A 72,089-nucleotide genomic window follows, 5' to 3' on the forward strand; every position below is an offset into this window, starting at 1 on the left:
CACAAAAACATTTTTTGAGTGTAGGCTTTTCCTTGCTCAAGCCTGCCTGCTAGAATCGCCAGTGCTTGAAAGGAAAAGTGAAGGAAAAACATAGGAATTGAAAAGTTTCCTATGGTACTACTATTCATGCATTTGCTTCAAAGGAATGGAGCAAAGGAAAATTGTAGGATTTGTTCCTTTTGGTGTCTCCTTGAAAGAAAAACCGTAGGAATTTTAATATCCACTTGTCCTCCTTTTCAAATTCCTATTCATGTAGCACAAGACTAAGAGATAGTAGCATAATAGCATTATAACCATACATTTTCTTGTGGTTTGACTTAATCTCACCATGCTTCTTTCCATCCTGTCGTCTTCCAATTCTTGTGAACCAAACACCCAGATTGGCAGAAATCCTGTGTTTTTAAGTTCTCTGTTTTGCACGTGCATTCCTATCCTATTACTGTGTATTTCCTATCCCTGCTATGTTAGAATCCTCCAATTCAAACGAGCCCTTACAGAATTACTTCTCTTACAAATAGTTGTCAAAGAAAACCTTGTGTGGTTTGTCCCGCTCCTGCTGCGCCGTCGTCCACCCCAGCTTAGCTGCTCCAACGATAGAAGGATCCAGCACAGCAGGGATCCGGCCTCCAGACTGTCTCTCGACGCCTCAGATCTTCTTCCCTGCCGCTGGCAGCCATGACAATTGCATTACCATCATCAACCGAGCAGATGACCTCGAGGACTACACAGGTCCGCAAGAGAGGTTGCACTCTTTCGTGTCTGCTTACGTTATTCATCGCTTAATATTACATGCTACTTTATCGTCATGTTCACCGATTAGACTCTAAGTCAGCTCCAAACTAATGGTCAAACTTGAGTTTTTAAATGGTTGTGGGGTACATATCGGGGCCGCAATCAATAGTATCTATCTACTATCTGGTTAATCTCTGGTGTCTACTATGAGCTTCATGTTGGGTGGGAAACAAACAATAAAGAAGCCATTATCTGTATTTTTTAACTGAAGCCATTATCTGCCTGCTATCATTGGTTTTGGGTCTATCCATAGGTTGCTACCATCACTCTGGATTTCTGCATGCACTCCTTACATAATCTCACTATGTTTTATTCCTATGCATGTCAGTTATTGTACACAATGGAACTGAACATGTAGAGCAAAAGAGACGAGCCTTGCGTGGGAATAAAATTGCATGCAGATGTTGCTCCATGGTAGGCGCAAAGGCAGCCCCCCTCCACCCATTTCGGATTGTAATCGAGAGGAAGATATCTGTTCCGAGGGGGATTCGGACGGAGAAGACCACTCCTATTTACCCCCTGAGGTCTTCGCTCTAACTTGGCATGCTGATGTTGGTTATATCATGCATATGGTGCCTTGCATTGCTTACTTTATACATCAAATATGTCCTCTGCTTAGCTTAGACATGCTTTGTGTGAATGCCATCTGTTTAGTTTATTCATCGTTTATGTGAATTATGCAACGCCATCTTGTTTAGCCAGGCATCATATATGTAAATTTTGCAATGCCATCCTGCTTATCCAGTCATCTTATATGTGAATTATATTAGGCCATCCTTTTTTTCCGTTACGTATTACATTTGTCAACAATGTTAGTATATTCAACTACTCTTCGTGTGCATCTACCATTTGACACGGTGATGGAAAATTCTAGAGTGAAAATAAGGTCTTCAGAGCAGACTATGCTATTTGACGAGGCGCATATCTCGCTGGTTACGGATAGCTCCTCAGAGGAGGATTCAAAGACAGATGACCAGTCCTATTTCCCCCCAAGGTGTATGCTCTAACTTGGTAGGGTTATGTTGCTCATATCGTGCGTATGGTGTCTTGCATTTCTATGTCATTTGATTAGTTTAGACATGCTTTGTATGAATGCCACCTGTTTAGTGTCTAATCACCATATATGTGAATTATGCATTGCCATCTTGTAGCAAGACATTATATATGTGAATTATGCAATGCTATCTTGTTGAAAAGGCATTATATATGTGAATAATCCAATGCATGTTGTTTAGCCAATCATCATGTATGTGAATTATATCATGCTATCATTTTTTTTGTATTACGTGTTCCATTTGTCGACAACATTTGTATATTCAACTACTCTTCCTGTGCATCAGCCATTTGAAGCGGTGATGGAAGTATCTGGAGTGAAAACAAGGTATTCAGAGCAGACAATGCTAAATGCTAAAGCAGAACTCTTGCTGGTTACAGAGAGCTCCTCGGAGGAGGATTCAGAGACTGATGACTAGTCCTATTTCCCCCTGAGGTCTATGCTCAAACTTGGCAGGGTTATATTACCCATGTCATCCATGTTGTCTTGCATTGCTTAGTTTTTACATCATATATGGATTTCCATCTGCTTACTTGCTTACTATATAAATCATATATTTGAATTATATCATGCCATCATGGTTACATACACAGCATCTATCTGAATTATGGCATGGCAACCCATTTAATAAAGACATCATATAGTTATGTCATCTCATCATGTTTATTGTTTACAGTCATCATATTTTGAATTATGTCATTCTATCCGTGAATTATATCATGCTATCATGTTTCCATAGGCGGCATGTATGTGAATTATGGCATGCCAACCTATTTAATAAACACATTATATAGTTATATCATGCCATCCTGTTTACATAGTCATCATATTTTGAACTATGTCTTTCCATCTTTTTTAGTTAGCCATCATAATGTGAAATTGTGTCATGCTATCCTGTTTAGTTAGCCATCTTATATGTGAAATTGTGTCATGCTATCATGTTTGGTTAGACAACATAAATGTGAATTATTCATGCCCTCTTTTATTCCCCACTATCCATTGCACCTGTCTTATCATACAATGTGTGTACATTCAATTACTTTTCTTGTTTGTCAGCCATTTGAATTAGAGAGGGTGATGGCAGTATCGAAGGGAGTAACAACACGGTCTTCAGAAAAGATAGTGCTACCAGTTGATGCATATAGAACCACGTTTGTACTTGCCCAAGAACCAGCCCCACCACAGATAACCCAGACTCTCGCAGATTGTACCCCTACCCAATTGGACAGAGAACCAGCTACACCCCTTCTAACCCCAACCCCAGCAGATAGTTACCCAGTTCCAGTTGACACAACACCGTCTCCACCACAGAGCACCCAAACACGATCAGTTAGTAAGGGAACTGCAGTGCCCAAAGCACGAGGACCACCACTCCGAATCCCAACTCAATACTTAAAGGAGAAGAAGAATTGTTCTCAGGTCAGGTTCTGTAGCTATGGTTCACACTCCTTTGCTCTTGCATCACTGTATTTACTCATACCAACTATTTTCAAATTTGAAGGATGGAATTGAAACTCCAATGGCGCAACAGATATGTTTTAAACCTGTTTCTTTAACTGGTTTGCTGTTGTAACTTGCTCTGTGTTGATTTCAGTTTCAATTGAATAAACAGTTATGTTCTCATGTCATGCACATTACAAGTGTTGTTATTGCTCTATAGTTTCCCACACTTATATTCTATCTATTCTGCTTTGTCTTGAACAAATATTATTTGAACTGTGTCTCTATCTTAATTTGGCAACAAAAACTAGAATGATATAGACCATAAAGTGACCATGGTACATAGATATATGTTTGTTTCATGTTGTTATCCTGTCCACTTTACTACTGAACTGATTTACCAAAATGAGTTTCATATACAACATGGTGAACCTGTGATGTGTCTGCTTGTTTCTCTTTTAGAATGCAGACAAAATATTGGAGAACGATAACCCGTTATGCAATGGTAAAGGAAGTAATGCAGATAAGGTTCAAGATAGTGAGACATCCCTGTTGGTCTCCAAGAAAGCTGATAAAAACTATCTTGACGACACTGAGAGAACCCAAAAGTTCTGTCTTGATGTAGTGTTCGAGTTACTGGCCACTACTGCTGGCACAAGCTCTTCGAACTCGCTGCCTTAATTAGTTCATCTTCTTGAGTCTCAACTTCAAGTTGAAAGACATCAATCAGATGTGCTGCGACAGGAAGCTGAAGGACTGAGGAAGTCCCTGCAGAATTCAGATGCATACTTTCTGGTGCAACAACTAGCGCTGGAGGATTTAAGCGCCAAACAAGAGAAAGTTAATAAGCTTGCTAAGCATCTTGCCAGCATTATGGGTACCTAGGATATTGTTTCTTGAGATCTTCTGAAGTGGTTTCAGTTCTGGACTTGTTTTGCTCCGGTGTTTATTTGCACTGGTCACCAACTTTGACAACCAGTGTATATGATATGCTGCTTTGTTCCCTATATTTGCACTGGTGGCGAACTTTGATGCCCAGTGGGTGTAATATGTGTAATAGCCGTGATAGCCTAGCGTAACTTGCTTGCTTAATTATTTCCTTGTTGTCTTGTTTATTTGTTTGCTTGTAGTCAGTGCAGTTCTTTTTCCGCGATTTGGCCGCAATAACCTATTTTTTTGAACTAGGCCACAATAACCATGGGCTACATATTTACTGTAGTTACCATGGGCCTCCCACGGGCCGTAGAAACAATGGGCCTTGTAAGGGCCGTAGAAAACAATGGGCCTTGTAAGGGCCGTAGAAACAATGGCCTTCTACGGGTCGTAGCATCAATGGGCCTTCTACGGGCCGTATGATCGATCGGTCAAACATGGGCCAATAACAGACCACATTATGGGTCGTAAACGGGCTAGATTTGGAATCGTCCGTTCATGGACCAACAATAACGGGCCGTCGTTAATCGGCCACATTTGATGACGCTATGAAAATGGCCCAACGGATTAACGGGCCGCAAACGGGCCGATTGTAACCACGGGCTGAATTTGGCCCACAAGCAGAAAAGGCCAGTAATGGGCCGTAAGTAACCGAATGCTGGAAATAAGCCCAAGAATAAATGGGCCCTGAGAAGGCCGAAAGATAACACGGGTTGGAAACGGCCCAATGGAATAATGGGCCGTTAGTGGGTATGAAGCGATACACGGTTCCTTGCGGGCCAGATTCACTACGGGCCGTTAATGGGCCAAGAGTTACAAATGGCCTCGTATGGGCCAACAGACATCATGGGCCATACATGGGCTGGAAGTTACAATGGGCTGGAATCATATTGGACGGCCCAGATGAAGCTACTGGGCATAATTCCGATAGGCCGTAACGGGCTATGAGTTAGCGGGCCGTAAATGGGTTATATAGGAACATGCTTTCCGTGGGCCAACCCGTTACCTTTTGACCAAGTCAAACGGGCTGGCCTTTTCACCTGAATGGGCCTCTGTTGGGCCGTGCCACATGTCGACCTATCATAGGCGTCTCCTGTCCAATGAATGGATGACATTTGTCCCAACGGTGAGCCAACACGTGTTTCCTCCGGCCAATCACAATTTTACACGTGGACAATTGGCATTGGTTGTGGTTGTTAGCGGGTTATCGGATCCAAAACCGGACCCGATAGCTTAACGGCGTCCCATTACGGTGGATGCCATGTGTCGGTCACCCTTGACGAAAGAACTTCTATGACGCGCGATTTATCGTCATGGAAGTGGACACTTCCGTGATGATAATTTTGGTAATGTCATGGAACACTTCTACTACACCACAGGTATGACTATCTTGATTCTGTCATAAAATTGTCATGGATGTACATGCATGATGGAAAACATGACCTACTGTGACAAACACGTATCATCACAGAAGTGTCTTTTTTTGTAGTGGTGGTGTCATGTGAACGTCGACTATATGACACTTCACCATACTTGGGCCTAAGGGAATGCATTGTGGAGTAGTAAATAGATGGTGGGTGCGAGAGTGACAGAAGCTTAAACCCTAGTTTATGCACTATTCCGTAAGGGACCGATTGGACCCAAAAGTTTAATGCTATGTGTTGGGGATGTTACCATTGGGCGTAAACCGGCCAGGAGAGGCCGGATTAACTTCATAAGTAGTTCATCTGTATCTGAAGCCCGTGAAGACAGACGGTGACGCTTCATGAAGGCCCAGGGCCCAAAGCCGGTTTAAGGCATGTAGACACAAATCGGCATTGAGATGTAAACTTGTGTTGTAAGATATGTGTAGCAGAGACCGAGCCGGACACGATTATGAGCTGGCCTCGGAGTCTGTAAACCGACGGGCATCAACCCATGTATATAAGGGGATGACCCGTCGGCGGTTCAAGGAGAACAGACAACAACTCGAGACCCAGGCAAAGCGTATTCGCTCCCTGGTCATCGAAACCCCATCAATTCCATCACAACTAGACGTAGGCTTTTACCTTCATCGTAAGGGGCCGAACTAGTATAAAACTCTCTTGCGTCCCTTGTCTGCTTTAACCCCTTTAAGCTAACCCGTAGCGATGGCTCCACGACTAAGTCCTTTCTCTAGGACATCTGCCGTGACAAAACCACGACAGTTGGCGCCCACCGTGGGGCTATCGCACGATGGTTTCAAGTTCTTGGAGGACAACTTCGAAGGACTCAAGGGTTACGCTGTGGGCCAGATGACCAAGAGTCGTCGTGGCAAGGTCTACATCGACGATGCAGGCTGGGGCCCCGAGGCCAGCTCAATCGAGTACGGGTACCGGGTCCCCTTTGGGAGCATACACGTTTTCATTGGCAAGATCGGCGAACCGGGCCCTGAGCCGGACATCTGCACCGACCTCGTCGAAACAGCTCAGCATGCGAGATCTGCCCGGGTCAAGCCTGTCATGAAGCGTGCCTTCGTGGGAGTTATCCATGGACGGGAATCTGAGGATAGATCGGAATCTGGTGGTGAGACCGTCGTTTATTCCGGCGACGAGTCATTGACTGGAGAGACCGAGTCGTTATATCAGTTACAAGATGGACGGACTTGGGGCTGTTCCGATGGCGACAGTATTCCGGACCCCTCTGTTCTGCCAAGCCGGGTGGCGATCTTCATGGCCGGCACGCAACCAGCGCTCCACTCTTCGACTGCAGCGACGATGATTTCCGGATCAGCAGCGGCGGCAGCGGCTGGGGCAGGAGACCCTGTGCGACCGCCGGCTCAGGTTCTATCTGATTTGTTTGATATGTTGGCAACGCTGATGGCGGAGGTTAACCCGGCGGATCAGGATAGACACAATGCGGAAATCGCGAAAGTGAAAGATCAGATCACCCAGGCAAAAGCCGACTTAGCAGCTGAGGATACCAGGATAGCCGCGGAGCGGGCCGCTTTGGATGCACAAGCTTACCGGATTATGCTGGATCAGAGTGCGTCGAACGAAGTCCTGAAGAGGAGGCACCGATCTCGCCTACCGCCGGTTTATGACGCTAGAAATCTCTTTAACAACCCAGGAACAGGAACCAGTAATCCGCCGGTGGTAAACCGGGCAGAGGCACCCGGAGCAGGGGCACCGGTTCAACCACGTTTTGTGGATCCGCCTCGTCAGAACAACGTTGTGGTACCTCATGTCCCCACACCACCGGGTCATTATTCTAACCCAATGGACAACATTGTCGCTGCCGTCTCACGGCTGGCGGCCATCCCGATCGAAGGCGACTCTCCAGCAGCGGTCGAGACACGTCGGGTTAAGGAGCTTCTTCAAACAGCCCTGATTCAACAGGAGGCTTATTCATATAGTCGCGATCGGGTTCATTCCACTCCCCGTCCAAGCCGGAGTTACAGCAGGCGTATGGATGAACCGGCAGTATCAGGCAATGCGCGGAACCGTGATCCGCCCCGTGGCCATAACCCGGCGGGTGGTGCCGCTGATGCTCAGGACGTGGTGGACCGGGCTCGGGCATGCAGAGAGGCCAGAGTAGCGGCGCAGCACGAGGCCCGTCAGCTTACTCCGGTTCGTCCAACCACATCGGTGGAACCAGGAGTTACCTCTAGTTCCTTGGGAGTGCCATGTCTTGTCCCGGCGTTGCGTAATGTGCGCCTGCCCAAAGATTTCAAGGGCCCGCGCAAGGTGCCGAATTACACCGCCGATTTATCCCCAGAAACATGGGTCGAAAGCTATGAGATGGCCATGGAGATGCTGGACGTGGATGATGCGGCATGTGCGAAGTACTTCACCATGATGATAGAAGGAATGGCCCGCACTTGGCTAAAGAGCTTACCGGCTAATTCTATCAGGTCATGGGCCGAGTTGAGAGCCCGGTTTATTCAGAATTTCAAGGATACATGCAAGCAGCCCATGTCAATTGTGGACCTAGCTGCCTGTGTCCAGGAGGAAGGAGAGTCAACAACCCATTGGGTGCGCCGGGTTTCGAAGATTTTGCATTCATCAGACCGCATCAACGCTGACACCGCAGTTTTAACATTGGAAGGCAATTGCCGATTTGAACCATTGAAGTTGAAGTTGGGACGGCTTAAACGTCATTGTAATGACATGGGAACCCTCATGGCTGCACTAGTGAAGTATGCCGACTCTGATAGTACCAAGGATCCTGAGTCTGACGATGATAAGACAAGGAAGGGAAAGAAGAACGGCAACGCCAAGGGGCAGCACCACAACCCGGCGGGTCATGGAAATGGCGGCAAGCGTAAAGCGGACCACGGTTTAGACTTTGTGGCTAACACTAATACACATGACAAGGGCCAGCGGCGTAAGGGTAAACCGCCCCGGCGCAATGGAATGCCAAATCCTAACCCAGACCGTTTGTCGTATCTGTTAAACCAGTCCTGTCCAAAGCATGGGACGAAGGAGGAACCATCCACACCTCTAGAAAGATTGTTACATCATGCAAGAGTTCAAAAATTCTGACTCTTTCCGGTATGATCATGGACCAGGAGGCGGTTCAGGCGGAGGAAATTCTGGTTCAGGATTCCATGGCAATCAGGGTGGACATAACAATCAAAGTAATCAGGGTAATCAAAGTGGCTATAATCATTAGGGCAATCAGCAGAAGCAGCGGTCAGGTTACCAGAGCAACCCAAAGCAGTTGAACAGCGGACAGTATCATGTCTTCACCACTAGCTTGGACAAGCGCGATCAGAAGCTTCATAAAAGGGTAGTGAATGCCGTTGAACCGGCCGTGCCCCGTTATTTGCGCTGGTCCGAGCAGCCAATTGTGTGGAGTAGAGAAGATCATCCACCCCGGGTTGACAATCCGGGTCATCTGGCTCTGGTGGTGGCACCTCAGGTGGGAGGCTATAAGTTCACTAAGGTACTCATGGATGCAGGGAGTAGCATCAATATCCTTTATTATGAAACTTTCCGTCGCATGGGGTTAACAGATAAAAATCTTAAACCGTCCAATACGGTGTTCCATGGTGTGGTGCCTGTTAGGTCGGCATATCCTATTGGTAAGATAGCTTTGGAGGTGGCTTTTGGAGATGAGCATGACTCAAGATCAGAAACCTTGACCTTTGAAGTGGTGAAAATCAGCAGCCCATATCATGCCCTATTTGGACGGCCAGCTTATGCTAAGTTCATGGCACGACCTTGTTATGTCTATCTGCAGCTCAAGATGCCGGGTCACAAGGGAACTATAACCGTGCATGGGAGCCGCAAGATTGCTCTGGAGTGTGAAGTAGGTGATGCGGCTTATGCTGAGTCGGTTTGTGCAACCGAAGAGTTGAAGTTTTACAAGGACAATGTTGATCCGGCAGATATGACTTCGTTGGAGAAACCAACTACGGAGCATGATCCGGCCCTGAAGTTTAAATCGACTGATGAGACTAAAGTTGTTGACTTCGTACTTGGTGATTCGTCCAAGCAGTTTAGCATCAGCGCTAACTTGGATCCGAAATAGGAAAGCGCGCTCATCGAGTTCATCCGTGAGAATCGGGACATCTTTGCATGGAAGCCTTCTGACATGCCTGGTGTACCGAGAGAACTCGCTGAGCACACTCTCAATGTTGATCCTAAATATAAACCGGTCAAGCAGTTTCTCCGCTGGTTCAATGAGGAAAGACGCAAAGCTATTGGAGAAGAAGTAGCCAGGCTCTTGGCGGCTGGATTTATCGTTGAAGTATTCCATCCTAAGTGGTTGGCTAATCCGGTGCTGGTCCTCAAGAAGAATGGCACTTGGCGTATGTGTGTGGACTACACAGATCTCAACAAAGCTTGTCCAGCAGATCCTTTTGCCCTCCCCGTATTGATCAAATTATTGACGCTACGGTGGGTTGTGAGCGTTTAAGTTTTTTGGATGCATATTCTGGTTATCATCAGATCAAAATGGCAGTTAAGGACCAGGAGAAGACGGCCTTCATAACTCCCATTGGAGCCTTCTGCTATGTGTCCATGCCCTTTGGGCTCAAGAGTGCACAGGAGACTTATCAATGGTGTGTGCAGAATTGTCTTCATAAACAGATCGGCCGCAATGTTCATGCCTATGTGGATGATATTGTGGTAAAATCAAGGAAGAAGGAGACATTGATTGATGACTTGAAGGAAACCTTTGATAACCTGCGGGTTTATAAAATGATGCTTAATCCGGCCAAATGTGTCTTTGGTGTGCCTGCAGGGAAGCTCCTGGGTTTTTTGGTGTCTAACAGGGGCATTGAAGCTAATCCGAAAAAGATCAAGGCCATCACCTCTTTGGCTAAACCAAAGTGTATCAATGATGTTCAATGCCTGGCAGGCCGGATTGCCGCGTTGAGCCGGTTTGTCAGTCGTCTTGGTGAGAAGGCCATCCCTTTGTATCAGATGCTGAAGAAAACAGATAACTTCGTCTGGAGTGATGCCGCTAATGAAGCATTTGAGGACTTAAAGCGGCAGCTAGCTAATCCGCCGATTCTCGCTGCTTCAGTTGATAAAGAACCGTTGCTGCTATATGTGGCAGCTAACGCTCGGGCTGTTAGTGTGGCTATTGTGGTAGAGCGCAAAGAGGCAGGAAAGGAATATCCGGTTCAGCAGCCAGTTTACTATATTAGTGAGGTACTCATTGAATCCAAGCAGAGGTACCCGCATTGGCAAAAATTGGTGTATGGGGTTTTCTTCGCAAGCCGGAAGCTTAAGTAGTATTTCCAAGGTCATCCCATCATGGTGGTCAGCTCTACTCCTCTAGGGGATATAATCCAGAATAGGGAGGCAACTGGTCGGATTGCTAAGTGGGCTATCGAGCTCCGGTCTCATGGGTTGAAATACATACCCCGAACCGTGATCAAATCTCAGGCACTTGTGGATTTCATCAATGATTGGACAGAATTACAAGCGCCAGAAGAGAAGCCGGATCACACTTATTGGACTATTCATTTTGATGGGTCCAGGCAATTGGAGGGCTCGGGGGCTGGAGTCGTGTTAACTTCCCTACGAGGTGATAAGATTTGTTATGTTCTCCATTTAATGTTCCCTTGCACTAATAATGCAGCTGAATATGAGGCCTTACTCCATGGTCTTCGGATGGCTAAGGAGATGAATCTCAACCGAGTTAAATGCTTCGGTGACTCGGATCTGGTGGCTCAACAAGTGTCTGGCACTTGGGATTCCAAGGACCCACTAATGGCAGCATATCGTCGTGAGGTGGATATTGTTGTAGGTCACTTCAAAGGTTATCAGGTGGATCATGTGGACCGGCGGAAGAATGAAGCGGCAGGCGCTTTAAGCCGCCTGGGTTCCCAACGTAAACCGGTTCCACCTAATGTCTTCCTGGATGTTTTGCATAATCCGTCCGTCAAGCTCCTTGGTGAAGAGGATTTGGCTATTCCTGATCCGGAGGCTCAGTTGGTGGCAGCCCTACATGTTATCCCGGATTGGACGGTTCCATATTTGGCGTATATAAACCAGGGCGAGTTACTAGAAGATGAAACTTTGGCCAGGCAGATAACCCGGCGGTCCAAGTCCATGACAGTTATCAATGGAGAGTTACATCATTGCAGTGTGACAGGGGCATTTCAACGCTGTGTGTCTCCTGAGGAAGGCCATGAAATTTTGCGTGAGATCCACGAAGGAGATTGTGGACACCACGCCGGTTCAAAATCTTTGGTGGCCAAGGCGTTTCGTCACGGTTTCTATTGGTTGACAGCTCATGCTGATGCCGAGGACTTGTTTAAAAGATGTGATGGCTGTCAGAAATTCTCACGGCGTGCTCATGTACCTGCTCAAGAATTGAGGATGATTCCAATCACCTGGCCGTTTGCAACTTGGGGGCTGGATATGGTTGGGCCTTTTAAGAGGTCCAAGGACAAGAAGACCCACCTTTTGGTGGCGGTTGATAAGTTCACGAAGTGGGTGGAGGCAGAGCCAGTTAGTAAGTGTGACGCAGCCACGGCAGTTCAATTCATCAAAAAGGTGATCTTCTGGTTTGGCTTTCCACACAGCATTATAACAGACAATGGTACCAATCTGTCAAAGGGTGCCATGAAGGAGTTCTGTCAACGTGAGCACATCCGTCTTGACGTGTCATCAGTGGCTCACCCCCAGTCCAATGGTCAAGCGGAGAGGGCCAATCAAGAGATCTTGAGAGGCATCAAACCTCGGCTTATGGTTCCTTTGCAACGGACGTCGGGTTGTTGGGTTGAGGAGTTACCTTCAGTGTTATGGAGCATCAATACCACACCCAACAGATCGACAGACTACACGCCGTTCTTCATGGTTTATGGAGCGGAAGCGGTTCTTCCTAGTGACATCCGTCATGACTCACCTCGTGTAGCGGCATATGTTGAAGCGGATAACGAGAAGGCACGGCAGGAAGCTCTTGACCTCTTAGATGAAGAGCGTGACATGGCGGCAGCCTGTTCGGCGATTTATCAGCAAGATCTGCGTCGTTATCATAGCCACCGGGTTAGAACCAGAACCTTTCAAGAAGGAGATTTGGTGCTTCGACTCATCCAGGATCAGACAGATATGCACAAGCTCTCCCCCCCTTGGGAAGGACCTTTTGTGGTCAGCAAGGATCTGCACAATGGGTCGTACTACCTAATCGATGTTCGAGAGCACAAAGACTCACGTAAATCGGAGGAGGAGACCAACCGGCCGTGGAATATTGCTCATCTTCGGCCCTACTATACTTGAGCTACAGGCTCTGCTTATGTACATATTATGACATTGTATATATTATGATCAATATAATAAACCGGAACCTCAGCTACAGTGGGGTATCTGTGGTTTTCTTACATCACGTGTGGTTACATGGAGCTTACAAAGCGGCGTCCGGTTTACCCCTTGATTTAGCTTCTTAAAGCTTGATATCAGATCACTTGGGGGCTTGGTCGTATCCGAACCATAGCTACACCTCTTGATCGGCGCAATGCCACAGAATCACTTGGGGTCTTGGTCGTATCCGAACCATAGCCACGCCTCTTGATCGGCGTAATGCCACAGCATCACTTGGGAGCATGGTCGAACCCGAACCATGGCTACGCCTCTTGATCGGCGTAAAGCCACAGAATCACTTGGGAGCATGGTCAAACCTGAACCATGGCTACGCCTCTTGATCGGCCTAAAGCCACAGAATCACTTGGGGGCTTTGTCGTATCCGAACCATAGCCACGCCTCTTGATCGGCGTAATGCCACAGCATCACTTGGGAGCATGGTCGAACCCGAACCATGGCTACGCCTCTTGATCGGCGTAAAGCCACACAATCACTTGGGAGCATGGTCGAACCCGAACCATGGCTACGCCTCTTGATCGGCGTAAAGCCACAAAATCACTTGGGGGCTTGGTCGTATCCGAACCATAGCCACGCCTCTTGATCGGCGTAATGCCACAGCATCACTTGGGAGCATTGTCGAACCCGAACCATGGCTACGCCTCTTGATCGGCATAAAGCCACAACATCAGTTGGGGGCTTGGTCGAACCCGAACCATAGCAATGTCTTTTGATCGGCGTAATGCCACAACATCACTTGGGGGCTTGGTCGAACCCGAACCATAGCAACACCTCTTGATCAGATTTGGGGCCTGGCAGCCCGTGAAAAGCCTCGACTACAACGGTTTTATTTGCTTTTTGCTAAGTTTCTTTTTCTTTTGCTAAGATTTGTGATGTTTTCAAACCAGTGTTTATCAACCCGGTTGGGCTGTCAACTACAAGTTGCCAGTACGTGACCAAGTTATAATCCGGAGACTATCAGCCCGGTCTGGTTTTGACTCATAGTCACTAGTATGGAATAAGCCGGTGTTTATCACAACCCGGAACGGTTTTATTGTAAACCGGCATTATATAACAGGAGATACTTTTACTCCGGATTAAGGTTATTACCTTCATTACAAGGTTGGTCAGCCAACACTATGCCTAAAGGTCGTAGGTATCATATATTTCCATACTTGGTTATCTTTTACAACCTTGGTTATAAAGCTTGGTCATATATATAGTTGGGTATCATGACCCGCCCGGTGGTAAACCGCCAGGGCGCTTTAAGCTTTTTATCTCCAGGAACAACTGGAATAAATAGCTATGGATTATGAACATCATATCTCAAGCATGGCGGATTAACACGCATCAGTTGCAGATAAATATGCACGAAGGCATAACAGACCAAGTGCTTTAACTAGCCTATTACAAGGCGGTTCAGTGCCCAAAGGAATAATTGTTTCTCAATAAACATTGCAGTATGGAAGATTAAACCGGCCCCCGGGTTATGATCACTGAGCAGCTTGACCTGACGGCTGCGGGTCATCTTGCACCGGTTCTTCTTCTTCGTCCCTACCCAGCGGCTGGAAGTCAACAGTTGTCCAGTCAATCCCAGTTAAAGCTTGGAACACAGCTTCGTCGCTTATAAGGGTGGACGGTTCAATATCAGGGGCATAAGTGTGCTTACGGATTGGAGGGATCAGGTTTTGAGCCTCAGGAGCTGGTGCAGCAACCCGCTTGTTATTGATATCATAACTCGCCTGATAATGTGAAAGATCAGCCTCTTCAGCAAGTTGACAAGCCAGTGGACGTACTTCCCGGTTTATGGCGCGGAGATCTTCAGTGCAAAATTCTGATCCGTCTTCTTTCAAGCTTGGGTAGCCTTTAGCCACGTCCGTCGGGTCAAGAGTTCCTGCATCATTGCAAACATCAGTAAACCGGCAACGCATGGGAAGATATGTTGACAGTATTAAAGACAAGATGCTTACCAAACACAGCAGTGGTCATAGCATGCACTTGCCGCTTTACACCAATCATCTCGTCAACCACCGGTTTAAGAGCGGCTTCTGCGTTTTCAGCCCTTTTTATCAAAGCAGCTTTTTCAGTCTCCCAATCCGCCCGCTCTTTGTTGAAGCCCTCTTTCAGTTTCTCCATAGCGCCTAGAGCGCGGGTCAACTCTTCCTTCGCTTTGGAGGCTTCAGCTTGCTGGGTTTTGATGTTCTCTTGCAGATCAGCGGTTTGGCGTTCCTTCTTGCTCAGCTCCTCCTGTAAAGAGACAGATACATAATGAGTTGACAGTACATATTTGAAGTACCAAGCACATAACAAGTTATGCCCTTAGTACTTGGGGGCTAATGCATGTTTGCTTTTACTCAGAAATTTTTACAAGTCCCAAGCACAATACAAGTATTAAGCTTGGCACTTGGGGGCTAATGTGTGTTTGCTCAAAAAACTGTTCATATGGGAATTCTTCTACAGTCCCGGTTCATCTTTATAAAGTTAAACCGGCCCTTGGGGACTATACCGGCGAAAGAGCAGTATGGCAAATTTTAAGGAACCGGTTCATCTTAACAAGGTAATCCGGTCCCTGGAGGCTACATATGCAAAGTTAAGTTATGACAAAAGTCCCGGTTTAGATTGGTATCATAAACCATCACCTGGGGGCTACTAGGAGTCAATAAACTGCAATTGGACAAAGAAGACAAACAGTAGTTACCTCATATCGCTCCTGCATCAAGTTTACCAAACTAGCTTCATAGTCACGGCTGGTATACAGACGGTTCAAGAAGCCAGAGTGAATATCTTGAACATTGAGGTGGGCGAAGCTTGATAAATCGGCATTCCATTTGCCTTTGCTGATAGCAGAGAGATCATCCTTGGCAGTATGCTTTGACAAAGCTACAGGGTTGCCTGGAGTGGAGTGGCCAGTGCCAGTAATCATAAGGTCATCATCTTGTTCATCAGCAGCTCTTGCCGGAGTTGGCGGTTTATCAGTGTCCTTAGGTGGACTGACCGGTTTGTCACCAGTTCGGACAAGGCTGGCTGGCCGGTCTGCATGACTTGTAGTATCAACTTGTACTTGTTCAGAAAGGAAATCATGGCCTTGAAGCGGCGGATCGTGAAGCATGGCGTCAGTGTCGGTTTCTTCCGGATCTGGAGTTGTTTCCGGTTCAGCAGCTACATTATCATCAGCCGGTTTGTTCAACCGAGCTTTCTTGCTGGGTCTTGGCTTGGCGCTGTGAAAAGATAGACATAAGGATCAGTACAGTATGAAAAGATAACATATCAAGAATAAAGACATGTGCATAACTCACCCAGGAACTGTCTTGTGGGGTGGAAGCTGTGTGGCCGAAGACCCTCCAGTGGATGACATCTTTCTTGGCTAAAGCGCCCGTTTTAACAAGGTTGCTTAACTGTTCCTCGGTTACTCGAGAGGGAGCCCAATTCCACTCATAGACTTGCTTGGCCATGACAAGAAAAATCTGAAACATGAGTATTACCGGTTTAAGATTTACAGTGGACAACTATACAGCGGTATGAGGATACTAGCATATTGGTAAACCGGAGTCTGGCAATGGAACAGTGTAATGCATTGGCGGTTCAACAGGGGACTAATGGTATCTACCGGGTCATCATTTTTTCTGTGAGGTTAAACCGGCCAATCTGGTATTCAAAGGGTATAAGAGAAGGAACAAACAAGTTTCACATCTTGCTATGGTAATTTCAGATCTACCGCTCGTAGGAAAATCAAAATATATTCTGACCTAAATTCCAGTGTACTGAAGGTTCACCAAGATGAGATGAGTTGGATATCAAACAGGTGCTGAAACTGCTAAAGCGCGAGATCTATGTGGTTTAAACTACTACCGCACGAGACCTATGTGGTTTTTGGATCTAACCCATGGATATAAATAAGGGAAAAGAAGGGCGGCGACGAACACCGAGGAACGACAGAAACCCTAAGTGCAGATCTATGGTAAGAGAAAGGGGAGACTTACGAATGCTGTTGAGCAGCGGCGGCGCGCGGAGGAGCTCTGGTACGCTCAGGTCGATGCAGCGGCCACGGTTGGTGCTGCAGTCGAAGGTTGACGGCGGCGGCTGGGGTCGAAGGTTCGGGTGTCGCGAGGATGAAGAGGAAGCGAAGAGGCACGAGGGGGAAACTGGAAAGACCCCCTGGCCCTATTTATAAGGAGATAAACGACAGATGCGAAAATCGAGGAGCCGGATGTTTGGATATAAGGTGATGGTATCGCCGCGATTGTCGGAGGCTCGTTAATGACAGGTGACGTCACGGCGGTTTAGCAAGATCCTAGAAGATGATGTGATGGCGGTTTACAAGATTGTGTGAAGATGTTGAAGAAGAAATTTTCTCAAGTATTGAGGATTGACATGAACCAGTTCAAATCAATCTGGGGCCTAATGTTGGGGATATTACCACTGGGCGTAAACCGGCCAGGAGAGGCCGGATTAACTTCATAAGTAGTTCATCTGTATCTGAAGCCCATGAAGACAGACGGTGACGCTTCATGAAGGCCCAGGGCCCAAAGCCGGTTTAAGGCATGTAGACACAAACCGGCATTGAGATGTAAACTTGTGTTGTAAGATATGCATAGCAGAGACCGAGCCGGACACGATTATGAGCTGGCCTCGGAGTTTGTAAACCGACGGGCGTCAACCAATGTATATAAGGGGACGACCCGGCGGCGGTTCAAGGAGAACAGACAACAACTCGAGACCCAGGCAAAGCGTATTCGCTCCCTGGTCATCGAAACCCCATCAATTCCATCACAACTAGACGTAGGCTTTTACCTTCATTGTAAGGGGCCGAACTAGTATAAAACTCTCTTGCGTCCCTTGTCCGCTTTAACCCCTTTAAGCTAACCCGTAGCGATGGCTCCACGACTAAGTCCTTTCTCTAGGACATCTGTCGTGACAAAACCATGACACTATGGTTAGGATTTATTCTTAATACTTTTCTCGTAGTTGCGGATGCTTGCGGGAGGGTTAATCATAAGTAGGAGGATTGTTCAAGTAAGAACAGCACCTAAGCACCGGTCCACCCACATATCAAATTATCAAAGTAGCGAACACGAATTAAACCAACATGATGAAAGTGACTAGATGAAATTCCCGTGTACCCTCAAGAACACTTTGCTTATCATAAGAGACCGTTTTGGCCTGTCCTTTGCCTCAAAAGGATTGGGCTACCTTGCTGCATACTTTTTACCACTATCGTTACTTGCTCGTTACAAATTATCTTGCTATCAAACCATCTACTACTTACGATTTCAACACTTGCAAACATTACCTTACTGAAAACTACTTATCATTTCCTTCTACTCATCGTTGGGTGATACGTCTCCAACGTATCTATAATTTTTTATTGTTCCATGCTATTATATTATCCATCTTGGATGTTTTATATGCATTTATATGTTGTTTTATATGATTTTTGGGACTAACCTATTAACCTAGAGCCCAGTGCCAGTTTCTGGTTTTTCCCTTGTTTTTGAGTTTTATAGAAAAGGAATACCAAACGGAGTCCAATTGACGTGCCAATTTTTGATGATTTTTTACAGACCAAAAGAAGCCCCCGGAGTAAAATAGTTGGGCCAGAAGAGTCCCGGGCCGTCCACGAGGGTGGAGGGCGCGCCCCCTGCCTCGTGGACGACTCAGAGACCCCCTGACGTGAGACCGGCACCAAAAATTTCTATAAATACAGAAACAACCGATTAGAAATCTAGATCGGGAGTTCCGCCGCCGCAAGCCTCTGTAGCCACCAAAAACCAATCGGGACCCTGTTCCGGCACCCTGCCGGAGGGGTGATCCATCACCGGTGGCCATCTCCATCATCCCGGCGCTCTCCGTGACGAGGAGGGTGTAGTTCACCCTCGGGGCTGAGGGTATGTACCAGTAGCTATGTGTTTGATCTCTCTCTCTCTCTCTCTCGTGTTCTTGATTCGGCACGATCTTGATGTATCACGAGCTTTCCTATTATAGTTCGATCTTATGATGTTTCTCCCCCTCTATCTCTTGTAATGGATTGAGTTTTCCCTTTGAAGTTATCTTGTTGGATTGAGTCTTTAAGGATTTGAGAACACTTGATGTATGTCTTGCATGTGCTTATCTTCGGTGACAATGGGATATTCACGTGATCTACTTGATGTATGTTTTGGTGATCAACTTGTGGGATCAGTGACCTTGTGAACTTATGCATAGGGATTGGCACATGTTTTCGTCTTGACTCTCCGGTAAAAACTTTGGGGCACTCTTTGAAGTTCTTTGTGTTGGTTGAATAGATGAATCTGAGATTGTGTGATGCATATCGTATAATCATACCCACGGATACTTGAGGTGACATTGGAGTATCTAGGTGACATTAGGGTTTTGGTTGATGTGTGTCTTAAGGTGTTATTTTAGTACGAACTCTAGGGCTGTTTGTGACACTTATAGGAATAGCCCAATAGATCGATAAGAAAGAATAGCCCAATAGCCCAATAAGATTGAACCCAAAGCTAAGCACTTCTCCCATTGCAAGAAAGATCAATCTAGTAGGCCAAACTAAATCATGCATATAAGAATTCAGAGAAGAATCAAATATTGTTCATAGATAATCTTGATCATAAACCCACAATTCATCGGATCTCGGCAAACACACCGCAAAAAGTATTATATCGAATAGATCTCCAAGAACATCGATGAGAACTTTTTATTGAGAACCAAAGAGAGAGAAGAAGCCATCTAGCTAATAACTATGGACCCGAAGGTCTGTGGTAAACTACTCACACATCATCGGAGAGGCTATGGTGTTGATGTAGAAGCCCTCCGTGATTGAATCCCCCCCCCCCCGGTAGATCGTCGGGAAAGGCCCCAAGATGGGATCTCACGGGTACAGAAGGTTGCGGCGGTGGAAAAGTCGTTTCGTGGCTCCCCTGGATGTTTTCAGGGTATAAGAGTATATATAGGCGAAAGAAGTAGGTCCACATGATGTATGTCTTGCATGTGCTTATTTGTGGTGACAATGGGATATTCATGTGATCCACTTGATGTTTGTTTTCGTGATCAACTTGCGGGTTCTGTGACCTTGTGAACATATGCATAGGGCTTGGCACACGTCTTCGTCTTGACTCTCCGGTAGAAACTTTGGGGCACTCTTTGAAGTTCTTTGTGTTTGTTTGAATAGATGAATCTTAGATTGTGCGATGCATATCATATAATCAAACCCGCAGATACTTGTGGTGACATTGGAGTATCTAGGTGACATTATGGTTTTGGTTGATGTGTGTCTTAAGGTGTTATTTTAGTACGAACTCTAGGGCTGTTTGTGACACTTATAGGAATAGCCCACTAGATCGATCAGAAAGAATAACTTTGAGGTGGTTTCGTACCCTACAATAATCTCTTCATTTGTTCTCTGCTATTAGTGACTTTGTAGTGACTCTTTGTTGCACGTTGAGGGATTGTTATATGATCTAATTATGTTATCATTGTTGAGAGAACTTGCACTAGTGAAAGTATGAACCCTAGGCTTTGTTTCCAAGCATTGCAATACCATTTTCGCTCACTTTTACCACTTGCTACCTTGCTTTTTTTATATTTTTAGATTACAAAAACCTATATCTACCATCCATATTGCACTTGTATCACCATCTCTTCGCCAAACTAGTGCACCTATACAATTTATCATTGTATTGGGTGTGTTGGGGACACAAGAGGTTCTTTGTTATTTGGTTGTAGGGTTGTTTGAGAGAGACCATCTTCATCCTACGCCTCCCACGGATTGATAAACCTTAGGTCATCCACTTGAGGGGAATTTGCTACTGTCCTACAAAACTCTGCGCTTGGAGGCCCAACACGAGTCTACAAGAAGAAGGTTGCGTAGTAGACAGCAAGCTCTTTTCTGGCGCCATTGCCGGGGAGGCTAGGTAAGCGGCACTCACATCCCGTCAACGAAGCTCTTTTCTGGCACCATTGCCGGGGAGGTGAGTGCTTGAAGGTATATCTTTAGATCATGCAATTGAATCTTTTAGTTTCTTGTTTTATCACTAGTTTAGTCTATAAAACAAAATTACAAAAAATGGAATTTAGGTTGCCTCATATGCTTCATCTTTTTACTGTCTTTCATGAAAATGATGGAAAGGAAAATTGTGCTCAAGTGTTAGAAGAAGAAGTCAATAAGATGTTTGGCACAAAATATTTGAATAATGAGCATGATTGCAATGTTGTTAGTATGAATTCTTTGAATATCCATGATGCTAATGATATGCAAAGTCACAAACTTGGGGATGCTATGTTTGATGAAGATGATATTTTTTGTCCCCCAAGTTCTGATGAGCAAATTTATTATGATGATAGCATGCCTCTTATTTATGATGATTATATTGATGAAAGTGGGTTTAGAAGAGTGTCAACTCTAGGTAATGATCCCACTATTTTGGAGGGTGTTGAATCTTATAATATTTATGAAAGTGGATTTGGAGAGGTCATGACTTTATTTAGTGATGATTCCACTATTTCGGAAGAGGTTCCAATTGATTATGAGAACAAAGTTGCTATCTATGATGATTATTGTGATGACATGTATGCTATAAATAATAACGATAACCATGAAACTTGTCATCATGATTTTAATTTTCAATTGGATTATGCCTCCCATGATAGTTATTTTGTTGAATTTGCTCCCCCTACTATGAATGAGAAGAAATTTTCTTATGTGGAGAGTAATAAAATTTCTATGCTAGTGGATCATGAAAAGAATGCTTTATGTGATAGTTATATTGTTGAATTCATTCATGATGCTACTGAAAATTATTATGAGGGAGGAATATATGCTTGTAGGAATTTCAATAATATCAAGTTTCCTCTCTATGTGTTGAAAATCTTGAAGTTATGCTTGCTTTGCCTTCCTATGCTAGGTGATTCTTGTTCCCATAAAGTGTTTGCTCACAAAATCCCTATGCATAGGAAGTGGGTTAGACTTAAATGTGCTAGTCATATGCTCCATGATGCTCCTGTTATGTTTCAATTCTTATCTTTTATATGAGCATCTTTGAAATCATCATGCCGCTAGAAAGCCATTAAAGAAAAGCGCTTGTTGGGAGACAACCCAACATTTACCCCTACTATTTTTGTGTGTCCACATGATAATGCTACTGTAGTAATCATGTTTTATATCTTTTGTTTAAATAAAGTGCCATGTAAGACCTTTGGGATGATCTATGGTGATAGTTGATTTGATCTTGCTGTAAAACAGAAACTTTTGCGCGCAGGAAAACTATTCACATTTTTAAGAGAAGTGTGATAAAATACTGATTCTTTTTGAAGAACAGTTTGCGTTGCTGGGGGGTTTGGATGAACAGTTCCCGGTGGGGGTGGATGAATAGGACCCCGTGGTGTTGCCTCTGGATGAACAGGACCCCGATCGATCGAGCCGGTTGGGGCTGGATGAACAGGACCCCGTGGAGGGCTTGATGAACAGGACCACCCCGTAGAGGGCTGGATGAATAGTAGCCCGTGGAGGGGTGGTTGAACAGGAGCCCGTGGAGAGGGCTGGTTGAACAGTAGCCGGTGGAGTAGCGCGCGGTGGAGGCTGGATGAACAGGAGCCCGAGGATGAACAGTCGCAGGTGGAGGCTGGAGGAGGTCGACGGTGGATGAACAGTAGCCCATGGAGGCTGGAGGGGGTCGACGGTGGAGATGAACAGTATCCCGTGGAGTCCCGTTTTGCGGTACGCCACACCCCTCCCGATGAACAGGACCCCCGTTTCGACCGTAGCGCTCCAACACAAGTCTGTTTCCTCCGTTTTGCGGTACGCCACACCCCTCCCGATCAACAGGACCCCTGTTTTGACCGTAGGAGGTCCGTTTCCTCCGTTTTGCGGTACGCCAGACCCCTCCCGATGAACAGGATCCGTTTCGAACGTGGCCGGTCGAACACAAGGCCGTTTCCTTCGTTCTGCGGTACGCCAGGCCTCGTTTCCATCGGTTGTTCCGTCCAAGCCCTCCCGATGAACACGACGACGCATTTCGTTCTGACCCAGCCGGTTGGCTCCCCATGAACACGACGACGACGTTGTTTCTCCGTTCCGACCCACCCATGTACACGAGCCCCGACCGTACGTACACGCGAGTTGGCGTTCGAGACCCTACCCATATGTACGTACGTGGCCGTATTTACTTTCTTTGCACCCTGGCAGCTGTACGTACGTGTACATGCTACGTGTGCGCCTCTACTATGACACGTGCGCGCCTCTACATCGACCAGTATGGACGTACACATTCGCGACCAGAATGACAACGCTACCTACGCTTCGACCAGGTGGGTCCCGACTGTCAGGCACTTCCTTGCATGCGAAGATGTAGCAAGTGGGTCCCAGCAGTCAGGGGGCGAATCGTTTTTTTTGCCCGGACGCACTTCCTTGCGTGCGAAGATGTAGCTGGTGGGTCCCAGCAGTCAGGGGGAAACGTTTTTTTTGCGAAATACGATGGCCCATCCGGTGGGTCCCCGCTGTCAGGTGGAGGAATAATTATTTTGCGTGTAATAAGGAGGCACTTCCTTGCTGCGGCCGTGGACCCAGCTGTCATCCTCTCCACGTACAGTACTCTTCCGATGGAAGTCGGTCGTTGACCACATTGACCACGCCGCCGAGAGCACCAAGGCGGTGGACGACGGTGAGGCCTAGGAAGGGGACGACGCGGAGCTAGGGAAGACGCCGCAGTGGATGCCCGCGCGGAGAGGAGTACGAGGGTTCACTGGTTCGGCTGCGATGTGAGGCTGCCGTCGCCGCAGAATAACAGGGGGTGTGGGTGAGTAGAGAGATGGCCTGGCCAGTGGTGGGAGTAGTAGGGGGCGGTGAGGCCTCCGCGGCATCGCAGCCGGCCACGGGAGGCAGGAGCATGAGGCACGACCGGCGCTGGTTTGGGCGGCTGGAGTAAGAAGACCAGAGGTTGAAGAAGCAGTACGGCCGTTGGATGGACATCATATGGTCAATGGAGCTAGAATCGTGCATATTGACTAAGTTGACAAAGCCCTCCATCCCCGTCAACTTAGTAGGCCCACAAGTCAGCCTCCCACTATATTGGGTCCCAGCTAGCAGGGGGAGTATTCATTTTTTTGCGTAATAAGGAGGCACTTCCGGTGGGTCCGAGCTGACAGCGGGGGGAACGTTTTTTTTCATGAAATACAGTGGCCCGTCCGGTGGGTCCCAGCAGTCAGGGGGAAATGTTTTTTTGCCAAATACGGTGGCCCGTCCGGTGGGTCCCTGCTGTCAGGTGGAGGAATAATTATTTTCCGCGTAATAAGGAGGCACTTCCTTGCGACTGCCGTGGACCCAGCTGTCAGCCTCTCCACGACAGTACTCTTCCGATGGAAGTCATTCCTTGACCACGTTAACCACGCCGCGCCGAGAGCACCAGGGCGGTGGACGACGGCGAGGCCTAGGAAGGGGACGATGCAGAACCGGGGAAGACGCGGCAGTGGATGCCCACGCGAAGAGGAGTACGAGGGTTCACTGGTTCGGCTGCGGTGTGAGGCAGTCATCGGCGCAGAATAGCAGGGGGTGTGGGTGAGTAGAGGGATGCCCTCGCCAGCGGTGGGAGTAGTAGGGGGCGGTGAGGCCTGCACGGGAGGCGGGAGCAGGCGGTCCCGCCGGCGCTGGATTTTGCGGCTGGAGCAAGAAGATCAGAGATTGAAGAAACACGACGGCCGTTGGATTGACATCCAACGGTTACGTCTACTAGAATCATTTGTTGACGTATATAATAACTAAAAAACTCTTGCATACGCGTCAACTTAATAGGCCCATAAGTCAGACCATTCCCTCTTTTTTTAATAATTTATATATAACTCACTGCGACTTCTTATGCAATTTATTGCAGTCCGTTTTTTTGGGTTGGCCAGGGCCAAATTCGCATATTTCTTGTGGGTTCCAAACTATTTTTAATACCGAAATGTCGAGCCAGATTTAAAGTACTTTGAAGATATATTTAAATCAGGTTAATGCCCAGTGAAATAGGAATCTGAAAATGTGAAAACATTCAGAAATTATAAAGTAATTGCCAATTTGTCATCTGTTTTTATATTTACAACCAATTTCATATTACTTTCAAGAGTTGCAGGCGTCTTGAAAGAGTTGCAGCCCATCAGGGCGTAGAAAAATAAATAGGCCTGGATTGGGTATTCTTCAGAAAAAATAAACTAGGCTCATTTTCACAAAGAAAAAATAGCTTGGCTGGTCACATGGTGAACATAAAATATAAGCCTGGGCTAGACGGGCCACAGCCCAGTTCAAACCCTGCTCCATCTCAACAAAAACAAAAACAAATACTGCTCAAGCAGCTACGTCCCAGGTGTCAACCGATCTTGTGCTGTTCTCTTGTCTATTGACTATATACGCTCACAATGTCGTGGGTCCCAGATGTCAGGAAAACACTAGGAGGAAGCATTTTATTTTTCCATACGCTGACATGGTGGGCCCATACTGTCATCCTCTCCTAGTACTTCTGCCGATTCCTGTTGTTTGTTGACCATGTTGACAACGCGATAGGGCGGCGCCGCGGCGAGCGCACCAAAGCGCGCGGAGGACGACGGCGAGGCCTCGGACGTCGGAGTTAACGATTTAGGAGACGATGGGGCGGCGATGCGTGCGCTGAGGCGCGGCCAGCCATGGGAGGCAGAAGCAGGCGGCCTCGCCAGCGCTGGTTTGGTTTTAGCGGCTGGAGGAAGACAGGACTGAAGAAACACGACAGACTGTAAAAGCAGCAGGAGTACTTAACAACCTTAACTGAAACCAGCAGGGGTACTTAACAACCATAGCTGAAAGCAGTATGAGTACTTATACAGGTTCAACCGTACAAAGCACGCCTCGAACAGTGCTACTTTGCCTACAGTTAACCAAGGGTGAGGCCGCCAAGCCCCAGGACAAGGCCCAGGCGCCACCCCGCGCATCCACAACCTTCTGAAAGCGGCTTCATCTTGCAATGTGGTCAATAAACAGGATATTCGCGTTAGAGCCATGGAAAAGCAGGAACATAATCTTCTGTCCTATTCTCCAAGATGGACGGGCCTTCATTATTTGAGACCACCCATGAATAAGTATCTTTTCACCTCCAAGGGGAATGGAGTAGGTCGACATAAACATCATGTTGTGACCAAGCGCAAGTCTGACCCGATCATGGTCAGGCATCTGTATAGGAACAATAGAACTGGGCAGTTTCTGTTTCAAGAAGATCATAGCTGTAAAACTGTGTATAATTAATAGTTTATGAACAACATATATAACAAAAAACAGCTCGTACCATAAGTTTCTCGACACAGTTGGACCTGTTCAACGAGTGCAGCAGTGGCACACATATCCCATGTGGCCTTCCACCATTGAAACGCACCACAAGGACCTCAAGACGATCAATAAAGTGTAGGAACTTGTGGATGTCGTCCCAGTCAACTTCAGTGCCATCAGTAACAGCCAAGTTAACAAACGAGCAGCCTGCTTAACTCTGAAAAAACCTACACATGCCACCAATTATAAGAAAATATTAGTTAGAAGTAGCATCTTCGTGAGAGATTCGTAGCTACTTCTAAAGTAAATTTGTGATTAGTTAGACAGAATAGGTGGATTAAGAAGTAATCGAGGCAACAAGCAAGAACCAGATACAAAACTAACATGGATGAACAATTGGAACAACGTCGGGGTGGAAGATCGTAGTGAAGATGAGACCAGGTTCTGCTATTTCCATCAACATCCGCGCGCCAACTTTCAGTCCGTAACACTTGAGAAAGTTTATCCAAGTTCGGCCATAAAAAAAGCAGCGATCTTCTTGGTTCATGAACCCAACTCGGAACTTATATCCATGGCTTGTCTTCACTGTGACCGTTAAACTGGTGTATTCAGTTATGGCAAGGCCGAGCATCTTGAGTACATGTGTTCTGGCAGAGCAAATAACGCACTGCAGGAAAAATAATATGAGAACACAATGTATTCCCTATCCAAATCTAGAAATAACTTCCTCCTTCACGTCAGTGTTGACCATCGTACTGGTAGTACCTTTTATCCAAATATAGCAATCCAAATTTCCAAATTAGTCGACAGCATGTTCAAAAAAAACCCCACCCTCCCGGATAGAAAAGAGGATTCTAGGAACATACTGTGCACGTTTTAAAATCCTGTGTTAGGATGAGAAGGAACAAGTGTGGCGTTTCGCCTAGGGCGCAGAAACCTGTAGGGTCCTCGCACTTTGGGCACTGCAAATGAAACACACTAGATTTAGTAGGAAGAAAAATGCATCAACGGCGGCGGCTACCATCCTAGGATTACCCGCGACTAAGGGACTTGGATTTATCAGGGATGGATGAAGAATTCATACCTGGTTCTCCATGAGAAAACCCTATGCAATCGCCGAGAGGGGGTTTTCTCTGAACAAGCAGACGAGTGAGAAGGGGGTTCAGGCCCAGTGAAATATTGCCGCTTCGTCCGTCCAGCTTACTGCTAAAGCTGGAAAGGGGGGGTTTTGTGATTTGCCGGCTCATTGGGCATTACTGCGGCACTACAACCGGGGTGTGTCTACTGTGCAGTTGTGCACTCTAATTTGTGCATATGGCACGTGGACCCCGTTGCCGGATGCCCCACATATCAGCGAAAGGAAGTAGAAAGACAGGAGTAACTAGTTACACAAAAATATATTTTTGACAGAGAGATACTCCCTCTGTAAAGAAATATACAAATATTTTATATCACAACTTTATACATAATAAAAATCAAGGGGAATATATATAACATATATAATTATAAAAAACAGAGTTGTTTTTAACACAGTATAGACGAGTTGGTGATGATGGTGTGCCTGCCATCCTGCAATATAGGCCGTCCGATGTATATCTGACGGATAGGAAGGAAACTATGGCAATTTTGCAAAAAGGTACCCACACACCTCTCCACATTTGCAAATAAGGCCTTCCCTCGTTCATCCTTTTCTCTCACAAGATAAAATACTCATACAAATGCATCTTGATGTTACGTGCAATGCATGGGCATTATGGGGGTTCAGCTGAGAATATAATACTCAGACAGGCTCACGGTTCTTGACTTTGGGCCGCAGGCCCACCCTGCATGTTTGGGGGGCCATGTGTTCTACCCCAGCGCTTTTCATATTGCAAGCGATTGGTATGGCGCTGGTTTTAGATGCTGTCGCAAGGCGAATACACAAAATTGAATAAAGCACGGCAGCTGTTGGAATGAAATCGAACGACAGTTCCTAACCAGCAATGAGAGTTGCAATTCTATCAACGACATACCATGTGATAAATAATACTGTCGTATTACTTATACACACAGGACACTTGTTTCATCATGCCAGATTATTACATCAAAATCTCTCGTAGGATAGATCAGTTCGGCAGTTGCGTGCTCCTACTGAAGAATTTCAAAGTTGATTTGGACCAGCTCTCCTTGCCGAGAAAGTTCGATTTTGAGATCATCCCCTACCGTAAGATATGATTTAGATTTGAACCTTGACCATCCTTTAGCATCAATCATCATGCGACCATCCTTTGTACTTACGGTATATTGAGCAGGTTCATTCACACCAAGGATGCGCATGGTAAGAGAAACTTGGCCGCTGTCGCCCGGATTGTTGAACGACTCCCTCGTTGCTCTAGGAATTCTGTGTTTGCAAACAAGAAGACATACCCAAACAGTTAGATCAACACAGTGAATCATGTGAAAGAACATGGAAAGAAAAAAGAACGAAACACTTGGGCGGCCAATGCTTACCAAGAAGGTGGAGATGCCGGTTTTTGTAAGGACTTTGGTATATGAAGTGCGAACTGCAGCCCAATCTATCACCGGTGCAACTCCTCGTTCGGTTGCCGCTGCACGGGCCGGAGCAGATGCAAGTGCAAGTGTTGGTGCAAGTGCCGAAGCTGCTGCTGCTGCCGGAGATGGTGCTCCTTGTAGAGCTGGTGCCGGTGTCAGAGCAGGTGCCGGTGTCGATGCCCGATCCTCCGGTAGATCAGCCTGATCCGCTGACGCGGTCGGTGCCCAATCCTCAGCTGGATCAGACTGAGCTGCTGCCGCTGTCAGTGCTAGAGCAACTGTCGGTGCTCGATCCGTTGCTGAAGGTGGTACCGATGTGCGAGACAGCGGCGATCGTGTCTGGTCTGCTATGATCAGCTTTCTAACTTGACTAGGCTTCGTGACCGTGATCCATTTTTTTCTTCATTTCTTTTAAACGCGAGAAGGACTAATTGTGGCATTTTTGTTAAACCAAACTGCAGTTCATCATAGGGATTCAGCTTGTACTCAGACAACAGACTGATCCATTTTTTTCCAGTAATATAAGTGATGGACAGTGCCATCATTACTGACACGACATAAGAAGTGAAACCTGCAAAAATAACCATCGTAGAGCAAACCAAACGGATTATTCTGTGATGAATGTCACATGGCAAAACCTGCATCGTAAAATTGCAGGAAAAGAAAGAAAACATGACATTAAATCAATAAGATTTAGACAGTAAATCATAAGATTTACTTGATGTGACACGAGTGAATCCTTACCAGGAAATCACTATGTTGAAGTACTAAACAGAAGATTGATCGTCCAACTACGGGTGGCATGCAGGGGCCCCGCCTACTCCCACAAGCAGGACAGTCCAAAGGTCGTGACAAATCGTATGGACCGAACATCCATGGGACTGGAAATCCCGGTGGGTGCGATAAACCCTGTAATGCATACATATATTGGAATTGATAAACCGTCCTCACAAAAAAGATGATCTGGATACTTCAAAATATACAGACTGAATTGAGTGGATAGACATTAACATAGACCGTTCTTAGGACTGACCACACACCAAAAGCGACAGTAGTAATAAACAATACAGGGTTCACAAACACAAATCAAGTACTGAACAATAGTACTTACTACAGACAAGCAAAGTTGCACTAATTAAACTCTGCAGACTATTTCTTGCAACCGACCTACGGGATGAACCCCGCATAACTGACTAGGCCATGGACTTCGTGAGACATGTCTACATGCACCATCACCATCTCGTCAACCTTGGAGAACCTAACAGAGTGGTCTTTCCACTCATAAACATGATCATGAAGACAAGCCGCAGTAGATTTGTTGGGAAGCTTTACAAGAACCACACCCTTCGTAATCAAAGGCACAACCAGGAAATTGTTGTGGTCAAGTACAGCCTCGAGAACACGCCTGACAACAATGCTACAGGAAAACACTAGTTCAGGACACGTGGCGACAAGGAAACAGCAGCTGGATAGTTTAGCAGTAGAACTCATCCTCAGGTCTTCCAGTTCACACGGCATGACTTTGAGAACTTCATCGCCACCGCGGACCTGGTTCTAATTCAAACATAAACCACATTTTATTACTACCTCCGTTCAGAAATATATGATGATTTTTGATATTATACGCCATATATGACTACATATACGCACATAAATGAGTGAACAAAGACACTAGAACATGTCTTCAAAGGCATGAGAGCAGAGGGATTACTTGGATTATCCATAACACAAGTTACTGAGGCAAATATACCCTCTTTAAAGGTAGCATTGATGTTCATAAAGTACTCCCTCCGTCCCAAAATTCTTGTCTTAGATTTGTCTAGATACGGATGTATCAAGTCACATTTTAGTATTAGATACATTCGTATCTAGACAAATCTAAGAAAAGAAATTTGGGATAGATGGAGTAGTTGAAAGTAATCTATAAGAAATCAGTGTCAACCTCTCGCATGTTTTGGTCAAAAGAGGAATTTAGAACCGTCATTTGGCACAAGAAAATCACATGCAAGATCACCCAGAAAGTTGTACTACTAGTACTAGTACTGCGTGTTAGATGAAAAAACATGATCAAGATCGAGAAAAAGATCGTCAATAAGAGATATTACCTGGACTTGCTTAACGAGGGATCCCGGAGAGGGGGGCTTGGATAGGGCGATGGCTTTGAGCTTGTCTGCGGTAGTCTCGGCGGGGTGCTTGCGCTTCTCCGTACCATGAGCCTCGACGGTTTTGGCCAGAGCGATAGACATCACTTCGGACGGTGCTCCAGCGTCCATCAAGAAACTGTCAAATAGAAATAAAAGAAAAGAAACCATAATCACAAACCCAAAAGAAGAAAAGAGAGGGAGTTATAGGATCGGTCTCGGGGTTGCAAGACCGGGCCTTGGCCAGAATCAACACCATTGATGCGCTCACCTTTCCTTCTTTGGGAGAGAAGAACAATGGCAGAAGCGGGTCGGGGTTTTCTTGAAGAAATGAGGAAAAAGATGAGGGAGAAGCGAGTTGGGTAGAGAGGAAGCTGAGAGAGAAGAGTGAAATGATGGTTGCTTCGTCCGTCCAACTTACTGCTGGAAAGGAGGGGGTTTTGTGATTTGATGGCTCATTGGGCATTACTGCGGCGCTTCAATCGGGGTAGTCTACCGTCACTCTACTACGGAGTAATTTAGTGCATGGCTGGTGGACCCCGATACTGGCTGTCCCACACGTCGGCGAAATTGAGTAATTTAGTGCATGGCTGGAGGAGGATTTGCACGGTAGAGTGTGTCCATTGTTTTTCTGAAGAAAAAAATGATTACAGCAAGCGTTTCCACTCTTACGACGGAGGAGTGCGAAACACGGCAGCCACTTGAACATACACAGTGCTCCCACTACTAGGCATGTGAAGTGGTTCATACGCCAGTACTACATAATCTTGTTGCTAGTGTAGTAACATATGACGACAACAAATAATGTTGTGCGTGTAGGAGATATGCCCTAGAGGCAGTAATAACAGTTATTTTGTATCTCCAAGTTTGTAATGAATGTTTATGATCCATGCTATAACTGCAATGATTCTCGAGTCTACAATATCCACGAGGCTCGGAGGGAACTCATATGCACGTGTGGTATAATAAACGGTAAAATCTATTCCTAGTCTTGCCTCTAAGACTAGCTCAATTATTGCATGATGATCCTATTTTCCTAATCATGGGCATGACTATGCTGGCAATTTTGAGGGCACAATGTTGGTAGAACGCTTGTGTTGAATCAACCCAGATTGATGTTATGCTATGAGATACCTTCGTTACAAGTTTATGGTTAATATCATTGAGATAGTTAATGTTTCCATAATTCCTTAGACCATGAGAGTATCAAGTTCCTTCGTGCTTGCTTCGTGAACTTTGGGGTTTGTTAAACGTCATCCGTAACTGGGTGGCTATTACGGCAGCTTACGGGTTCACGGAAAAGTATAGGAAGTAACAAGATAGCTCAAGATTGGGATTTGCTCCTCCGACGATGGAGAGATATACTCGGGCCCTCTCGGTGTAACGGTATCCATCATCGTCTGGCCAGACACATTGTGATTTGATCACTGGGATGCCGGAACACGGAAACGAGAAAAGAGAACAAAACCGGTAACGAGGTAACTTGCATGCTGGACAAATTGTTGATCCACAGGAATGCAATAAATCTCACCTCGGGTGTTCGTGACATATCGCGAAGCAAAAGGAATAGCTCACTGCAACTGGAGGTTCACTCGAATATTTATTCGTGTGGGTATAAGGGTCAATATGGGTGTCCACGGCTCCGATGTTGATCATTGATCGGAAGGGGTTCCGGGTCATGTCTATACTTCACCGAACCTATAGGGTCACACGCTTAAGGGTCATCTATCTGCTGAATACTAGACAGGGAGTCTGAGAGAAAATCACCGAAAAAAGTTTCAGGCACTGGAATGGTTTCGGACAGCGGAATCGTACCGCAGAGAGAGGTCATCAGATAAGTTTCGATGATACCGAAAAGTTGTTTCGGGATATACCATTAAGTCAAATTGGTTTCGGCACATGCCTGATAATTCTTGGAGGGTGCCAGAGTCATTCTGGAAGCTTTTTGGAATTTTTTGAGATAAAAACCGGAAATGTTCCGGAGCTGCCGGAGCCACTTCAGATGCGTTTCGCAGATGAAAATCACTAAAACCGGAATTGTTTCGGAACGCGTTGAAAATCGTTTTAGTGGGTACTAGAAATGTTCTTAGCCCACATAAATATTTTCAGTTCGATCAGACGCTGAAAAATGTCGTCATGAATAGTGAAAGTGCTTTTTGGGATATTTATGTAGAGCCACCTTTTTAGACTTGGTCAAAGTTCTAGAAGGTAGTGGCTTACAAGGGAAGGAACCCCATTTGGGGGGCCCCTAGGGGTGGCCGGCCATGGGTGGTGGAGCTCCTTGGAGCTCCAGATGGCATCCCATTTTACCTTAACACCCTCATGTGTGACCTAATGCATGGGTTTTTTTGGTAAAAATATGGAGGCACACTACCCCTTGGCTTTCCTATAAATAGAGGAGGTGAGGGCTGCCATCTCTTCATCCCTTGCTCTCATACACATGCCACGCATTATCTGGCTTCTTCTCTCCCTCCCATGAAAAGAGTTTCGTAGAGCCGTAAGGTTGTCTGGGTTCCAGCAGGAACTAGTTCTGGACGGCGAAGCCCTGCCGGACAGCTGACACCATATGTGTGCAACCCCGTAGAGAGATTGTGTTTTCGATCTTTTGCCCGAGGGGTTGTTCGAGTGTCCTCCCGAAGGGCTGTCCGAGTCTCCGTCCAAGTTTCGAGGGTCCTCCCAAAGGGCTGTCCGAGTCTCCGTCCAAGTTTCGAGGGTCCTCCCGAAGGGCTGTCCGCGACATCGTCCGGGGGACTATCCGACCGCCTCCCGAAAGGCTGTCCGGAGAGGGAGTACATCCTCGCGGTTGGGAGGTTGTAAATCCTAGCTGCGGGGATCTGCACCGACGACCTACACCGACTCTTCTTCCACTGCGCCTCGAGTCGGTACGGATCAGATCAAACCTTGTATGCAGTCTCCATAGTGGTCCTGCGCGTGCTCGCTATACCGAAAATTTTCGTTTTCCGTTGCGTTCCCCAACAGTGCGCATGTCAACTATATGAACAGTAATGTAGTAACATAGTACCACTTTCTCGACTGTCCGGTCGAGAATGAACGGTGAGATCAATGTTAATAGAACTAGGTCTACAGCGCACGGAGAGTACGGTGCTACAGTACTTCACGAAACATGAACCATATGAAGCACAAATAGTGTTAGGCAGGGTGTATGAAGGGTGCACGGGATGGGAGCAAAAGTTCCCTTCTCGACCCACTTTTGGGTGTTTGCAAAGTGCATGAAGGGTGCATGAGTCCACACTAGTAGGTTAACACAAATACACGAAGAGGAAACAACTACTCCCTCCGTCTAGGTGTGTAATTCATCTTACGTTGTGCACTGCGACCAAGGCGGAGAGGAAAACGAGAAAACTTAATGTATTTTTGCTAATTAATAGCATTGCATGCAATGAACTAACCACTGCATGTCATGTTTATTAGTCTCAAGTAGTTGAAAGCATGCACGGCCCAAGTCTCTTATTGGTTGATATGCCACAAAACAAGAAACAGGGAGGGAGTTAATGTACCGTGCCTAAGTGTTTTGGGATTATTTGGTTTTCGTAAGGTGACTTACACACCTAGACAGAGGAGTATATTGAGATGAGAATGCAACCAAACACACCCACACGATTTGTGCTACAGTGACTGATCTGCACCGTCTGAGTTTGATCCAACGGTCATGTTGCGCCGAGACATGGACATGCCCATGCAGAGGGCACCTAAACACCACCGAAGTCCCTCTGCTTCTCGAGGCACACGACATTGGTGATGCAGGGGCGAATGGTTGAAAGGCAATGCAATCTACGGGAAGGCGGAGGGAGCCAACCGAGGAGCGGGGAATCTTTCGGTTTTCACCATGGTAAAACACCAGTCGACGACTTCTCACATCAGGGAGCAGTGGCTTTTACAGGCGGAGTCATCGTGAAATTGCTGCCGTGCCTGCTCCCGTCAATCAAAAAATTAAAAATCCTGCCGCGCCTGCTCCCGTCAATTAAAAAATTAAAAATCCTACCGCACTCAAACACCAGAGTAACGCCGCGGTGGATATTTAAATTTACCTGCCGGCAAGTAGATAAAAAAGGGGTGAAAAAACAAATGCGGCGGCGGCCTAGCTAATCGGTCGAACTAGCCCAACTAGCTAGCCACCGTGCTTCACTGATGTACTCGGCGGGAAAAGTGGTCTTTCGTGATTTGACGACTCATTTACTTGCTTCGGCGAAAACGCGCGGTAGGCCGTCCCACGTCAGGAAGAATATATGCGTGCACCACCTGGGAGGACCCCGAAACCGCGCGGTAGGGTGTGCCATGTCTCGGCATGGAGGAAAAATGTGCGTGTAAAATTTACTGTATCAGACGTAGTACCTATGGTTCGACCTCGGGACACAGCCAGTCGATCGAAAACACCCCACTAGCCACACAGCTTCATCATGCTAACATGGCACGGAGGATAGGTGTGGTTAGCTCCGTCTCGACCAGCCACAACGTCTCTTGTTCTAGGCGATTCTTCTATTTTCCAAGCTTTTTTTAGTTGTAATAACACCACGGCAAGCTAGCGCCGCTCTTCGTGTGTGCCCGTGCAAAGGTTAGACGATGGAGAGAAGAGAGAGATCGCAGACCTGGGACCCACCAGTAAGTGAGTCAACGGTCATGCACGTGTAGACGAGGCACTCCCTCTACTCTACTCAATGTAATAGTGTATAAAATCAAGTTATGGGACAAAGCCAACAACCGTTGTTGTTTCAGGCTATCGACTTACGCTTTGTATTCGAGGTTGCCAGTTCGAATATCGTCTTTCAAATTTGTTAGTTTTAGGTCCAAATTTGATTAATGACAAGTGGGACCCCCGTGTGTTGTCCCGATATTTCAGTGTAGGATGGTTTTTTTGAACAAACACTTTGCCCGGTTAGACAAGTAACGGCACAAGTTACATGTATTTTGCAAGTTTACGAACAAAAATGACAGCGGCATAGAATATCACATCCACCCCGCAGCTTAGACGCTATGGTGATACGAGTTTTTACACCGTTGGAAGTGAGATCCAATGGCTTGGGAGTAGTCTTTGTAATTATGCGCAATTTCCAAACTCTCCAAAGGTGTTTTTGCAAATAAAACATTCAGGCCTCGTGTGTGCCGCTGCATCTTGGATCCAACGGCTCCCCGTTGCTCATATTAGGTGCTCCCCGTAGCTTAATTACCCGCTACGGTGATATGAGCATCTAGGTCGTATGATCAGTGATCAGATGGCACATGTGTAGTACTTGTACTTTCTGCGCAATTCCCAAACTCTCTCAGTCGTATATTGCAAAAACATTCAAACCTCCTACTGTGGGCCGTTAGATCTCCGTGAACTCGTATCACCATAGAATCTACGCTGCGGGAGCACCTCATATTCTCCCGTGCGAGAAAACATAAGGTGCTCTCGCAGCTTGGATGCTACGGTGATACGAGCTTCGAGGTCGTTTGATCTGAGATCCAATGGCATCTGAGTAGTCTTTGTGCTTGTAAGCAGTGGCCGAACTCTTTGGGGGCTTTTCTGCAAAAAAACATTTGAACCACCGAGGAGGCGTTGGGTCACAAATCAAACGGCTCCGAAGAGCTGGTATCACCAAAGCATCTAAGGTGTGGTAGCATATGATATTCTTACATACAGGAGAATATGATGTCCTCCTTCATGCATCTTAGATGCTACGGTGATACGAGCTTCGAGGTTGTTGGATATGGGATCCAAGGGCATCTGAGTAGTTTTTGTACAAATTGTGTGCAATTCTCAAACTCATCAAGGTTTCCTGTAAAAATATTAAGACATCATGTGAGCTGCTATATCTCAGATCTACAAGCTCCAAGCAACTCGTATCGGCATATAGCATCTAAGGTATGGGGGCACATGATCTTCTCCCGGGGAGGAGAGGTGGGGGTGCACAACCAATCGGTGGTTGGGAGGGTGGGGACAAATATAATCTAAACAACCCTAAACAGTGTCGGGGGTTGGGTGCAACATATGCCAATGGATGGCTTATCATGGTGGGAGCGAGTAGAACGTCGCCGGTGCCTGGAAGCGGGATGAGGCGTAGACACGAACGCCGGCGCACTTTACCCAGGTTCGGGGCTCTCCTAGGAGATAACACCCCTAGTCCTGCTCTGCGGGGTCTCCGCATGATCACTAAGGCACTAGTGAGTACAATGGTGCTCCTCGAGCTGTTTGCTAGAGGTAGAAGAAGGCAAGGCTTGCTCTCCTCTCCCCCTGGGTGCTGGTCTAATTCTAACAGGTTCCAACCCTCTGCATGGGTGCGCTGGGGGGTTTATATAGGCCTACCCCCTAGGGGTACAATGGTAATCTAGCCGGGTGTAGGACCCGGCTGTCAGTCTCTCTGGTCGCCGGCTTCTCCGCCGACTGCTGGGGCCCGCCGCCTGGTGGGCCCCGCCGACTGGTCAGGTACGGAGCCGACAGGCCGCCCCCGCCGCTCGCGGGTCTTGCCGGCTGCTGATTACTGTAGCTGTGATGCTAATGACGCAGGCTTGGTCAGGGGAGCGTGGCTACGGTCCGCCGTCTGGTGGGAGATCACTGTAGCCACTCCACGTCTTATCTAGTTAATGGTGCACGGGCCCCGAGGGAGGAACGAGCCGCCTGCTGGAAGGCGGCTTCCCTCGAGTCCGACTGGTCTGACCTCCACCGTCTTCCGGGATCTCGCTGCCTGGCGGGGCCCACCGCCGGTAGGCCGTACCGTCAGGCCGTCGTGGAAGCAGGGCTCCGCCTGCCAGCAGTGACGTCAGGGGCGGAGTGGCGACAGTGTCGCGCCGGGCGGAGATTTCCGCCTGTACGGAGCACTGTGGCCACGCCCGGCCCTGGATTCGGGGATGATGGGCTACACTGTAGCATCACCCTGTCTCGTCTTCTTAATGGGGGGGCGAGGACTTTGAGGGCGTCGTGGGCCGACTGCTAGGAGCCGGCCTCTCTGAGGCCGCCTGCTAGGAGTTGGCCTGCCTTGGAGCCGCCTTCCTGAGCATGGCCATCTTCTGGCAGCCGGCCGTTCGACCAGCCGGCCACCAGAAGGTGGCGCATCATCTTGACGTCTTGAGGGGCGCAGCTTGCCCCGATGTCTTGAAAGGTTCTGGGACTCGGGTTGACTACCCGTGGCCCATTACTCCGACAAACAGAGCTTCACAATTTTATCTAAGGTCGAGGGGGTGACCCCCGACAATCATAGCTCCGCCTAATTAAACACAACATTTGCATGTACTATAGTACTAGACTTAATATTCATGTTTAAGTTTCATGCTCGTTTTAAATATTGAATTGAGGACCATGCATGTCTTACATTTTACTCCCTTCGTTCCTAAATATTAGTCTTTTTAGAGATTTCAAGTGGACTGGCACATACAGATGTATATAGACATATTTTATAGTGTACATTCACTCATTTTGCTCCGTATGTAGTCACTTGTTGAAATCTCTAAAAGACTAATATTTAGGAATAGGAGTATTTTTGAATTCGTGTCATACATGCATGGTTTGGAAAAATAGATGCACTATACTTATTGGATTGTTGTTGTGTTCGTGTGTGGGTGTCTCTATGTGTGTGTGTGTGTGTGTGCGTGTGTGCGTGTGTGGTCATATGCTTGATACATACAAAGTTTTCTCACCTCCATATTGTTCATCTTTTAAATTTGAATTTGCATTGAAAAACTTACCAGGGATACCATGAAATGTGAAATCCACGTTGAGATCACTATATCACAAACTCACTCTAATTAAACAACTCGTCATAAATCAATTACCACATTGAGATTAGTATTTGCAAGGAAAATACAGGCATTGTAATACACATAGATTTGTTCGGCAATTTAAAAGGTTCCTTTCGTATTCTCGAATGGTAGGACCCAATGGCGTACCAGCCAGACCTTGGCTCATGTTGATCCTTAAAAAAATCCGGGCTCGTGTCCTTCTGGTGGCGTGCGTGGTACGCACATTAGGCAACCCCAACCAGTTGAGCCTCCGCGTTTCGAGTCAAAATATCTGGCAGCCAGAATTCCAGCCCTAGGAAATTCCCCTCATGTCCCCGGTCCATAATGACTACCGATGAACAACGGAGGGATGCTTTAGTAACTAGACAACGTTACCTACCGTGCCGAGCACGGTTCAATTCCCTCGGTCGCCGCTCACCAAGGTCACCCGTCAACTGCATTGCCTAGTACTACTACTACTACACCAGGATGAGCACAGAATTGAGCTCGTTTATTCGTGCCTAGTACTTGAGTTAATATATCAGGCAATGCACTGGTACGGAGGTATCCTTTTGCTCTGCATATATAACTTGTCTGAAGTCTAACCAAGCAAAATGTTTGACCAAATCCTTTCTTAATAAATACAACAGGACAGATGTATGGCTTGAAAATTTATTGCATGATGCAGGTTATGATATTGTTTCGAATCCTGGATCTTAAATTTCAGAAAATCCAAAAGTGACCATAAATTCTTGAAACTGAGCATGGTCACGTGATATGGCACAAATATTACTTCGTAATTTTTTTCTCCAATTTGAGACAAGCTGCTTATCACAAGTTGCACAAATGAAGAGCCAAGGTATTTTGGAACAAAGATCTGTCACGTTAAGGCGAACGCTTTCACTATTGAAACCGTGGGCGTTTACGTGCCGCCACGAGTCCCGCTTCTCATCGGCAGGTGCCGTCCGAGCAAGCGTGTGAGTCGACGGGAGGCATGCGAGCAGACCGCTGCGCCGGCTGACAGGGAGGCGTGCGAGCAGACCGTTGTGCAGGCTCACTGGGAGGCGAGCCCTTTGACCAGGCTCCGCCGCCCACCTTCGTCCCAACTGCTCCCACTTTTAATGCCGCCGGTGCCGCAGTTTAAAATCAACCCCGCACTACCCGGTATCGCTACAATCTTCTCTCTTCCTCTTCGATTCTCCTGTCGTCTACCTCCAACCAGCCTAACCGAAACGTACGCCATGCTGCATCACGATGGTCTGCCCTTAGTCTTCCAGTTTCCTGAGGAAGACACCCAGCCGGAGTCTCAAGAACATAAGGCGCTTTGGGACGAGCTTGAACTGGCCTTGCGGGAAGACGTTGCGCCTGTCCCCGCTCCCGTTCCGGCTCTCGTCGCCCCAACTGCGCCAGCGCCCATCCCCGTGGCATTGATGGGCTGGGAGCCGCACATTGTCGCCGAGCTTGATGCCACGGGGTTCCACGAGGTCCCCGCCGACTTTCACGCGCCCGTGCACCTGCCAGCGCATGCGCCAGCGCGTGCACTGACGCGCACGCCCGTGCCGGTGCCCGTGCACCTGCCAGCGCATGCGCCTGCGCGTGCACTGACGTGCGCGCCCGTGCCGGTGCCCGTGCACACGAATGTCTCCGCCGAGCCGTTGACAACGCCTGTCCCCGCGCTGGTGCCAGTGCCCCCCTCGGCGGCATGGATGGCCTTCGTCGACCGCTTCCTTGCACCAACGCCAGTCGCCTCCTCCCGCCAGTTGACTCGCTCCGAAGTCCAGAACATTTAGGCCTTCCTTGAAGCTAGGCCAACGTCCAGAAGTACGCCAACAACGGCGCAAGGTGCCGCCGTCGCCGTTGGTCAGTGGCCCGACGACACATAGAGCACGGCAGAGGAGCCGCTTCCCACCGCAAGACACCGCCGCCGCTGCCGCGTAATCTAAATTTGCCATGTAAAACGTTCGGATTGCCATGCTTAAAATCCGAACGTTTATCATTTCCGTTTATTTTAGATCGATCATCGTATAATTTAAAGTCGGAGTCAGACTGAACGAAATCTATGGTTTGATCGATTGAATGTTCTTCTAGAGCCGTATCAAATTAAATATAAAACGTCATCAAGCCACATGTATTCCTTGTCATCCAACGACTTAGAGTGCTTCAATGTCGAGCGTTCAACACGTTTAGCGTGCAGTTAATTTCATGCCAAAAATAATGCTAATCACATAATAACACGCAAATAATATCCTACTTAATATCCGCATGCACTTAATATACTTCCAAATTAACGTGCATTGCACGTACACACTTGTTGGAAATATGCCCTAGAGGCAATAATAAATGGTTATTATTATATTTCTTTGTTCATGATAATCGTCTATTGTTCATGCTATAATTGTATTGTCCGGAAATCGTAATACATGTGTGAATGCATAGACCACAACGTGTCCCTAGTAAGCCTCTAGTTGACTAGCTCGTTGATCAACAGATAGTCATGGTTTCCTGACTATGGACATTGGATGTCGTTGATAACGGGATCACATCATTAGGAGAATGATGTGATGGACAAGACCCAATCATAAGCATAGCATAAAAGATCGTGTAGTTTCGTTTGCTAGAGCTTTTCCAATGTCAAGTATCTTTTCCTTAGACCATGAGATCGTGCAACTCCCGGATACCGTAGGAGTGCTTTGGGTGTGCCAAACGTCACAATGTAACTGGGTGACTATAAAGGTGCACTACGGGTATCTCCGAAAGTGTCTGTTGGGTTGGCACGGATCGAGACTGGGATTTGTCACTCCGTGTGACGGAGACGTATCTCTGGGCCCACTCGGTAATGCATCATCATAATGAGCTCAATGTGACTAAGGCATTAGTCACGGGATCATGCATTGCGGTACGAGTAAAGAGACTTGCCGGTAACGAGATTGAACAAGGTATTGGGATACCGACGATCGAATCTCGGGCAAGTAACATACCGATTGACAAAGGGAATTGTATACGGGATTGATTGAATCCTCGACACCGTGGTTCATCCGATGAGATCATCGTGGAACATGTGGGAGCCAACATGGGTATCCAGATCCCGCTGTTGGTTATTGACCGGAGAGGCATCTCGGTCATGTCTGCATGTCTCCCGAACCCGTAGGGTCTACACACTTAAGGTTCGGTGACGCTAGGGTTGTAGAGATATATGTATGCGCAAACCCGAAAGTTGTTCGGAGTCCCGGATGAGATCCCAGACGTCACGAGAGGTTCCGGAATGGTCCGGAGGTGAAGAATTATATATAGGAAGTCAAGTTTCGGCCACCGGGAAAGTTTCGAGGGTTACCGGTATTGTACCGGGACCACCGGAAGGGTCTCGGGGGTCCACCGGGTGCGGCGACCTATCCCGGAGGGCCCCGTGGGCTTAAAGTGGAAGGGAACCAGCCCTTAGTGGGCTGGGGCGCCCCCCTTGGGCCTCCCCCCATGCGCCTAGGGTTGGGAACCCTAGGGTGGGGGAGTTCCCCCTTGCCTTGGGGGGCAAGGCAACCCCTTCCCCCCCTTTGGCCGCCGCCCCCCCCCCCCCCCCATGAGATCTCATCTCTAGGGCCGGCGCCCCCCCCCAGGGGGCCTATATAAAGGGGGGAGGGAGGGCAGCAACCAACAGCCTTGGGCGCCTCCCTCCTCCCCTGCAACACCTCTCTCTCTCTCTCTCTCGCAGAAGCTTGGCGAAGCCCTGCCGGAGACCCGCTACATCCACCACCACGCCGTCGTGCTGTTGGATCTCCATCAACCTCTCCTTCCCCCTTGCTGGATTAAGAAGGAGGAGACGTTGCTGCACCGTACGTGTGTTGAACGCGGAGGTGTCGTCCGTTCGGCACTCGATCATCGGTGATTTGGATCACGGCGAGTACGACTCCGTCATCCACGTTCATTGGAACGCTTCCGCTCGCGATCTACAAGGGTATGTAGATGCACTCCCTTCCCTTCGTTGCTAGTACACTCCATAGATGCATCTTGGTGAGCGTAGGAAAATTTTAATATTATGCTACGATTCCCAACAGTGGCATCATGAGCCAGGCCTATGCATAGTTACTATGCACGAGTAGAACACAAAGCAGTTGTGGGCGTTGAGTTTGCCAATTCTTCTTGCCGCTACTAGTCTTTTCTTGTTTCGGCGGCATTGTAGAATGAAGCGGCCCGGACCGACCTTACACGTACACTTACGTGAGACAGGTTCCACCGACTGACATGCACTAGATGCATAAGGTGGCTAGCGGGTGTCTGTCTCTCCTACTTTAGTCGGAACGGATTCGATGAAAAGGGTCCTTATGAAGGGTAAATGGAAATTGGCAAATCACGTTGTGGTCATACGTAGGTAAGAAACGTTCTTGATAGAAACCTACAAACCACGTAAAAACTTGCAACAACAATTAGAGGACGTCTAACTTGTTTTTGCAGCAAGTGCTATGTGATGTGATATGGCCAGAAGATGTGATGAATGATATATGTGATGTATGAGATTGATCATATTCTTGTAATAGGAATCACGACTTGCATGTCGATGAGTATGACAACCGGCAGGAGCCATAGGAGTTGTCTTTATTATTTTGCATGACCTGCGTGTCATTGAATAACGCCATGTAAATAACTTTACTTTGTTGCTAAACGCGTTAGCCATAGAAGTAGAAGTAATCGTTGGCGTGACGACTTCATGAAGACACAGTGATGGAGATCATGATGATGGAGATCATGGTGTCATGCCGGTGACGAAGATGATCATGGTGCCCCGAAGATGGAGATCAACGGAGCATAATGATATTGGCCATATCATGTCACTATTTGATTGCATGTGATGTTTATCATGTTTTTGCATCTTATTTGCTTAGAACGACGGTAGTAAGTAAGATGATCCCTTATAATAATTTCAAGAAAAGTGTTCACCCTAACTGTGCACCGTTGCGAAGGTTCGTTGTTTCGAAGCACCACGTGATGATCGGGTGTGATAGATTCTAACGTTCGAATACAACGGGTGTTGACGAGCCTAGCATGTACAGACATGGCCTCGGAACACACGCAATACACTTAGGTTGACTTGACGAGCCTAGCATGTACAGACATGGCCTCGGAACACGGAGGACCGAAAGGTCGAGCATGAGTCGTATAGAAGATACGATCAACATGGAGATGTTCACCGCTCTTGACTAGTCCGTCTCACGTGATGATCGGACACGGCCTAGTTAAACTCGGATCATGTTTCACTTAGATGACGAGAGGGATGTCTATCTGAGTGGGAGTTCATTGAATAATTTGATTAGATGAACTTAATTATCATGAACTTAGTCTAAAATCTTTACACTATGTCTTGTAGATCAAATGGCCAACGTTGTCCTCAATTTCAACGCGTTCCTAGAGAAAACCAAGCTGAAAGATGATGGCAGCAACTATACGGACTGGGTCCGGAACTGAGGCTCATCCTCATAGTAGCCAAGAAAGATTATGTCTTAGAAGCACCGCTAGGTGATGCACCAATCCCTGAGAACCAAGACGTTATGAACGCTTGGCAGCAGCATGCTGATGATTACTCCCTCGTTCAGTGCGGCATGCTTTACAGCTTAGAACCGGGTCTCCAAAAGCGTTTTGAGAAACATGGAGCATATGAGATGTTCGAGGAGCTGAAATTGGTTTTCCAAGCTCATGCCCGGGTCGAGAGATATGATGTCTCCGACAAGTTCTTCAGCTGTAAAATGGAGGAGAACAGTTCTGTTAGTGAGCACATACTCAGAATGTCTGGGTTGCATAACCGCTTGTCTTAGCTGGGAGTTAATCTCCCGGATGACGCGGTCATTGACAGAATCCTCCAGTCGCTTCCACCAAGCTACAAGAGCTTTGTGATGAACTACAATATGCAGGGGATGGAAAAGACCATTCCTGAGGTATATTCTATGCTGAAATCAGCGGAAGGGGAGATCAGAAAAGAACATCAAGTGTTGATGGTGAATAAAACCACTAAGTTCAAGAAAGGCAAGGGTAAGAAGAACTTCAAGAAGGACGGCAAGGGAGTTGTCGCGCCCGGTAAACCAGTTACTGGGAAGAAGTCAAAGAATGGACCCAAGCCCGAGACTGAGTGCTTTTATTGCAGGGGAAGTGGTCACTGGAAGCGGAACTGCCCCAAATACTTAGCGGACAAGAAGAAGGCCGGCAACACCAAAGGTATATGTGATATACATGTAATTGATGTGTACCTTACCAGTACTCGTAGTAGCTCCTGGGTATTTGATACCGGTGCGGTTGCTCATATTTGTAACTCAAAACAGGAACTACGGAATAAACGGAGACTGGCGAAGGACGAGGTGACGATGCGCGTCGGGAATGGTTCCAAGGTCGATGTGATCGCCGTCGGCACGCTACCTCTGCATCTCCCTACGGGATTAGTTTTAAACCTCAATAATTGTTATTTAGTGCCAGCTTTGAGCATGAACATTGTATCTGGATCTCGTTTAATTCGAGATGGCTACTCATTTAAATCCGAGAATAATGGTTGTTCTATTTATTTGAGAGATATGTTTTATGGTCATGCCCCGCTGGTCAATGGTTTATTTTTGATGAATCTCGAACGTGATGTTACACATGTTCATAGTGTGAATACCAAAAGATGTAAAGTTGATAACGATAGTCCCACATACTTGTGGCACTGCCGCCTTGGTCACATTGGTGTCAAGCGCATGAAGAAGCTCCATGCAGATGGACTTTTGGAGTCTCTTGATTACGAATCATTTGACACGTGCGAACCATGCCTCATGGGTAAGATGACCAAGACTCCGTTCTCTGGAACAATGGAGCGAGCAACCAACTTATTGGAAATCATACATACCGATGTGTGTGGTCCAATGAGTGTTGAGGCTCGCGGAGGATATCGTTATGTTCTCACTCTCACTGATGATTTAAGTAGATATGGGTATGTCTACCTAATGAAACACAAGTCTGAAACCTTTGAAAAGTTCAAGGAATTTCAGAGTGAAGTTGAGAATCAACGTGACAGGAAAATAAAATTCTTACGATCAGATCGTGGTGGAGAATATTTAAGTCACGAATTTGGTACACACTTAAGGAAATGTGGAATAGTTTCACAACTCACGCCGCCTGGAACACCTCAGAGAAATGGTGTGTCCGAACATCGTAATCGCACTCTATTGGATATGGTGCGATCTATGATGTCTCTTACCGATTTACCGCTTTCATTTTGGGGCTATGCTTTAGAGACTGCCGCATTCACTTTAAATAGGGCTCCGTCGAAATCCGTTGAGACGACACCGTATGAATTATGGTTTGGGAAGAAACCTAAGCTGTCATTTCTAAAAGTTTGGGGATGCGATGCTTATGTCAAGAAACTTCAACCTGAAAAGCTCGAACCCAAGTCGGAAAAATGCGTCTTCATAGGATACCCTAAGGAAACTATTGGGTATACCTTCTACCTCAGATCCGAAGGCAAGATCTTCGTTGCCAAGAACGGGTCCTTTCTGGAGAAGGAGTTTCTCTCGAAAGAATTGAGTGGGAGGAAAGTGGAACTTGATGAGGTGATAGTCACCCCTTCCGAACCGGAAAGTAGCGCAGCGCGGGAAAATGTTCCTGTGGTGCCTACACCGACTGGGGAGGAAGTTAATGATGATGATCATGAAGCTTCAGATCAAGTTACTGAACTTCGTAGGTCCACAAGGACACGTTCCGCACCAGAGTGGTACGGCAACCCTGTCCTAGAAATCATGTTGTTAGACAACGGTGAACCTTCAAACTATGAAGAAGCGATGGCGGGCCCGGATTCCGACAAATGGCTAGAAGCCATGAAATCCGAGATAGAATCCATGTATGAAAACAAAGTATGGACTTTGACTAACTTGCCCGATGAGCGGCGAGCCATAGAAAACAAATGGATCTTTAAGAAGAAGACGGACGCAGATGGTAATGTGACCATCTAGAAAGCTCGACTTGTCGCTAAGGGTTATCGACAAGTTCAAGGGGTTGACTACGATGAGACTTTCTCACCCGTAGCGAAGCTGAAGTCCGTCCGAATCATGTTAGCAATTGCCGCATACTATGATTATGAGATATGGCAGATGGACGTCAAAACGGCATTCCTTAACGGCTTCCTTAAGGAAGAGTTGTATATGATGCAGCCGGAAGGTTTTGTCGATCCTAAGAATGCTAACAAAGTATGCAAGCTTCAGCGCTCAATCTATGGGCTGGTGCAAGCATCTCGGAGTTGGAACATTCGCTTTGATGAGATGATCAAAGCGTTTGGGTTTACACAGACTTATGGAGAAGCCTGTGTTTACAAGAAAGTGAGTGGGAGCTCTGTAGCATTTCTCATATTATATGTGGATGACATACTATTGATGGGAAATGATATAGAATTCTTGGAAAGTATAAAGGCCTATTTGAATAAGTGTTTTTCAATGAAGGACCTTGGAGAAGCTGCTTATATATTAGGCATCAAGATCTGTAGAGATAGATCGAGACGCCTCATTGGTCTTTCACAGAGTACATACCTTGACAAGATATTGAAGAAGTTCAATATGGATCAGTCCAAGAAGGGGTTCTTGCCTGTATTGCAAGGTGTGCAGTTGAGCACGGCTCAATGCCCGACCACGGCAGAAGATATAGAAAAGATGAGTGTCATCCCCTATGCCTCGGCCATAGGGTCTATTATGTATGCCATGCTGTGTACCAGACCTGATGTAAACCTTGCCGTAAGTTTGGTAGGAAGATACCAAAGTAATCCCGGCATGGAACACTGGACAGCGGTCAAGAATATCCTGAAGTACCTGAAGAGGACTAAGGATATGTTTCTCGTTTATGGAGGTGACGAAGAGATCGTCGTAAAGGGTTACGTCGACGCTAGCTTCGACACAGATCTGGATGACTCGAAGTCACAGACCGGATACGTGTATATTTTGAATGGAGGAGCAGTAAGCTGGTGCAGTTGCAAGCAAAGCGTCGTGGCGGGATCTACATGTGAAGCGGAGTACATGGCAGCCTCGGAGGCAGCACAGGAAGCAGTCTGGATGAAGGAGTTCATTACCGACCTAGGGGTGATTCCCAATGCGTCGGGCCCGATGACTCTCTTCTGTGACAACACTGGAGCTATTGCCCTTGCGAAGGAGCCCAGGTTTCACAGGAAGACCAGGCATATCAAGCGTCGCTTCAACTCCATTCGTGAAAGTGTTCAAAATGGAGACATAGATATTTGTAAAGTACATAAGGACCTGAATGTAGCAGATCCATTGACTAAACCTCTCCCTAGGGCAAAACATGATCAACAGCAGGACGCAATGGGAGTTCGATTCATCACAATGTAACTAGATTATTGACTCTAGTGCAAGTGGGAGACTGTTGGAAATATGCCCTAGAGGCAATAATAAATGGTTATTATTATATTTCTTTGTTCATGATAATCGTCTATTGTTCATGCTATAATTGTATTGTCCGGAAATCGTAATACATGTGTGAATGCATAGACCACAACGTGTCCCTAGTAAGCCTCTAGTTGACTAGCTCGTTGATCAACAGATAGTCATGGTTTCCTGACTATGGACATTGGATGTCGTTGATAACGGGATCACATCATTAGGAGAATGATGTGATGGACAAGACCCAATCATAAGCATAGCATAAAAGATCGTGTAGTTTCGTTTGCTAGAGCTTTTCCAATGTCAAGTATCTTTTCCTTAGACCATGAGATCGTGCATCTCCCGGATACCGTAGGAGTTCTTTGGGTGTGCCAAACGTCACAACGTAACTGGGTGACTATAAAGGTGCACTACGGGTATCTCCGAAAGTGTCTGTTGGGTTGGCACGGATCGAGACTGGGATTTGTCACTCCGTGTGACGGAGAGGTATCTCTGGGCCCACTCGGTAATGCATCATCATAATGAGCTCAATGTGACTAAGGCGTTAGTCACGGGATCATGCATTGCGGTACGAGTAAAGAGACTTGCCGGTAACGAGATTGAACAAGGTATTGGGATACCGACGATCGAATCTCGGGCAAGTAACATACCGATTGACAAAGGGAATTGTATACGGGATTGATTGAATCCTCGACACCGTGGTTCATCCGATGAGATCATCGTGGAACATGTGGGAGCCAACATGGGTATCCAGATCCCGCTGTTGGTTATTGACCGGAGAGGCGTCTCGGTCATGTCTGCATGTCTCCCGAACCCGTAGGGTCTACACACTTAAGGTTCGGTGACGCTAGGGTTGTAGAGATATATGTATGCGGAAACCCGAAAGTTGTTCGGAGTCTCGGATGAGATCCCGGACGTCACGAGAGGTTCCGGAATGGTCAGGAGGTGAAGAATTATATATAGGAAGTCAAGTTTCGGCCACCGGGAAAGTTTCGGGGGTTACCGGTATTGTACCGGGACCACCGGAAGGTCCACCGGGTGGGGCCACCTATCCCGGAGGGCCCCGTGGGCTGAAAGTGCAAGGGAACCAGCCCTTAGTGGGCTGGGGCGCCCCCCTTGGGCCTCCCCCCATGCGCCTAGGGTTGGGAACCCTAGGGTGGGGGAGTTCCCCCTTGCCTTGGGGGGGCAAGGCAACCCCTTCCCCCCCTTTGGCCGCAGCCCCCCCCATGAGATCTCATCTCTAGGGCCGGCGCCCCCCCCCCCCAGGGGGCCTATATAAAGGGGGGAGGGAGGGCAGCAACCAACATCCTTGGGCGCGTCCCTCCTCCCCTGCAACACCTCTCTCTCTCGCAGAAGCTCGGCGAAGCCCTGCCGGAGACCCGCTACATCCACCACCACGCCGTCGTGCTGTTGGATCTCCATCAACCTCTCCTTCCCCCTTGCTGGATCAAGAAGGAGGAGACGTCGCTGCACCATACGTGTGTTGAACGCGGAGGTGCCGTCCGTTCGGCACTCGGTCATCGGTGATTTGGATCACGGCGAGTACGACTCCGTCATCCACGTTCATTGGAACGCTTCCGCTCGCGATCTACAAGGGTATGTAGATGCACTCCCTTCCCTTCGTTGCTAGTACACTCCATAGATGCATCTTGGTGAGCGTAGGAAAATTTTAAAATTATGCTACGATTCCCAACAACACTGACTAATGCTGCTAGCACGTAAAACTGGTGCCATGACTTGTGAACGCGTCCAGATATGGTCAACGGCAACATCGCCCGCAAGTTCTTTGTGTTTGCGCGTGCGTCTAAACGCAGAAGGGGGGAGAGAAAAAGAGCACACATGGAACCCAGCAGTAAGTGAAGGCGGATAGTAGTAAAAATAATATTACATTTATCAATTAAATAGGTTGTGGTAATATAAAAACATTATGTGAACAAAGGGAGGTACAACAAACATTGTTGTTCTACGTATGTTGCCTATTGACGTGCGGCTTGAAGGCCCTGGTCGCATGTTCGATCCTCGTCCTTTATTTTTTTAATTGGTATATGGGTCCAAATTTGTTTCATGATATGTGGGCCCCTCGGTGTGTAGTTTGTAGCACTTTAATTTGTGGGTCGAAATTTGTTCCATTCCAAGTGGACCATCGGTGTGTAGCTTTGTAGCTTATTTATAATAATTAAAGAGAACAATAGAGTTTTTTGCAATAATACCATGGTGCGACGTTGAAGGCGAGAAAGGACGTGCGAGAGAGCGATGACCGAGCTAGAGGGAAATCAACTAGGGGAGTTGCGGTGGTTGCAACGGTGTTTCAAGTAGTTGTGGGCCGAATGCTACGAAAATATAATCTAAACCGACCGGAATAAATGCCTACAAAAATTAATCCAAGGTTGGAGTGCCCCTCGCAATGTAAATAGCTCCGGCTTTGCGAGGGATGGAGAGGTAGCTTCAATGTTTGGAAGATACGGCGTGAGAAAGCGAGGTCAATCGAGAGACATATAGATAGAGAGACAAAGTGAGTGTGGTCTGACATTCATTGAACAAATATATATGCTCTGGAGAGATATTGTCCGATTGAGCTTTTGGCAAGGGTGAGGGCTGTAAGATAGAGCTTGAGAGATGATCCAGTCACAGACGTGTAGATATATTTTGTGCATGGGAGGAAGCAAGGTCAATCGATCACATAGGGTCGTCGTGCGATCGAAAGAGTGAGACGGGTTGGAGAGAGTGACCTAGATAGACAATGTGCGTGAGAGAGTATACAATGTGAATAAGTCGAATTGGGTTCAAACATGGTGATATATCGTTTTTGTCCGAGAAAGAGCGAGGTCAATCGAGACATACAAAGAGAGAGAGAGAGAGAGGGAGAGAGAGAGAGAGGGAGAGATAGAGAGAGAGAGAGCGTGGCCCGCCATGAGGTCGAAAGAGTGGGGGCGGCTTTGATGGACTGACCTAGATAGACAATCTACGTGAGAGAGTATAGAGTGTGACGATCGAGGCTCGAACAGGGAGATATATCATTTGTGTGTGAAAGAAAACGAGGTTAAATGAGACTCAGATAAAGAGAGCGAGATTGAGCGAGTGTGGCCCGTCGTGCGGAAGAAAGAGTGAGACAGTCTAGAGGGAGTGACCTAGATAGACAACGTGCGTGCGTGCGCACGAGAGGTTGGGGGGCCTAGATAGGCAATGCATATTTAGCACGAGAGGGTGAGAGGGAGAGGGAGAGAGAGAGAGAGCTCGGCATGGGGTGCAATGGCGGGTGTGTGAGGTAAATACATTTCGTAACAGAGTGAAAAAAGGGGGTTGTGTAGTTGAGAGAGTTAGAGATCGAAACATGGAGAGAAAGAATGGATGTGTGTTGGAAACCGATAGCTTCATAAGGTGGTTAGGAGAGGAAGATTGACCGATACAGGAAGTATGTAGCGTGTGTGCGGGGGGGGGGGGGGGGGGGGGGGGGGCTAAAACAACATTTGAATGTAGATAGTACGAGACTTAATATCGATGTTTCAATTAGGTGTACATTGTAAGATTTGAACTGAGGACCATGCATATGGGTAATTATTTCGAATTCGTGCCATACTAGGTTTTGAAAAGTTGACATTGACTCGATTTGTTGTGCTATTTTGTAGGTCATATGTTTGAATACATCCAAAAGTTTTCTCACTACCATGGTGTTCATCATATACATATGTATTTGTATTAAAAAAGTAGCGTGGATACAGTGAAATGCGAAATCCACGTTAGAATTGGCGATCGCTATGTGACACACACTCTAATTCAAGTAACTAATTATGTGACACACACTCTAATCCACGTTAGCGTGGATACCGTGGATACCGTTTTGATTTTTTTTCAAATAACTCCTCATTAATTAATTTATAGTATCTCGTTTCGAATGACTAATTATTGCAAGGAAAACACGGGCATGGTAATACATACAGATTCGTTTGCAAATGAAAGAAGATTCGATTGCATTCTCAAATGTAGGCGCACGAGGCAGACCAGGGTCGTGTCGTGGTGGTCGCGTGTGTCGGACGGGCGCTTAGCATCCAGCCACCTACCCCCCTCCCTCCCTCCCCCCTTCCCCCCCCCCAAAAAAAGGACAACAACAAAATAAGTTCGCGCTTCCACGTTTCGGATTGAAATATCTGGCGGCCCCAATTCCATCCCTGCAAAATCTCCCTTCTCCACCGTCCCCTTCCACGCCCAGATTGCTCAAATCCCTAATTTTCCGCCAACCCAAGCAAAGTTCGAATTGCCCCTCGTCTCGTCTCTTTCCCCACCTCTGTGCCGGATGACGACGACGAAGACGACGGTCGCGCTTCACCACCGCACCGGAGCTACCTCATCTACTCCCTCGTCCACCGCACCGGGTGGTCCACCGACAACGTCGGCCGCCGCAACCGACGTGCCTCACAGACACCGACTTCCACCGCATCAGGTGCGCTTCACAGACGCCGTCTCCCAGCTCACCGAGGCTACTTCACCGAGCACATCATTGCGCCTCCGCCCCCCGAGGCCGCTGGGGCTTCACCAACGGTCTCGTCCACTGCATCGTAGCGCTCCGCTGCCACTCAGGATCTGCATCCGTGCGTGGCCAGCCAACGCTAGCGCATCACCCTCAATGGCTCTGAAGTGACCCGCACTCTAGCTAGGCGAGCATGCCCAAACGACGGCCCAAACTAGGTATCCACACATCACTCCCTTGTGCACTGTTCCGACGATGTTTGGATATCCTTTCACTGCTCTCTTAGCTTACACGCCTATCCAACTCTGACTTTAACTCTTATTTCTTCTAGAGATATCATCTGAAACAAGCAAATCCATTTTTTAGCGAAGCATGACGGCGCTACGGGATCTGGTACACATCCTGCACACCCGTATAACCTTGTAAGTATCTGTCCTCCGGTACAACAGCAAGGTCGATTCCTCTTATTTGATCAGCCATTCACCGTGTCAAAAATGCATAGGGGGATGCAAGGAGCACAAGGCCTGCACATCCAAGCAAGTGGTAACATGGACTTGTACATGGAACACCCCAAGCGCAAGCAGAGCTGCAGTGAGCCTGTACAACGAGCTAGCATAAGTCCCTGTATTTCATTTAATTCGTACTGGCATTCATGTATGATTTGTGTGCAGTGGCGGATCCACGAATTCAAGTTACCAGGGGCGAACATTTAACTTAAAAAATACGAAGGCACTTGCACTCCGAAAATCAACATAACTTGAGAAATGTGAAGCTACATGCACTTTGAAAACCAGCTAATGATCCAAAGTAGTTCGGATTATAAACACTAAATGATGCAAGCACCAAAAAACACAAAATGCAACATGGTGTACAAGGACTACAAACATGGTCTGTACCTGCTTGAATTATCCGTTCTCTAGCTAAAAATATCGAAGTGTAATTGCACCTATAACCAGTGCGCAAACTGCATATCAATATATCTATCCTGCACAAGTTTGCCAATAGTTTCAAACAACAGATTAGAAAAGTATTTATGCTACGTTGTCATGATACGGGGACTTTCTGGTAGATGGCCTCGACGTTTCCTCAAGCCATGAAAATGCACTATAATTTGCTTGTCATCAATGCCTGCAAATCTCTATGTCTCTCTCAACATAGCAGATCATCATTAGACACTAAATCCTTCAATGGGAGCTTGCAAAATGCTTGCATTAGATGCCTCATTAGACACTATATGTTCATCACCAGGAGCATGTAAAATGTTTGCATCAAATCCTTCATTACCAGTCTGTTCATTAGACACTTCAGGCTCAAGAACAACACGAGCTTGGATGTTTGCACCGGAAACTTGATTAGATTCACCAGATTCAGTCAGTTCAGTATTGATTGGGGGAGTTATAAAATAAGTAGAAATTGGTTTCATTTTCTCATAGATTCCCTACATACAAGCAGTTTTACAACACCGTCAGGTTTAACTATTGGCCAGAAATTGAAGAGTTGAATTAGATACAATCAGGGATGTGATGTACCTGCTCGTTGCGCATGCTACTCCTGCAAGCTGCGACTGTCCGTTTGCGCAAGCTCGATGCCATGCCCGTGCTGCCGCCGCTGCCTCCCACGCAGGCTACACCCAGGGTTGGATCTTCATCTTCTTGTCCTTCCGTTCGCTTGAAGCCCGGCGACCGCCCTCCAACGAGGGCGCGAGGAAGTGCTGTTTCGGTCTGTCCAGCGGCGGCTAGGTTAGGAGCGAACCAGACTGGAGGCTGGAGCGGATGAATTGGGATTTTTCCTACCGTCGATCGATATGGGAGGCACTCGTTTGGGCCGCGAGCCTGCTATAGGGCCTGCCTTGCACTTATGTTATTGGCCTATCCAAATTGAAACATTTTTCTTCATTTTTTACATTGCCTGCTCGTGCGTTGGGACGAAAAAACTAGCCTGGGCCAACCTGGACGACTCAAACTAGGTGCACACTTTCGAGCCACCCGAGGCGGTCGCCCATACCAGCCCCTATGGTGGCGTCGCCCCTTTTTGCGTGTATGATAGGGGTAGTGAAAAATATTCCAGTGGCGCTATTGATTTACCCACAGAATGGTTGAATTGCTTGTTTCTATGAACTGAGTTCGCCAATAATGTGAAGGATGCCAGTCTTTTCATCCTATTGTAGATTGCTTAGATCTCGATATGCCAAAAGTAATCGCATGAAATATACAGTAAAAGCCAGTGTGATGTGTGTGGCTACAACTAGTCTGACTACACGTCCTCATATAACATATCAAGGACGCACCATCTTACCAGATTAACCATTCGACTTACCAATGCAGTGTGGGAAGAAAGAAGTATTGGGACTGCGTATCCAAGCAATTGATGCCATGGACTCCTTCGTACAACCTTGTAAGCGAAAAAGAAGTTGCAGTGTGCCTGTACAAAGAACTAGCGTAAGTTCAGTTACCTGCTTCTCGGAATTTTAGTTAGCCACTTATTGCAAAATTGTTCAATTACGTTGCTTGGCTTAATTTAGTTTGCTACTGATTACATAATGCCACGGCCTGTTAATCCTATTATAGACTGCGCCTATCTATGTGTTTGATACTTACTGTTAAGAATTACCTGTTTGCCTGAACTTAAATAGCTACTTGTTTGTTTAACTGCTTTCCTGCTGCAACAACGGGTTACAATGATGTTAATAACTACTTTTCAGCATCGAATTAAAACTCTTTAATTCCTTGTTTGATTAACTGGTTTATTGTTATAACTCCCAATTGAGATGTTTTGCTAACTTCAACTTTTCTGAATCCAGTCGGAACTTTAATGGCAAAACAGGTTAGCCCAAGATCAAAGAGCGAGGTCCCCATGGACGTTGTATCATCCCACAGCAGTGGCACCGGCCCAATCGTGCATTATGAATTGCCAACTGCTGATGCTCTAGAGCCTAAACTAGTGGTAGAAAGAGATTCTGCTTCTGCACTTAGATATGAAGTTGACATGTTGAGGAAGCAAACAGCACAAGCAGTAGCAGTACTCAAGACAACTATTAAATATTTGGTGGATTTCAAAACGAAGCAAGCTGAGACTGACCACATTGTTAAGGTCCTGAAGGAAAAAAGAAAATTAAATTCCCACTTGGTAAATCATAGGTGAAATGTTCTTTCCATCGTTGAATAACCTTTGTGTTGTTTGTTCATGTAATCAATCAAACCATTTGTTTTAGAGATCATGTAATAATTGTTTTTTGTTTTTTGGTTTGTAATTTTATTTGAGCACAAGTCTGTATTAATTGATAAGACTCGGAGACATTTCATTTTGATTGTTGTGACAGACCTACGAATATGCCAATCGGGCTGAATGTGCATTCAGCAATAATAGTAGTATAGATGGACCATAAGTGGCACGCATCGGAAAGGGCCAAGATGTTGTAGTAGCTTGGCTTAAAAAAAGGATGCCGTTGTAGCAAAGAAAAGTACAGCGGCCTGGCTTATGTATGTTAGTTGATATTATTGATCCATATACTCTATAAGTGTTTATATGTCTGTTAGTTCTGTACATTCTTGGTTGATTGACTCGGTATTTGAATCTTGATACATCACTTGTGTACATATCTAAATGGGAGTACACATTATGTTGCGTGTGACATTTGAGTTGGACATGAAGTGTTCCAAATATTCAAATTCACCTTAAACTGGATTCTAGCTTCTGAATTTGAGTATCGACATTTGTAAACCATATTCATATATGACAGTGGAATACATCTTTGTCGTCCTTTTGAAGATATATAAAAACACATAGAATGATTTATAAAGATTCGTATAGGAATACAAAATGGATTCAAATTTAGTTGCCAGGGTAAACGTGGATGCTTATTGTCCCAAAATTCGAAAGAAGCGGCAAAATGTCCACTCCCACGTCGGCTGCCCGAAGCCAAGTGTTAGGGAGATGGAAATTACTATCTACCCATTACAAGGACAATCCATCGGCCCGATTTCCACTGCTCTAAATAGGGGTAGGATAGTAACTTCAATTAGACGTGACACGACCGCCTCTGAGCCCATTCCGACACGGTGGGCGCCAAACATGGGCGGCAAAATAGATTTGATTCAAGCTCGTCCGAAAGACCTCTGTTTCTCCCTCCATTTCCCCATTCATACACGGTGGGCGGCAAAACAAACTTGACTCGGCCGAAATCGATGTAGGCAAATATTTTCAATAGGGGCAGGTTTGTAACTTCACTCAGACGTGACACAACCGCCCTACCTGTCAGCCCCGTTCATACACCGTGGGCGCCAACCATTGGCGCCAACCACCCTCTCCTCGCCCGAAATCGCTCTGGGCAAATATTGGCGAGGTGTGAGATTACCGTCGTATCCCCAATCGACAAGACGTCCAAATTTTAAACGGGGGCTAAGTTCGTAACTTTCCCATATTTCAGATAGGCGCATCCCAAAAACATGGTTCCCCGTACCTCTCCCTCCATTTTCCCATTCATACACCATCCGCGCTAGAAAACCATCCCCACACCAGCCTCCGTCCGCCACCCCATCCATCGCCGCCGTCCTCCACCACATCCATCGCTGCCGTCCTCCACCACATCCATCGCCACCGTCCTCCACCATGCCGGAGGGCCTACCAAGACCGCGTAGTCCACTGCTAGAGATGGACGTTTCTCATCCACGGCGACGGACCAAGAGCCTTGCATCACGTCCTCTCGCTTCATCGGCACCATCGTCCTCTTTGCCGGGGCCGCTCACACGACCTTCTCTTCCACCGCAACGGGACTTATCCCCCGATGCACCCGTCTACCGTCGCAGATCTACTTCAACGCCACCAACAGCCATCGCACCCCCGATGCCTACACGGCGCCGCAAGAGAGGTGGTACTTCATATGTCCTCAACTTTTTGATCTCAACCAAAAAATAGATCTTAACTTGGTTACTCTACTTTCTTTTCAGCTCTTAGAATTTAGTTCTTAGTTCGAAGCAAACAATGGCTGCTAAATATCATTTCTCCGGTTTCCCCCTTTTATGATCACTATACAATCAGAATACGTGCTTCGTGTCATAATAGCACTGCTCAACCCATCAAGCTAAACAAGCTCAATTCTTCAAATACGAATCTAATATTATTAAAACAGATTCATTTAATTGGTCAGCTAAATGTTCCTAAATTAGTTTTGAAAATGCATGTTCGCCGCTCGGGTGTGTATCTCTACAGGGTGCCCATGGTGGGCCGGCCCACCCTGGGATTTTGGATCGTCCCAGGCCCCGATTCCCCTCTGTTCTGCTGCGCGCTTCCGATCTCTACTCGCCCCCAGCCGCCTGCCTCGCCGGCGACTTGCCGTCCCCGGACGGCATGACTCTAGGAGGAGACGCCGGACTAACAGGAGGTCAGGAGCCGCTCGCCCAACAGCGTCACCGCTGCCCGGGCGCGCCGCCGTGCTTACCTTCCCAGTCCGTTCAGGGCTCAGGCGTGCAGCACCCACTAAGCCAACCCGATTTATCCTGAGATAAGTCCTCAACACTCAGCAGCCACTCCTCATCACCCATTTTCTAATTGATTCATTACTCATTAGGCAGGACTGTCATTAGGGTTTGTTGTGTGCTCAGTGCTACCTACACTTAATGGTTCAGATGTATTTCGGTAATCTTTAGTACCTGTAAAGTTCACAGGGTTTTAAAAATTCCGGCCCTAGGAACAGACACTAGTCATTATGGCTTGTTGGTCGTAGTGACATTGACCTAGATTACTACTGCAAGCCAGGTTTGTTGACAATTTTACTTGTCTTTCTTACTCATTCGATATAATATCCAATTATTCACGTCGATTAGTTGCAAACAATAAGTGCTAGACAAACTTCTTGATTCAGATTTTGGACGGTCTCTTACTGCAGTTACAATTCTGCATACTTGTCCTAGTAAGCTCACAAGTAAATGATTAATTGATTCACTACATCTATGCTTGCCTTGTCATATTTGTTGTCAATATTCTTTTAGGGTGGACCACCCTGTTTCTAAATACTGCAACCGTAGACATGAGTGAATAGTATTTCTCTATGTGATCTCTTCCATCATGTGTGGGCAACAAACACTGCATTGTATCGAAAGAAAGTGTCATTTCCAGCTTTTACATAGGCTTCGATCTTTTACATGGAATACAATCTGCCTACTTGATTTGTGTCGCACTACCAACACTCCACCCTTGAAGCTAAACATTATGCCACTCATAATTCCTTAGTTTATTTGTTCAAATACGAATTTCATATGATTCTAATGTTCCTCCTTCAGTTTTGAAATGTGTGTCTGCCTGTTATAGAGACATAAGGGGTTTGTATTTCTATGTGTGGTCTGGTCAGCACGGTTGGGGGTGAACTTTGCATATGCAGGGGTTTATAGGGAGACACTCTTCGAGTTGAATCCGCAATGCATTCCACAGATAATCTGACTACTTTTTATGTTTTCATGAATCTCAGATTCTGAACAGCATCATAATGATTATGAGCTTGCGCACATGAAAAGAATAAAGCAGAACAATGCCATGGCTGTCAAACTTGGCATTAAGGGACTGAAATCAAGTCTGGATGCAATGCAATGCAAACGCTCTCCACCTACAGATTCATGCTCAGAATATGATCCTAACAGTGATTCTGAGCTAGAGGGAGACCTAAGTCAATGTAGCTCCCTAGTGGAGGAGTCAGAAGAAGATGCCCTATCTTATTCACCCATCAAGGTTCTTGCTCTAACTTTCCAAGGTTATATTTGTCGCACATATCTTGCAACTGATGCTTTGCATTGCTTCTACTTTGTTGAACTGCCATTAGCTTAGTTTACACATCGTGTATGTGAATACGCCCTGCCTATCCATTTTCAGTACATATTCCATCTGTCATCATACCATATTTATCCATTCAAATGTTGTTCTTGTGTATCAGACGTTCAAAAGGAAGAGGGTGATTGCTGATCGTGGAGGAGCACAAGCAAAGTATTTGGAAAAGGTAGTGGCACCTGATAAATCAAATAGCCCATTAGGTGTAGTTGCAATATCACCTGACCCACAAAACACCCCAACTCTAGCAGACTCTAGCCCTACTACACTGGTCATTTCTGATGCCCCAACTCAGCAGACCCCAACTGCAGCAAACATTATGATTATGCCAGTTGACATAGCACCAGCTCTACGACGCAAAACCCCCATTCCAGCAAAGAGTACACCAAATCCAGTTGCCAAATCCCTTTTCGAACCAGAGAGAGCCCCAATTGTAGCAAATAGGACCCATGTTCCATTTCTTCCCAGTTTAGAAGACAAAGCTTATATTGTTGTCAGGAACTTTGTGCGCATCTTTTCTTCATGGAAAGATTATACTGCAGACACAGAACAATTTCCAGTCTTCCTCCGCAACTTACGCGTAAGTAATGTACTAATGTTATTCATGGTCATTGCTGCATATGTTTCTGCTGACAGAAGACACAAGATTTCATTCTTTTAAATAGGCGAGGACCAAACTGGATTGTGAAGATGATCAAGGGTTGGTTGCGGTTTTCAAGCACTCGTTGATGAAGTATCGTTCCTACCTGAGGCAAGCGCACTTCAATGGCAAGCCTCTAAACGAAATTTCTATAAAGTCTCCGGTGCTACATTTATCTGACAGTGACTGGAATAATCTTGTTACACATTGGCCTCGGCTGCAGCATAAGGTACTATCTATGATATCACATCACAATTTGAACTACATTTCTGCATTTGCCTTAACGTCTCACTTGTACGAAAACTGTTAGCAGAAGAACATTCATTCTCAAGGGACCACAGAATCTCGCAACTATACTGCACACTGCATTGCTCTTGTGAGTACCTCTTGCCCTGTATGACCATACTTACTTTCATAGCTGTTTGATTATGTAGCATCACTGCACATGTTAGCCTAGTTATCGTCCATTTGGTGGACATTATAAGATCCGTATGGACTCTTACATAAATTTAGAATCGATATTATAAGATCCATATGGACTCTTACATAAATTTAGAATCAACCCAATGCTTTTGAAGAGGTTTAGCTCTGCAGTCCTCTTGTAAGGACTGAACGACGTCTATCACTGTACTTACATTAACAGCTACTCCCTCCGTCCCATAATATAAGAACGTTTTGTACAGTACACGAGTGTTCAAAACACTCTTGTATTATGTGAAGAGGGATTGGTTCATTGTGTAGCATTCTGCATCTTATCTCCCTCGCCCACCATTTACTAAAAATGATCAGATGTATATTTGATCTTACCAAAAAGTTCCTCCGCAAAAAAAAAATCTTACCAAAAAGTAGAATACACAGACAATGCCAGTGCAGAAGTGTAGCCCATTGCTCTTGTTAGTACATTTTGTCCTGTAATGCTTCTACTTCCAGGGATTGGTAGTTGATTATGTAGCATCAATCTGCATCTTATCTTCATTATCCTCTATCCCTTTCAGTATTATCATATCTATAATTACTCTCTACAAAATGTAGAGTACAGGCAATGCTTATGAAGAAGATTCTGTGCTGAAATTCTTGAGTTATCCTTCCCTTGACATGGAGAAGGGCATTATAAAGCCGGTGTTAACTGTTAATGTAAGTTAGTCCTTCTAAAGCCTTTATCCTCAACTGCTGTTTAATTTGCTCATACTCCCTATCGTTTACTGCTGTTTAGTTTGCTGTTTCTACCAAAATGCATGTTCGCAAGAACCGTAAGTTCTAAGTTTTACTTGTAAAACCAAATTCCTTATTCATACCATGCACATTACTCAATACTCCCTATATGTATGCTTGTTTTTGTGGATCTATAATCCAGTGTGTGGTGAAGCAGCCCACGTTTGCACCTTGTCATCTCCTGTTTTATCTTACTGATGTGGCTGATGATATGAACAACATGCCATGCACATTAACCAAAATAGATACAATGATTTTCTTTGCCCTTCATCTATGCTTGTTATGTTGGCATGGTAATCTAGTAGTGTGGTGAAGCTCCCCGCATTATGAACAATGCCAAATTATGCTATTGATATTTTGAACTTACTCTTTATTTTCTAATTTGAAATTGGATGGAATTGACAGCACAGTTATCATCTTTGTTTATACACGTGCAAAACATGTCATCTCTCTGCTTTGTTTCAGGGTGATATGCCTGATGGCATGCACAAGTCTGCTGAAGGCTGTGAGACAAACCCAACATATATTGCAGCAAAGAAGGCAAAACATCTTGAAGATAGCGAGACAACCCCAAAGTCTTGTCTTGATGCAGTGTTCAAGTTACTTGAGACTAGCAGTCAGACAAGCTCACAGAATTTGTTGTCTGAATCAGTTCGACTTCTTCAGTCCCAAGTTCTAGCAGAAAGGCATTCTGCAACTCAACTTCGACTTGAAGTCCCATCTCTAAGAAAGATTGCGGAGAACACCAATGAGAACCTCATCGCTAAATAGCAACACCTGGAAGCTATGACCGACATGCTAGGCCGGTCTCACAGCCTTGCTCAGCAGCTTGCGCAGCAGTTCCCGCGCAAGGCTAACCTTTCTTGAACTGTCTTGGAAGTGGTCTCGGTTCAGTATTATTTTGTTACGCTGCAATGGTGCCCAGTTTTTATAATCTGCTTCTTCGTTGCGCGTTATGATCACTGGTGGCGAACTTCGATGCCCAGTGGATGTAATATACCATAAATCCTTTATTGTATAGTGTAGGTTTATTCTTAGTTACTATGCTGTAATTTCTTTATTGTATAGAGTAGGTTTGTTCTTAATTCTTACTAGTTACTACCATCATTCGCTATCTGAAAAAAAATCAGATGTAGTCGACCGGGACAAAACATTCGCCTCTAACGGGCCTGGTGTTTAGCGGGCCACAATTGGGCCGGCCTGCATCTTTCTTGGGCCTGAATCATTGGGGCCTTCACACTTTGCGCGAGGCCACAACTTACACCGGCCTATATTTTAGTTGAGCCTTTTGTGGACCCAGCGCTTAGTTTGGCCCAGGTAGCGTTGGGCCATTAACAGGCTGAATATTGTACTGGCCTGTTACGGTCCAGATGAAACCATGGGCCTTTAGCATGCCGAAATGCATATTGGGCCTCAATTTTCACTAGTCGTCGACGGGTCTTCAGCAGGCTGAAATGTAGACGGGGCCTTTTTGGGCCTAGTTATATCACGGGCAGTTACCAGGCCGAAACATATCTTGGGCCTTAGTTGGCCCACTGATATCATGGGCCTTTAAGAGGCCGAAAGCTTAGTACAGACATCAACGGGCCGAATTGTGCGACAGGCCTTTAACAGGCCCAAAGTCACGTTGGGCTTAACTGTTGCCACCTTTATCACGGGCCGTTAGTGGGCCCGATGTCCTGTCGGACCATATATGGCCCATGGGCAGCACGGGCCATTCCCAGGCCAAAAGTCACACCGGGCTGAAATGGGCCCATGTCTACATCGGGCCTCTAACAGGCCGAAAGTCACTGGGTTGTAATTGGGCCCAAATATTCGGCGATTAATGGGCCAGATCTGGCTTCAGGCCGTAAATGGGCCCAAATATTCGGCGAACAATTAACGGGCTAGATCTGGCTTCGGGCCATAAATGGGCCTTTATTAAGCAGGCCGTTATTGGGTTGGCCCACTAGTACCTGAGTAAGTACTACGGGCCTTTGACTGTTCCGGCCTTTTTAACCTATATGGGCCTCTGTTGGGCCGTGCCATGTGTCCACGTATCATAGGCGCTTTGGGTCCAATGAGTGGATGACATCTGTCCCAACGGTGAGCCGACACGTGTTTCCTCAAGCCAATGATGATTTTACACATGGAAAATCCCCATTGGTCGGGGCTGTTAACGGGTTATCGGATCCAAAACCGGACCCGATAGCTTAACGGCGTTCCGTTACGGTGGATGCCACGTGTCGGTCACCCTTGATGAAAGCACTTCTGTGACGCGCGATTTATCGTCATGGAAGTGGACACTTCCGTGATGATAATTTTGGTAATTTCATGGAACACTTCTACGACAGCACAGGTATGACTATCTTGATTCTGTCATAAATTTGTCATGGATGTACATACATGACAGAAAACGTGACCTACTGTGACAAACACGTATCATCACGGAAGTGTATTTTTTGTAGTGTTAGTATGCAATGTCAATTAATAATTTTAGTGATTTGCTACAGTAGAGAATGATAAGGTTTATGCATTGCATGATCATGTAGTTGACATCGTATTTGTGGCAACGCCACCGTTCATAATTCTTTCATACATGTCACTCTTGATTCATTGCACATCCCGGTAAACCGCCGGAGGCATTCATATAAAGTCATATTTTGTTCTAAGTATCGAGTTGTAATTCTTGAGTTGTAAGTAAATAAAAGCGTGATGATCATCATTATTAGAGCATTATTCCAGTGAGGAAAGGATGATAGAGACTATGATTCCCCCACAAGTCGGGATGAGACTCCGGACGGAAAAAAAGAGGCCCAAAAAATGTGAGAAGGCCCAAAAAATGAGAGAAAAGAGAGAAGGGACGATGTTACTATCCTTTTACCACACTTGTGCTGCAAAGTAGCACCATGATTTTCATGATAGAGAGTCTCCTATGTTGTCACTTTCATATACTAGTGGGAAATTTTCATTATAGAACTTGGCTTGTATATTCCAACAATGGGCTTCCTCAAAATTCCCTAGGTCTTCATGAGCAAGCAAGTTGGATGCACACCCACTTAGTTTTTCTTTTTGAGCTTTCATAAACTTATAGCTCTAGTGCATCTGTTGCATGGCAATCCCTACTCACTCACATTGATATCTATTGATGGGCATCTCCATAGATCGTTGATACGCCTAGTCGATGTGAGACTATCTCCTTCTTTTTGTCTTCTCCACAACCACCTTCTATTCCACCTATAGTGCTATGTCCATGCCTCACGCTCATGTATTGCCTGAAAGTTGAAAAAGTTTGAGAACACCAAAAGTATGAAACAATTGCTTGGCTTGTCATCGGGGTTGTGCATGATTTGAATATTTTGTGTGATGAAGATGGAGCATAGCCAGACTATATGATTTTGTAGGGATAAGCTTTCTTTGGCCATGTTATTTTGAGAAGAAATAATTGACTTGTTAGTATGCTTGAAGTATTATTATTTTTATGTCAATATTAAACTTTTGTTTTGAATCTTATGGATCTGAATATTCTTGCCACAATAGAGAAGATTACATTGATAAATATGTTAGGTAGCATTCCACATCAAAAATTCTATTTTTATCATTTACCTGCTCGAGGATGAGCAGGAATTAAGCTTGGGGATGCTTGATATGTCTCCATCGTATCTATAATTTTTTATCGTTCCATGCTATTATATTATCTATCTTGGATGTTTTATATGTTATTTTATATGATTTTTGGGACTAACCTATTATCCTAGAGCCCAGTGCCAGTTTCTATTTTTTCCTTGTTTTTGAGTTTCGTAGAAAAGGAATATCAAACGGAGTCCAATTGACCTGAAAATTTACGGAGATTATTTTTGGAAAATATGAAAAATACTGGAACGAAAAGATACCAGAGAAGAGTCCCGAGGCCACCAAAAGGGGGGTCGTCCTTGTCGTCGCCTCGTGGGCCCCCTTGACTTGTCCCCGACGCCAACACCTCCTACAAATCCCAAAATCTCCAGAAATAAACCGACATTGGGAGTTCCGCTGCCGCTAGCCTCTATAGCCACAAAAAAACCAATCGGGAGCCCATTCCGGCACCCTGCCGGAGGGGGAAACCATCACCGGTGGCCATCTTCATCATCCCGGCGGTCTCCATGTTGAGGAGGGAGTAGTTCACCCTCGGGGCTGAGGGTATGTACCAGTAGCTATGTGTTTGATCTCTCTCTCTCTCTCGTGTTCTTGATTTGGCACGATCTTGATGTATCGCGAGCTTTGCTATTATAGTTGGATCTTATGATGTTTCTCCCCCTCTACCTTATTGTAATGGATTGAGTTTCCCATTGAAGTTATCTTATCAGATTGAGTCTTTAAGGATTTGAGAACACTTGATGTATGTCTTGCATGTGCTTATCTATGGTGACAATGGGATATTCACGTGATCCATTTTGGTGATCAACTTGCGGGTTCTGTGACCTTGTGAACTTATGCATAGGGGTTGGCACACGTTTTCGTCTTGACTCTCCGGTAGAAACTTTGGGGCACTCTTTGAAGTTCTTTGTGTTGGTTTGAATATATGAATCTGAGATTGTGTGATGCATATCGTATAATCAAACCCGCGGATACTTGTGGTGACATTGGAGTATCTAGGTGACATTAGGGTTTTGGTTTATGTGTGTCTTAAGGTGTTATTTTAGTACGAACTCTAGGGCTGTTTGTGACACTTATAGGAATAGCCCAATAGATTGATCAGAAAGAATAACTTTGAGGTGGTTTCGTACCCTACAATAATCTCATCGTTTGTTCTCCGCTATTAGTGACTTTGGAGTGACTCTTTGTTGCCCGTTGAGGGATTGTTATATGATCTAATTATGTTATCATTGTTGAGAGAACTTGCACTAGTGAAAGTATGAACCCTAGGCCTTGTTTCCAAGCATTGCAATACCGTTTTCGCTCACTTTTACCACTTGCTACCTTGCTGTTTTTATATTTTTAGACTACAAAAACCTATATCTACCATTCATATTGCACTTGTATCACCATCTCTTCGCCGAACTAGTGCACCTATACAATTTACCATTGTATTGGGTGTGTTGGGGACACAAGAGAATCTTTGTTATTTGGTTGCAGGGTTGTTTGAGCGAGACCATTTTCATCCTATGCCTCCCACGGATTGATAAACCTTAGGTCATCCACTTGAGGAAAATTTGCTACTGTCCTACAAAACTCTATGCTTGGAGGCCCAACACGAGTCTACAAAAAGAAGGTTGTGTAGTAGACATCAGGATGCCACTCACTCTACTATTTAAAATGAATATATATTGTGTATGACATTGATTTATTATTCTAATATATTTTTTATGTGTTTCACTTTTGTAGATCAGAGATAAAAACTGATGGATTTGGATGATGTTTTGAAAATGTAGACTGATAGACATAGACACTAATGTAGCGATGATGGACTAGACTGAAAACTCATCAAATTTGAAACAACCAGAAGAGGTGAATACAAAAAAATGTTCTTTGTGTGTATGTTGCAGATGATAATACTCAAAAGGTGTATTTGTTTATATGTTTGTTTTTGTAGAATATGAGAGAGATAGAGATGGATTCTGTCGATGTTAAAAAGAATCCATTGACAAGGGTCCCGAGGCGACGCCGTTGGAAGGGGACAAAATTCGCCAAGATTTATACAACAAAAACCTATGCAGGTAGTGATAGCCTACAACAAACCAAAAAATGTAAATATATACTATATCACTAAGCTCCCTAAGGTTAGAGGTCTCACAATTAATTGAGGTCTCCAATTGGAATTTGGTCACCCAATTTTGACTGGGTCAAGAATTTCTAAAAACTCTCTCATTTAATATTTTATACAATACGCTATGCTTTCTAATTTTTAAATCTTTACAATTAATTGAGGCTACAATTTAGAATTCACCCAATTTTGACTAGGTCAACAATTTCTCAAGGGGCCCTCCCATTTAATTACTTTAATTCTCTATGTTTCCTAATTTTAATGCTCTTTCATTCGATTGAGGTATTCAATTTTAGATTTGATTTACGATTTTGATCAGGCCAACAATTTTTCAAATCAATCAGCAGCAACCAGCCTAGAAAAACATATCAACCCCTCGCAGACTCCCATCACACAGAAAAAAGTGACGCATGTGATACTATAGCACGAATGCAGTACATGCAACCACTGATAAAAAAATATCCCAACATAAATATGGGTTGATTAGAGGATAACACAGAATCAGACCGCGAAAGGCCCACCAAATATCCGCATTATAAATAAACATAAAACACACCCCATCGTCTCCCCCACTGGCCAAACTAAATATTGAAAAGTCAAATTTCTTTAACTTTGACCAAGTGCAGAGCCAAAAATATTGACATCCACAATACTAAAAAAATGAAGCTAATAACACCGAGTTGATATTATGAATTTTGATACATTTCTCTATAAATTTGATCAAACTTAAAGAGGTTAGACTTTTCAAAAAAGTAATTCACCATATAGTTTGAAATAGAGTGAGTAAAGAAATTTAAGAATCCCAACAAATTCAATTGTGTGGCAAAGCGCGCCCAACCCTTCTAGTAAATGTTATCCCACAAGGTTTTTACTTTCACCGTGACTATAGTCTTTCCATTCATCAAACTGTTTTTTGTATTTAACTGATTTGGCTCATTATTATATCATGACGATGAATTATGTCTGCACGTCTAAAGATACTACTGTCATTAAATCACTCATGTCTGCCCCCCCCCCCCCAAAGACCAAGGTTGTGGACATTGGAGATGCCTTGTTATCAAACAACGAATTAGAATGCCTTATAAAAGGTTATATGTTCTTGCACAATGGTGCAAGACCAATCACATAACCTTTGTACTTAATAATATAAATCAGAATATCTTATAACATAAGTATATTCTATAACACCAGCAAAAAAATTAGATGACCGTTGCAACGCATGGGCATTCTACTAGTTAAAGGTGGGTGAAGAGAGTCACGTATATATAGCGCGGAGCACCTGTGGCTCACCAGGAAGCAATACACTTCCAGTTGCAGCTAATCTCCTCTCTTCCTTCCCAAATCACATTTTCTACAAATAAAAAATATGTAAATCACATTTTTACAGTGCCCACTTATCTGAAAACATTAGTTATCCAATATTACGCACTACTCAAATTAAATTATTTGCCCTTATTTAATATGGATAACGATTATATCCGGCCGACCCACTAGAAATTCGGCCAGTCGTGTGTACGCCACGTGCTATGGGCACCATGCGGCTAGAAACGGTGATCCCCTTCCTTATCTTTTTTTCACCGTACCGCAGTCCATCTAGCCGACTGAGTAGAAATTCGGAGTGTGCCACGCGCCACGGCCCCACACGCTATCCCTTCCTTATATTTTTTCACCACCCCGCAATCCATCTATAAAAAGATGTAAATCACATTTTTTTTCTATAAAAAGATGTAAATCACGGTCTCATCTCTTCCTACTAAATCAAATTTTACTATAAAAAAATGTAGATCACATCTTTAAAGTGCCCACTTAACTGAAAAACATAGTTATCCACTGTGCACACTACCTGAATTACATTTTTTGCCCCTTATCTGATATGGATAACGATTTTAGAAATTCGGCCGTCGCGCCTGTGCCACGAGCCGTCGACCCCATGCGGCTAGAAACTGTAACCCCCTTCCTTATCTTTCTTCTACCGCCTGGCAATCCATCTCTATCTCTTGCTGCCGTCTCCCCTGCCACACCCATCTTTTTTCCTTCCCACGCAGCAAAACACTGCGAGGAGTGCCCAAATAGATCACCGCAAGCAACCACACAACATCTGCGAGCAAAGGCCATGGCCGGATTCGAGCCGTCCAGGGGCGATGATGCCGTGAACTCGAGACAAGGGGATTTTTTTTGTGTGTGTGAGGCCATTGCGTTCACCTAAGGCCAACTCCAACCGTCAACCCCAAACGGACGTTTGTTTTGTCCGCTTGGGGCCGAAAACAAACATCAAACGGACGATCATGTCCGGCTTGGAGCACAGGTACCAAGCAGGGCTGCTTCATTTTGCGAGATGTCTGCCCAGGCATTTCCACGAACACGTAGTGGGCGCGCTTCTCCTTCCTCTGCTCCCGCGCCTCACCGCCACAGAGCCCTCGCTGAAGACCACGTTGCCCTCGCGCTAGCCCCCGCGCCCCGTGCTCGCCCTAGCGCGCTCGCCCACGCCCGGACATGCTCGCCAGTGCGCGCCCGCGTCCTGCATGCCCCCGTCTCCGCCACCGCATGCTCGTGCCGCACCCTGCCGCTAGCCGCCGCGTCCTGCCCGCCCTGCCAATTTTGTAAGTTCATAAACCGCACAAGGATTAAAACCCCCCATCCTATAGACAATGCGCACATCCAAAATACATAGAGTACGCAACGACAAAAAAACAACAAAGCGAGATATAAGAAGATTTTGAATTACTCCGGGAAGAAACAATCCTAATTAAAACACGAAAACTATAGACAGCACACACCCTCGTGGATGGGTCTTTTGAAGACGAGACATTGCTCTACTTTGCCCGATCGCCTCTCACGACCACTTGCCCGCGATTGCGATGGCGGCCATAGATGATGTGGAATGGGTCAGTTGGTGGGTCCCATGATAAGTGGTCACGTGTAGGCCCATTCTTGAAAACACACCATTTGTAATATTGACAATTTGTAATGCCGTGCACTGAATTATTTCCCCACACAAAAGAACTCAATCTTAAGATTTAAATTTGAAATTGAAGATTTTTAATTAAACCTACCATGTCAAGTCGATACAACCGCACCAGAATTCAAACCCGGGCCCAGCGTCGACCTCACGCGTTAAAAAACACACAAGAGCACACAACGACAGAAAGCGGACCTCATAACATATTGTCATTTAGAGTTTAACTTGAAATTATTGTGAGAGGCTTGTATCTCAAATCTGCCGACTTGCCTTTTGCCCCGTTGGATTTTTGGATATTTTGTGTTGTGTGTGGTGTGACTCTTGAATCGGCCGACTTGCCTTTGTCTTAGCCCGATCTTATGGCTGTTCAACCCCCTTTAATGATCCACAATTACGACGACGCGTACTGCACCCTCCTGCCGTTGTTGTCTGCGGGTCTGTCGGCTTGGGTTGGTACAGATCCTCTTTTCTAACTCGTACCGGCGCGTAATAATGCATCCATCTAGGTAACGACAGCGGCTTGAAACATTTTAAATTTCTTTCACTGCGTTGATTGTCCGAAAACATTCATCAAATTCCGGTTTGACAGAGATGTGTATTGTATTGTAATCGGGGATGTTTCTGGCGAGCTGAGGAGTTGGGCGCCTTCTAGTTGCTCCTCAATTATCTATTTTATTATCATAAGAATAGCATGTATTCCTATTCTGCTTTGTTATGATTAGTCTTTGACTAACAATCAGCAAATCATTGAAGTACCACACAGAATCACAGTTATGAGAAATGCTTTGAAAAAGAACTATGCTGTGTTTTATCGATCTCTTTGATTGAAATCGGGAGCGGCGAACCCCTTAAATTCGAAAGAAAAGAATGAAGCTTCAAATCTATCCACATAGCACGCTGATTTTCTTCAGTGGAAGCCTTGTCACGACCATGTTTTTTTGAAACAAGATTTTCACGGCCATGTGGATCTCATGCAACAAAAACAAAACAATGACAGCACTCACGCACAAGTGGTAGATATTTTGGGAAGAGCAGTGCCTCTCCAATCCAATCCATGGCAACAATAGTGGGATGAGCAACGCCATGAATTTTCAATTCAAGGCAGGAACGGACAAGGAAGAAAAGGTTATAAAGGCAGGTTGTCTCATACACAGTGCAGGTGATATCACCACCGTGAATGAACAAAAAAAAAGGTGCAACTTGTGTTGGTTGGGGGCCCGAGACCATCCATCCATCTAACTGTGGCTGGCTGCTGCCGTTGGACTGTTGCTCCCCTCTCGTCATCGATCATCCTCTTCCCATTTTACCTGTTGCATGTTCTCACATAGTGTGAGCTGACAAGCAACCGCTGCCTTTGGTAACTTAAAGTTGCAGCAGTAGTGTTGTTGTAGTGGAATGCATTCCTGGTGCGCTGATGGAAGATGAGCACCACTGCCTCAAAAGGCCAGATGATGACGAGTAGCAGTAGTGTATTTTAGCTGTGTGGAGGCATCATCAAGTGTGTCGCCTTTCCTTGGTCCAGTTCGATTTGGCAATGTGTATCTGAGCGTTTTCTGTTCTGGCCCGTTGCCAAATCCGTGGGCTGCCTGCGTGCGTGAGGAGGAGGAGGTAGACAGGGACATGTGCGTCCCGGTTGGATGGATAGATAGATTGGCAGGGTGGTGCTGGTGGGGGTGTAGCAGTGGCTAGAAGTTTCCGGATGGAGAAACTTCTAGTAATTGGAAGACTTGGCGAGCTCATGGAAGAGAAGGTTTCTGGATGGAAGGATAGGAATATACCACCGCTGACAGAGTGGCCAGACCTATGGCTAGCATTGCGCGTGCCAGATTACAAAAACACAAGGGCACCATCATAGTCTAGGCATGATAAGGTTTGGTTTGTGTCGAGGAGAATTAACAATGCGCCATTTACACCCAGCCAAACACTTATTAAAATGGTGGTGCTGGTGTACAAGTTTCTGGACGGAGAAACTTCTGAAGTTTGGGGGATCTGGCGAGCTCATGGAGGAGATGGTTCGTTCTTGAGGGTTTCTGGAATCTGGATGGAAGGAGGGGGGGATATGCCACCGTTGACAGACTGCCCAAACCTGTGGGCAGCATCGTGCGTGCCAGATTACAAAATTACAAGGGCACACTATCATAGTCTAGGCATGATAGGGTTAGCACAAATTGGATTTTGTCGAGGAGAACTAACTAACAATGCGCCGTTTACAGTCAGCCACACATTCAGATGCGTACCATTTCCCAAGATAC

The sequence above is a fragment of the Aegilops tauschii genome, chromosome 2 (assembly GCF_002575655.3).
Source record: "Aegilops tauschii subsp. strangulata cultivar AL8/78 chromosome 2, Aet v6.0, whole genome shotgun sequence".
Lineage (NCBI taxonomy): Eukaryota > Viridiplantae > Streptophyta > Magnoliopsida > Poales > Poaceae > Aegilops > Aegilops tauschii.